The sequence below is a fragment of the Neolamprologus brichardi genome, chromosome 13 (genome assembly GCF_056152115.1).
Source record: "Neolamprologus brichardi isolate AB-2024 chromosome 13, ASM5615211v1, whole genome shotgun sequence".
Taxonomy (NCBI): domain Eukaryota; kingdom Metazoa; phylum Chordata; class Actinopteri; order Cichliformes; family Cichlidae; genus Neolamprologus; species Neolamprologus brichardi.
Window position 1 is genome coordinate 25,278,769 of NC_142116.1, and position 51,538 is coordinate 25,330,306.

At 41.6% G+C, this 51,538-nt stretch overlaps 3 protein-coding genes across 3 annotated transcripts; all 3 read right to left on the minus strand.

Annotated features, from left to right (window-relative positions):
- Positions 1-912: 912 nt before the first annotated feature.
- ventx (VENT homeobox) lies at positions 913-1,842 on the minus strand. Its single transcript, XM_006799092.2, has 3 exons — positions 1,689-1,842; positions 1,380-1,579; positions 913-1,149 (listed from the first exon to the last, which is right to left on the minus strand). Exons 1-3 carry the CDS (start codon positions 1,840-1,842, stop codon positions 913-915), a joined length of 591 nt encoding a protein of 196 aa, XP_006799155.2.
- A 1,729-nt stretch (positions 1,843-3,571) lies between these two features.
- vox (ventral homeobox) lies at positions 3,572-4,529 on the minus strand. Its single transcript, XM_006799056.1, has 3 exons — positions 4,262-4,529; positions 3,941-4,176; positions 3,572-3,826 (listed from the first exon to the last, which is right to left on the minus strand). The coding sequence occupies exons 1-3, from the start codon at positions 4,527-4,529 to the stop codon at positions 3,572-3,574; spliced, it is 759 nt and encodes a 252-aa protein (XP_006799119.1).
- Positions 4,530-7,572: 3,043 nt separating this feature from the next.
- On the minus strand, positions 7,573-51,178 carry kndc1 (kinase non-catalytic C-lobe domain containing 1). Its single transcript, XM_087850364.1, has 31 exons — positions 50,738-51,178; positions 45,292-45,490; positions 42,143-42,201; positions 38,288-38,434; positions 36,692-36,809; positions 36,461-36,597; positions 34,362-34,991; positions 33,527-33,641; positions 33,247-33,318; positions 33,021-33,082; positions 32,753-32,911; positions 30,277-30,354; positions 30,036-30,123; positions 29,607-29,799; positions 26,202-26,905; positions 23,871-24,009; positions 22,105-22,364; positions 20,690-21,051; positions 19,751-19,844; positions 19,542-19,639; positions 19,271-19,455; positions 17,449-17,559; positions 17,156-17,303; positions 16,903-17,061; positions 16,567-16,773; positions 16,352-16,434; positions 14,515-14,668; positions 13,707-13,829; positions 13,266-13,325; positions 12,686-12,843; positions 7,573-10,780 (listed from the first exon to the last, which is right to left on the minus strand). The coding sequence occupies exons 1-31, from the start codon at positions 50,834-50,836 to the stop codon at positions 10,552-10,554; spliced, it is 5,430 nt and encodes a 1,809-aa protein (XP_087706490.1). The 5' UTR covers positions 50,837-51,178; the 3' UTR covers positions 7,573-10,551.
- Positions 51,179-51,538: the final 360 nt, after the last annotated feature.

Sequence of the window (51,538 nt, forward strand, 5' to 3'; positions counted from 1 at the left end):
TACAATAGATCTCAATGAAGCTCAATGATCTCGCGGTTAGATCCGCTCTGATATCCCTTTGAACAAGTAAAATCTACAACCAGCGGAGGACAGGCTCAGCGTGGAGCAATGCCAGCGGCAAAAGCAGGGGACAACAACTTCACATCGTTGCATTTACAAGACGGAGAAGACAGACGGGCCTGTCACTGTTGTTACACGATTCATGTCGCTACAGGTTCTGTATCGACGAGGATGTTAGAAAACTGCCCAGCTGCTTGTCAAGGCTGGGAAACCAGGAGAGAAGGGGAGTGAGAGAGGGGCGCTGATAGAAACACTACAGTATGATGAGGAGAAGCGCACTGAACTGCACACTTTGTTCCCGTTGCAATAAATGGCAACACACAGGATGGTTGAATTGTGTGACATTCAATCATTTTGTTATTGTGTGCTTTTCATCCAAACTGAAAACAACAGCTTCTACACGACATACTGTCTCACCCCTCCCACCTTTAACCTCTCTCCTCATTTACAAACTTTTATTCATGATTGTACATTCTTCTAAAATGTTACATAAATTTGCCCAAAATCTATGTGAATTTTTAAGGTCGTGGTTTGTGTTTTACTTGTTTAAGTGTGCGCATGTAAAATGATGATCTATGAATCTGAAGTCAAAAACAGAAAAAAAAACCGCCCATCACAAGCAGTTTAAAGACTTTAATTCTGTTTTACTTTTGCCATAAACCACAAGAACTTGCAGCAAGTTTATTTCCATTATTTGAATGATACTTACAACATCAAAACATACCCAGTGCTTCAGACATAATAAAAGCAATTCTATTCACAACTTTTAAAATCTCTCTTTTAGAGAGAGCAATGAGGGGAGGAATATCTAGATTCTAGACATGAATTTGGGGGATAAAAGTTCTGGGGAGCTCAGAAGTAGTTTGGCGGCGGCAGAAGAACGGGGTGGGAGGGGTGATGGTGCAGAGGTGCGGGCAGCGGGTGCAGTTGCGGGTAGAAGCCGCAGCTGGCGGGGAGCTGTCCGGTGAGGAATGGGTGCTGAAACAGCATCGGGGGCAGAAGAGAGGTCTGCACTGTCAGGAACTCCGTCCTTCTGTCCTGGACCTCCCTTTTTAGTTTCATCCTCCTGTTCTGGAACCACGTTTTCACCTGTGAGATGCAAAAAAAGGCCATAAGGTACTATCCTTTACGCACAAACAAAAAGCAAAGGGACTTTTTATATAGTATATTTATTATGTTTATATAGTCTTTTGAAACAGATTTGCACTGAATTTTTTATTACAACATAGTAATAAAAATCTTTGTCATTTGTTGAGAGCTTGTTGAAAGCTTTGCAGTGCCACTGAGGAGGCCTTGAGGAAAGCATGCATGTAACATACTTGGGTTTCAGAAAGATTCAGCTCCTCGGCGATTTTCCTCCGCTGCGTAGCACCCAGGTATTTCTGATTGCTGAAAGTATGCTCCAGTTTGCTAACTTGTTCGGATGTGAACTTGGTCCTGAGTCTCCTCTGCTGGGTGGCCTCCTCTTCGCTGTCATCTCCCACTTCGCTCTCGGACCCAGAAGAGTTGTCGCATCTGTCTGGGGGGAGAAAGATGAGAAGTTGAATTAATTTAGTCAAAAGTCAATACGCACACAAAGGCCCTATCAACGGCAGCTCTTAAAACAAAAGGTTTATCAGTGAACTTACTGTTTGGCGATGTTGCAGAGTATCGACTTCTTGATTCCTTTGTAAATTCCACCATTTCACTGAGATCTCTCGAATGAAGCGCGGCATCCTTTGTCCGTAGAGTCATCTCCTCATAATAACTCCTGGCAAGGCACTCAACAGAAAAGTTAGCCATGGTGGATAGAAGCAGCGGTTGAAGCAGTATGTGTTTGTATGGATGACTCTTGGCCGCTATATAGGAGGGGCACACTTCTTTGTTTGCATATGCAAAGCGATCTCACGGGAACAATGGGGACTTGATGGCGGTTGTAATTGAGGTTAATAGAGGCAGGATTCTACTTTTTCTCAGGTCGTGCTGGGATGCCCTGGCGCCACTGAGTCTGACTCTCATTTACCTGGCATTTCAAACTGAATGATGTCTGCATAAAGACTATCATGTCTGTATCCGCCACTAAATGCGATGAGAATAACTATAAATGTGGGAGGTGTCACTTGTCTGTGAAGCTTCTCAGTCATCCAGGTCATCATAGTCAAAGGAGCTTGCAAAGAAAAGCGTCTGGACTTCTTTAAGTTACTTGAAGACGTTTCACCTCTCATCCGGGAAGCTTCTTCAGTTCTTCAGAGGTGTGACTTGTTTAACCGCCTTCGGTCAAGAAGAAAAATCCATACAGTTACGCAATGTTTCCATCAACTACCCACCACCACCACCATCATCTTATCAACCATCAACACACACACACACACACATTTTTTTTTCAGGTAATCAAGGGTGTAGGTGGCTCTTTAGCGCATGTTGTATGCGCATTGAGCAACCTGGTGATGATGCCTTTGTCAGGGTGGGACCGGGTGAGTGTGTGTGTGTGACCGTAGTCAGAGAACATCGACAGAAAGTGAGAAAGTTTGTTTGATCTTTGCTGACATAGATGTTTGCCTCAGGCAGCTTGAAACCTCACACAGCAGGGAACCTGCAGGTTGTTGTTTTGCATTTTTGCCGAGCTTAATTCAAAACATTTGAGCATTTATAGCAGGTTCATATCAACCAGTGAATTCCTTCGTTCTTACACAACATGGGTTATGAATTGAAATGTCAAAAAGAGAAAAAACTGTCCTAAATTTATGAGTTTAAACAGGAGCCCTCCACCCCCTCATTTAATTATCTCTAGACTAGTTTCGAATCGAGCTCACTATCTCCAGATGTCATCACACAATCAGGTTTTAACCTCCACATCCCTTGGCCATACAAAGCTCCAGACTCTCTGGAGCCAGGTCGGAGCCCCAGTGGTAAGTGTAAACTCTTCAATGAGAGGCCTAATTAGGACTAATTGTTAACCATGATCTCCCCGTTACCTTGCGTTTGAAGTGCAGTAGTGGGGACAAACATGTTCAGTCTTTAATTACAGAGGAGAGTAAAAGTCAGTATGAATGGGGGGGTCTTTTGTTATAAATTTGACCTTTGTAGCAACAAAAACAAGAAGAAAGTGACGTCATTTACGGTTTCCGGGACGCGTTGAGGAATCCTGATTTAATCTATTGTTATTTGTGTATATGGTCAAATCAGAGGAGATACAGTGATGCGATGTGACCTTTAGCCCCTTTTTGTCATTGATCCTTCCAGACCCGCCCTCCATTATGATGAAAGACAGGATGAGCTATTTATGTGGAACTAATACTGCAATAAAGATCATCAGCTCAATCCTTATAATCTGGACAGAGATAGAAAAAACAAAGAAGTCAACTGCTGAAGCTTAAGGGATAAATTTATTAAAAATAAATAGATGTTTCTTTAATTACATAAAAAATATTTTCATTGTATACAGATATTTAAAATCACACAAATAAAAAAAACTTTGATTGCACATCTTCGGCTCATTTGGGTAAAGAGAAGTCTCTAAAGTGACAGTTCCTCAGTAGAAATGTGGGTGGTGTATCATTGTTCGATGAGGGTAGTGAGGAGGCATGTGCTGATGGTGGAGCAGCTGCGGGACAGGTAATGGGTAAAAGGGATGGCCCGTAGGAGAGTAATGGGGTAGATGTCCGGCCATGCTGTGGTACTGAACCGGAGGCAGAGGCTGAAAAATGACCGGCGGGACTTGGGGAGTGAGAAAGTCCTGGACTTCCCGTTTCAGCTTCATCCTTCGGTTCTGAAACCAGGTCCTCACCTGACACAAGAAAAAACAAAAACAGTTCAGTCAGCATCCGCAGCACTGAGCAAATTGGAGATGTCTGTGTCTTCATAAACCCAAAAGTAAAAAGAGTTTACTGGCGCGCCTCACCTGAGTTTCTGTGAGGTTCAGCTTCTGTGCCGTCTTCTCTCTCTCCCCGGCATCCAAATATTTCTGTTTGATGAATATCCGTTCCAGTTTTTTGATCTGCTCGGACGAAAACTTTGTGCGAACTCGGCGTTGGGGTCCCGCGTCTTTTCTCCCCTCGTTCCCCTCATCCACGGATAGGCTAGCCGGGGAAACCGGGTCGCTCTCATACCCGCAGAGGTACTCGCTGACGTCACGAACTAAAAGAAGGAAAACCGTTACAAACTCCTCTTCTGCGTAAAGCTCGACTATGCTGTTTAAAGCCAGGAGATGTTGGGTACTTACTCGGTGGGGTGCAATTTGATGAATCCAGTGGCGAGCACAGTGTTGAGTCCTCGGCTTCGCAGCTCTCCGCTGGCCCCAAGTGTTTGAAGCGTTTAACTGCTTTGGACTTTATCTGCAGGTAACTTTTGCCAATGGGCGGTGGGCTTGGCTGCACCATGCAGGGAATGTGAGGTTTGCAGGTAAGGGTCGTGTCCATGTCAGCACAGTGCCCCTGAATGGTATTGTGATGGTTCTGGGCCAGCCAGTCCACAGAAAAGTATTTCACCATGTTCACAGTGGAGCTGTGACAAGTTTGAGAGGGTCTGTGCTGGCCACGGTCGGCTTTTATAGGGGGGTCAGCCCCTAATCGCATTTGCATATGTAGAGATCCTTGTTAATGCCTGATCGATTCCAATGATTGTGGGATAATGACTTTACATATCCTGTGAGTGTGTCAAGACCTGGCGCCGTCTAGTCTGTGGAAACTTTTGAGTCCATGCATTTCTCTGAACTGAAAGTGAAATTAGGAGCCTCACTCAAAATTATATTTCAGCATTTGCTACTTGTATAAATATAGTTATTTACATGGGTGATATTTTGTTAATATTTCAGCTGGAAAAAAAAAACAAACATTAAAGAACCCATGTTGTTTCTAACAGGAATTTTGGCGCTAAATCAGGTTGCTGCGCGTGCAGACAGTAGACTAAGCTACAGCTCATGTTTTCCTTTTAGATAATACCATTAGATTCATTAAGTCGGGATTCACAGTGTAAGAGCTTTAGCAACTTTCACTTTAGGTGATTAAACATTGTTACATTTTGGAATCCTTTTTATTACTTTTACAGCACATGGAATCTGAAGTTGTCCAATTCTCTTTAAATTATGACAGTTAACCCAAACCGCTTCCCACACTTTAGTGATAATTATATTACGCACATTATAATTATTCTGCACTCAAGTATATTTCGATACTTATTACTTTCAGTTAAGTAGTTTTATGAAGAAAATGAAAACACGAATATAAACGATATAAAGTAATAAAAATGGAAACACTGTTAAAACAAATTGTGTACATTTTCAGTTATACTTAGTAGCTGTTTCTGACCATTTTACGCGCAAAACATAAACAGTTACGGTGCTTTGTTAAGGAGGAAATGTGTATTTGCTCAATTTCTCATGACAGTTCCATTTGAAATCACAGGCTGAGCCTCTGAGCTCCCTGCTTATCCAGTTTGCTAACAAGATGGGAGCGTAAACAATAATTCCCTAAGAGACGTCTGATAGTAACCAGGTAGAAAGCAACATTTAACAAACAAGATGGTTTGGGCAGCACCTAAATTTGGGGAGCCATTTCTAACGCTCTCATCACATTTGTGCCTGTAACCCTCAAGCTCCCACTGCAATCAGATGGAGAACACAATGGTCTCCAGCGGTTTCATATTGACATGTGTTTGATACCCCGGCCAGCGCTGGCGCCAGTTACCCAAGAACCAGCGTTTGGCACAGGCACTTCAAACATTACAGATCAAAGGCATTAAAGTAGCAACACAATTAAGGTCGATTGTCGCCTCGTTCACATGCAAATATGCCAAAACAAGCTGCGAGGAAGCTGTGGAGAGGGCGAGCAGGCTCAGAGAAAAGAATTCAACTGATCCTCACACATAGATATTAAATATAAAAATAAATACTTCTAAAGGGTGTTTACTATCCAAACGCTTTCCAGTAGGATAAGCTTTTACTCGCTGGTGTAGTCTACTATCTAGTAGTTGAAGAATGACAGTCCTGCGTCATGTCAGCTAGGTGCCAAATAACCAGACAGACAGCTTTCCGAGAGAAAGCGCCTAACCTGTGGGACTGGCTCTCTGCTGAGATATCTCCACAGGCAGCAGCTCGGTGACAATGCCGCTAAACTGATCGTTAGTTATATAACAAAGCAGATAAGAGGCTGGTCCTAGTTGTCTCCTTTATCGGTAATCTGTCGTTGTGAAGGCAGGAGTCCATTCAGTCTTTGGGGTCTCTTTATCTCCTCAGCTTTGAAGATGCGCCCCGATCGTCAGATAACAATGAAAAAGGCCCGGGACGTCGCCTGCACACTGAGCCTGTTTCCTCAGCTCTGTCTCCCTGAGAGCTCTGCCTCTGTGTGTCTCAGAGCAACAGCCGCACTGACTGTATTCATTTTTTTTCTTAGTAGGTCACTAGCTTGGATAAAGTCACTCAGCTGGTTTAGTTTATTCTTGAGCAGCTGGAGCATCAATCTTTGTTTTAAAAAAACTCACACAGGAAATAAAGGCAAAGCATTTAGGACCTTCTGGTTTAAATGAAGCCTTTAGTCATCAGACCCTGGATCACTGGTGGGATAACTGTTTAACTATCCATGACACACTGTGAAAGATCTATGCCCAATTACCCAGTGGGCAATAGGTCTGCAGTGTATTACTGAACCATATTTCCTATTACTGGGATTTTTTTTTACTGGAAAATCCTAAATAGAGTTAAAAGTGAGAATTTTTTTTCAGTTAAATGTAGCAGATGTATGAAGTCTGAGCACCCCTAAAATTCTGCCTCAACAGTCTTACACTCCACCACAGTCTCTTGCATGCTTAAAATCCCACTGAGCTTATATTAGAATTGCTTTGAACGGATGACATGTTTCCGATATCCCCAGACGTCCATACGAGATGTCAGAGACAACAGCTGTAGGACACAGTTCATCACAAAAGATGCTCATAAATATCTGAATATTTGTGCCTAAAAAAAGAGGATTAAAATGGAATTTCAGTGCCCTCCGGTTTGCGGGATAGCATACTAAAAACTGATTTCCCAGTGAATGACTTTCTGCCAAAATTAATGGAGCACAAAACATGAAACATTTGGTTTTTTAGGAGTTATTTCAGTGCTGTGTACAGTCATTTCATATTTATATGAAACACCTAGTTGGAGGGAAAACTGAGCTTTACAGTCATCTGATTTCTGCACATTTATCTCACATATTAGCTTTTACTAAGATCAAAAAATGGCTGAAATGACAGCTGTTATCAGTATGATTTACAGTATGTGCAGTGCAGATAGGCACGCTTGCTTGGTGAACAATATAAAAATGTAAAAGCAGATTGTGGTCAGAATGTTTACACCAGCGTAAAACGTAGTGTAGCCATCATAATATAACTCCCCACACTATAAATGACATTTGAATCCTATAAACTGCAGGAAGAAGGAAACCCGAGCAACAGCTCACATTCTCTGCCTGATACAACAGCACCCTAACCTGCCATACGGCCAATCTATCACGGATGTTGTCTGACAATAATGAGCTCTGGCAAGAGAAGGTTTATAAAATCTCATTTATTTGGCCATATTAAGCAAATCGTCATAGCACGTCACATTCCATCTCCACGCTGGGTTTCACCGAGTGCGAGAACAGACAGCAGACACAGGCTGAACATCATTCCTCGAGTAACATTTTGCATGCCGACATCTCATTATGTTCCATCATTTGCTCGGTAATGGCAAGTTTTTGTCACGACTGTGAGCGTGTCTTTTTGCATTTCACCACACGCTATTCTTAATGAATGCAATTACTACACATGGCGCTGTTTAAATGGGATTATTATATTTTAATTTATCAATCTAGTCATGTAATTCTTATTTCAAATCCTAATTGGTAAACAAATAGAAGCTATAGGCTTGTGACCAGCGAGAGGAAAAACAACATCAAGTGTTTTAGAAAGGTGTTCACCCATCACGTGTCACAGGAATATCTTCAGTGCTCCCTGGCATTGATTTTTCAGGTGTCTGGAAAGCTACTGGAGGGATGGAAAACCATTCCCCCAAAGACCATCCCCTCTTTTGGTGTTTTGGAGAATGCATCAGACTGCAATGTCCCCTCAATTAGGTTGAGATCTGCTGACTGTGAAGGAGCAGTGGATGGGCCAGCTGCAATACTGGATAAGAGAAATCTCATAATAGATAGAAAGGATTTTTCATACAAAAAAATAAGGTGATCAATCAGAAAAACATTTTTGGATCTGAAGCGAGCCTTCCCTCTGTGGGGACAACTGGAGCCAAACTGTGCCACTTAATCTCGTACCACCTCTGTGTTGAACTTTAAAAACTTTATTTCACTTGAATGACTGATATGGCTGGATTCAAAGTTTGCAACCTATTTACCTCCACTACTTTCCTCTGATGCAATTACTCATGCTCTGCAGGTTTTGCTGTGTGGTGATATAATGAAACGTGGGCCTTTAATCATTTTGGAATATGCACCGTGTACGCACAATATCAGCTGAAATAACGGAGTCCTCAATAATCTCGCATTCACTTTACATTGCGACTGCTATTTGTGCAGAATCACAGTTCTCTCTTTCATTATGTTTTCACAGTTATTTCAGTCATGTTTGTGTAGAAAACCATATGAACTCCCTTCAGAACAGAACTTGGATCTCCCACAAGTTCCAAGGAACCGAGAACATTTTGAGGAACTGCACTTCCAATGATATTAACAGCGTCTAAATTAAATGTCGTGTCAATCGAAACAGGAAAAAGTTCCCGCTCAGTGCTCACTGCTTTCCAGAGATTCTGAAACTTTTTGATGTGGTTGGCATCACTGAGTGCTCAAATACAGCAGCATTTTCTTACTGTACCTATTAAAAGATTGAAACTGCGGAGACCGTCGTTGTGGTTTAATCATCGAGCTGAGATCAATAAAAATCATAATGAAGAGAATTTATGACCAAGTCCAGGCAGTTTGATTAACACTGTAGCCAGAGCAGTTCTGGTTAAAATAAAAATCTCAAAGAAGTGACACGACAACATAATTTACATGAAAATAGTGTCTTTTTGTCTTATGGGCTGACAGGCATGTTAATTGCTGCTGAGGAGGAAGTGTCTTTGAATCCAGCGTCCAGTTCTTATAACAACCACAACACATCGGTGCTTTGTGCTAAATGCTAACGTCAGCAGTCCAACATGCTCACAATGACACTGCTGCTAGTGTTAAAGTTTGCAAGCCACATTTTACACTCAAAGTTTAATGTGTTGCTAAATTTGAGTTAGACGTAAACACAACGTTTTATTAGTCTGCTCTAAACTAAAAGCAGAAATGTCAAGCATGCAACCAGAACTTGCTGCCAGAGGCTCCACTGCAGTCCAAAGTATAGAAATTGCTGTGAATTCATTAATGACTTCTTCTTTCTGCTTTTATTAAAAAGCACTAGTATTCCTGGTGTGTTCATGCGGTGCTAGCATAACTCCACTGTAGTAAAAATGTATCAGAGAATGAAAAAGCAGTTTTATATCTAGAAAAATTATTTGAATCATAAAAGAACCACAAGTTACAAAAGCTTTTTTCGACTTCATAGATCTGCTGTTATCTGTAAATTGTAATTAAAGGATGATGACAGCTTTACTTAGTGTGGAAAAGCTGAAAATTGTACTCATTGAAGATCAAATTATGCCGTATATGCCCCGGGACTTAATACGTGTGACATCCAGAGCTGAAGTATTAATGAAACAAACCTGTTGACCTCACGATGGCGCTAAATTAAGAGTTAAGAATCGGTGAAGCTGTAACAGTCAGTTAGTTAGTTGTCAGGAGATTTAAGTGAAAACCAAACTACTGGTATGAGGAAACTAGTGAGAGGATTTCTAATGTTTTTCTGTATAAAACAAAAATATTTGCAGAAATAAAACCTTTACAAATGCTTCAATGCTTCCAAAAGGTGCCAAAAAAGGTCATTTTGGAAGTTCCCCTTAAGGCTCCTCACATATCAGCTGATATTTTGCTTAATTGTGCATATTCTAAATATCTTATAATTGATCATATTACTACACTGCTATATAAAGAACCTTTGGCTTTTTGTGTTTTAGGCCCTCGCACAGTAACTCGCTTTTTTAATCCGATCTTGGTGCTGGACAAGCATTGTACAGCTGCCATGTTTAGTCCAGATATGCTTACATACAGGTTTTAACAGCTAAATTACAGAAGAAGAATGTCAGTATTAGCTGAGGAAGAAAACATTACCCACTACTCCTGTTGGTTTATAGGAAAAAAAATGCTAACATGAAAATCAAGCATGTGGGAACAACAGCAGAACCTGTTCATACACAGAGCTGTGAGCTAAGTTCACCTCAGATTCTATATTACTGACTAAAGTTAAGGTGTTTTTGACAAACAGTCAATTGATATCAGAAAATATTTTCCAGTCTGGGACCAGGGAGTGTCTGCGCACTGTGGTCTGGGCATGGCGCCTCACTTTGGGCTCGTACATATCCGGGTGTTGACCTCTAACGCCGGGCTGTGAAAGCATGTCTCACTGGAAGGTGGCCTTAACCCTCCTCAGTGTGTCCTGGATCCTCCGTGTCTGGCGCTCGCTCGACTGCTGGAAGTTGGCATGGCTGTTGGCGGCCAAGAGGTGGATGTCCGAGGTGGTGAACCGGGCGATGCGGCGGCGAAGGTAGCCCTGCAGGTCCCGGTCTGGGCTGTAAGGGTACACGGCCTCTTGGAAGGCATGGACCTGACTCACAACCTTTGCTATGCTCCTACAACCAGTGACGGAACGATGAGGATGAGCACAACATGAAATGGGGAGACACAACAAAGTAACAGTGACACCATTATAAGAATACCTAGGTGGTGTTTTTTTTCTTGTAAGCAGCATTCTTAGCTTTGCCTGCGACCTGGTTTAGAGAGCAGGGATAGCCCAGGGTCCACAGCAACCAGCTGTCTCTGCTAGACATGCTCGTGACCCCAGCATCTGGCTACACTGCGTCACCTCTCAGCATCTGGCCTGAAACCTTTTCTTCCAATCAAACGCCATCCCACAGGCGCCATCTGGTGCTAGCGCTACCCTAACCGACACCTCGAATTCAACAGCTGTGCCATTACTATCCAGCCGCCACGTGTTGTGACCTCAGCATCTGGTCAGCCATATTGGAACGAAGGAGAAGGACACAGGAAAATGCTTCCTGCTGGCTGACTTTGTTGTAGATGGATTCACAGAATATGAAGCCGGAGCACATTTTAAGTTAATGGCACTAACTATTCATACTTTAGGCTACTCCAGGGACAGGTAGCAAGCTAACTTTACTGGCTGTATGCATGTTTGAACAGCATCACTCCTTTAACTCTGACATTAGTGCAAATTCCAGCATGCAGTATAATGACAGAGGTGTTTTTCACGCACTTTATGATTCCCAGTGATATTTTTGTGGGGATCTTGATAAGGAGGAGGATTATGCGCATGAAGGACTTTGGCTGCTTGTCATCACTTTGATTCCACGTTTCAACAAATATTCGACCGGCACAACTTGCCGTTTGTTACTGGCAGTCATTAGTTAGCAGTCCTCATGACGACTGCTCAGAATGTGTTGGCATGTGTGTTTTGCTAATGTGTGTACACATAATTAGCCACGCTTGCTGTTATATTACTCCATATTAGCATCTACGAAATGAGACAGAAGGAACGTTTTATCATCAGTAGTAACAAAAGCATACTTTCACTTAATGTGTTTTGCCAAGTGTTACCTCACCGCTATTTTAATGTTTACCTTCGCCAAGGTGCTCATGTTATTTGGCAGCTTCTGTGTTTCATTCTGTCTCTAAACACAACAGCTGAACAAGTTTTGAATGACTTCTGATAAAACCCTGTAGTGGTGTAAAGTGAGGTCACCAAGATCTTCAAGGTCAACTTAGTGATTTACCCTAACCCTATTGGTCGAAGATTGACAGAAAGTCCTATAACTTAGAAACTATGACTTTTACAACTGTGGTGTGTATTGTCATCATATAGAAAGTATTGCATGAAGAGTTAAGATATTGTGTTTGACCTCTGACCTCTCCTTCAAGGTCAGCAGACTGAGAAAGTCAAAGTGATAGAAATGCTATGCAGAGCTTTTTAAAACTATCTGTTTTACTGCCATTGTTTGTAACACAACATGTAGACAAGTAGGGAATTATGTATGTTGGGATTCTACATATCGCATGACTTCAGACCTCAGAGGTTTTCTTCAAGGTTAAATAAGGTCAAACTTCAATAACGTGTCTTTTATCTTTAAATTGCACTTAAAATGTTTCTGCCTTTGTTTGCATTGCAAAATTTAGGAGATTACACTGACATATGGGGACATTAATATCGCAAATATGTCACATCTGACACTTTACATTTGACTTCTTTCAAGTTGACCCCAAAACATGTTCTGTCTTTAAAGAAAGTACCTGTCAAGAGAACCTGAATGTGCTGCCTTGTTAGTTAGAAATATACTGTTGCGTAATATAACAAGCTCAGGCTACCTACAGAAGTAGAGTGTGTGTGGGGGGGAGGGGGGCATTCAGTGGTCATGCCTCACATCCGACACTGTTTTTATTATTTACGATAAAAATCCAAAGGTGAGCAGGCTAGCAAGATAGTACCATAAATACTATACCATACATCAGACACAGCGTACCTCAGTTTGGTCCATTTGTAAGCCCCGGTGGTGAGAGTGAAAGCTCCGATCTCTAGCTGCTGCACGTGCATAGCCAGGATGTGGGCTGAGGGCAGCGTGGGCTTCTTTGTTGTATGTTCACCTCCCATAAGACACAGATCATCACTCTTCAGAAAAACCTGATTAGGAAGCAATACATCCACACAGTGAATAAATACGCTCTTACTGGCAGAGAAAATCAGGTTAAAGATACTTGATGGAGTCCAGTGCAGAGGTGATAGCGAGAGTCTCGGAAGATTGAAAAAAGTCAAACCCTTTGGACTTTTCATAGTCAATAGGCCACGCAGTTTATCCTACAAACTATTACAGCTAAAATAGAGAAGTGTTTCATTTTGTGTAATGCGTCAGGTTTTTTTTTTTTTTAGAGCAACTTGGAGCAGGAGAACCAGCTGTAAGCACACGACACCCGGGAAAGTAGCTCGAAGCTGTTTTTCTATTGATTTGTTTGCCCTGCAGCCCAGTTTCACAATATGTGGCCATCCTAGCCTTCAGTTACAAACACCATCCGCGTGTGCTCATGCTCAAACACACACGCACACACCTGCACAGCTCGTAGCTCCTCCAGGATGTCACACACCTTGGACGACAGATGTTTCCACGCCTGTTGGCAAAGGCAACAGTAGTTTTATTAATCATTACCAAAACAGCAGCTTCCATATAGCAGCACTCAGTGAACGTCACCTCCCTGCAGATGGATATATGGAAATTTCTCCTATTTTCCCCAACTCTGTTTTTTTTTTTGTTGTTTTTTTTAATCACTGCTTTTCAGAGTGGGGGGGGGGGGGGGGGGGGGCACATTCTTCCTCGCTGTGTTTGTTCTTCCTACATCTTATTTGAATAGATTAATTTGAATTTTTTGATTTGTGAAACTAATTAAACGCCATCCAAACCCTCTCGCAGTAGAGGGAAACATTTCGCTTGAGGGGCAGCAAGTTATTGCACAAACTTGTGTGAGGAGGAAAGCATTGCCACGGAGCCTTACCGGTAATTGCCTGACAATCACGTTCTCCAGACCTCCGAGGACCTGCATGGCCGTGGCAAAGTTCCTCGATTCGTAGCAGTGCTTTCCTATCCACAGATACTTGGTCAGCAGAGCAACTTGTTTCTGCAGGGGAGGAGAGATTGCAAGAGAAACAAAAATAAACAAAACAAAAAAAAAAGGCAGACAAAGCAAAATGCTAAAATCACGCAGCTCTCTCAGGCTGCATTAATACACACGTACACTGGCAATATATGAAAAATGTTACATGTCAAAGTGCTTTGTGGACACTACGTCTTATCTATTACTCATCTGCTTTCTTGAAAAAGATATCAATGTGAAAATTATTTAACGTGTTCATCTGAGAGCTGCACTTGAAGCTCCTTTATGAATCCACATTTATCCAGGAGCTGCTTTTTTGGGAAGCAATGAAAGCTGTTGTCCTTGTCATAGAAATCATAAGCAACACAAATAACTGAAAGAATGAGGTAAATGTGAGGTGAGGAAGTGCAAAGATAGTTTAAGTGCTCTTTAAATAGTCAGAGTATTTGTCATAACGGCGTGAAAAACGCTCCAAAGTGCACGGATAAGTCCTAAAACAGCTGAACATCTAGTGTGTTCTCTAGATGTATTCTCATTGGTTTGCTCAGCTTTTTGTGAGACTTATTAAACAGTTAAATAAAGAAGCTGCTTTCAGCCTGTGACTGACACCAGAGTTCACGCGAGAAATCAAAGCCCGCGCTGTGACAGCGATGACTCCCTTTTATTCCCACCTGACCCCGTTACTACCATGAGTTATGGGTCCTCTCACCTTGACAGAGTCGCAGATGACCATTTCAGCAGAGATCCAGTTAGTGACACTATCAGCGTACGTGAGCAGCCGCTGAAGGTAGCTGTCTGAAGCTGGCCCCTCACGTGCAAGCCCACTGCTCCCCTCTGCTGGTGGGATATGCTGCGACACATTTCTGTTAGGAGAGCGTGAGATGTCGGAAAATCTTCACTGGATTTTACGGCTCTAAGTAAGCGCCCAGCAAAAATCCCATGTATTAAAGAACATCTTTAGATTTTCAAATGTTGTATTTTTCCAGGGAAGCTGTGATGGGTACTTCCACTTGTGGAAAATATTATACTTTGTTTATCTGGCATTCACCTGGACCTTTCATGTTTTTCTAGATGTCACCTGAAGAGTTGTCCCACCCACACACTACGAGACATAACTGCCTGAGAAGCACAATTTACATTTGATATGCAGTGAAGCCCACAATTATTCATAGCTCCTCTTTGTTTGTGTCTTTTGTAAAGCAGTAACAGCGTTTTCTGCCAAATTTAAGGTCACTAAAATCGAAAATCTTGACTTTCTTTAAACTCTGTTCGACTATAAAAGCAGAACTAGCCACATGCATACCATTCAGTCAAAGTTTAACTGTGATGAACGCTCAGGTCCAGAGTTGCCCACAGAAATGATTGCTACAGGTGGGTTTAGAGTTGTGATTTAAACTGTTTCACAGAGTCTAGTTCAGGGATGTCAAACTCATTTTTCATGGTGGGCCACTTACTGCCCACTGTGATATTAAGTGGGCCACACCAGTGAAACTCCTCTTTCTGTCAGTGTAAAAACATTTAACTAAACAGGTTTTTTCCGGCGTAAATGTGTAATTGCAGAAAATGTCCCGGGAGCTCATTGCTCAAAGTGTGTTGTATTTATAAAAAATGAAGAATTTGTTAATTTGCAGAAAATAATTCTTGCCATGGATGGACTGTAAAAAAATTCCATAGCAGTTATGAAAAACAGGAAGTTTTCTGTCATTTAATTCTTCTTCCTAAAGCAAAAGGAAAAGCTGTAGAAATGTGGGTGGAAGCAGACTGAAGGTGAGACACTACTGTGTGCAGTAAAGTATTGTCCAAGGTGGATTCAAAGACCTTTGACACTGGAGGATATGTGGACCTAAAGGTGTATTCTGGAAAATGAGCCAGTGAAGATGGCAGAAGGCAGTTTAGTTTGAGCTCAGTATCACAACTAAATTGCCTTTAACCTTTAACTCCCTCGTCCAAAGTCTGTGTGCTTCCCACACATTCACACTCTCATGAACTCATCAGGAGCAAGTTGCGGTTCAGTTTCTTGCCAAAGATTGCAGTAGCCAGTTAGCGAACTACCAACCTTCCAATAAGTAGAATGTAGAGCAGACCTAGGTGTTGATGGAAACTTTATAAGTAAAATCTTCAGTCTGCATATGGTTAAATAGATATATGATAATTTTAGTATTTCATGCACTGTGCAGAGAAGAAGTACAAACAGGTGTTTGTATATAGAACACACACTCTGCATAAAGATGGTAAGAGACAGCAGAGAAAGAAATGAAGTGAATCTGTGAGTGGGGACGCTGAACAGTTTTTCTATACAGGTCACTGAATGTTTGATGGGGTATGAAAATGATGTTAATCATACACTCCGACCTTCACAGGCAACACTTCTGAGCATAATTGAGCAGCTGTGGGTGATTCTGCATAAACATTCAAATGCTCTGCACCTAAAAATCCTTTCATAATAGAGGGCCAGAGACCTCTGATCGTTTGCCAAGGTGCTGTGAAAGCTATTTCAGAGGCTTTCAGAGGCTCTCTAATGCAGGCTTTATAGCTTTTGTACTCACTTGTTCGGGGTTGAGACTTTGTCCCTGACTCCTTGTATTCTGGAGTTGAGGAAATGAACTGGATGGCATCCTTGGAACATTTCCTGCATTACAAGAGTTACAAATACAAGATGCAACATGACAAGCTGGTGCATTCTCAGAGACACGGCTCCCTCTAGTGGCTTGGAATGATAACAACATTAGGTGGTGTACCAGTCACATAAATGGTGCGCTACCTGCTGCAGGAGCGTGAGCTGTTGGGATATGTGTTGTGCACTGTACTCATTTTGGCTGAAGGGCAGTCGTTCTTCACTGTGCAAGCAAGTGCTGGAGAGCTCATCCATCAGGGAGCGGTGACAAGGCATGGGCAGAGCCACAGCAATGGAGAAGGCCTTCTCTTTAGACATGGATGCAGAGGGCTCCACCACTCGCGAGATCCTCCACTGCAAAGTTCACACAGCCATGTTCAGGGCAATAAAGACTTCTGGTAGACTTCTTGTTAAGGGATCTGATCTTATTGGAAAATAGATCAAGATTAAATTTGGCTCAACAACAAGAATGTAAATATTGACCTTTTTCCCAAGATCCTCAGTAGATGAATGCAAACACCCAGAGTCATCGACTTCGTCAAAGCTGATTAGGCTCCCTGTCAGATGGCTTGCTGCACTCATACTCAGCGGGCTGTGAAGGCCAATAAGCAAGGCTTCCCCTTGGCTGTCTATAGGAATCACCTGTGGAAGCATTAAATGGAGAATATTTGAACATTGGTTTTTTTTTTTCATTCAAGGGAATGGCGCTGTACACAGTGTGTATATATCTGGCTACCTCAGTATTAAGGAACTTTTCTAACACGTCCACGAGGCTGGAGTGAGGCACAAAGTCCACTGTTCTGCAGTCTGTTATCCAGAAGTGAAGCAAGTTTAAACTCCGATGGAAAACCTTTTCACTGTCTCCTGACAAATCAGGTCCCTCCCTGAAATGGGAAAAGAAATAAAACCCACATGTAACATGTTTCATACCGTGTGCCGCATATTGATTAGTCATTTATTGGAAGAATTGGAACTGCACACTGCTCAGAGCTGCTCCTCTGTCGTCCTGAGCTGCTGGTTGTACTTTACCTTACAGCACAGATGAATTTATTCATTATGAACTGCAGTAAGTGCTCAGGAGTGCAGAAGAAACGATACGTATACAGGAACTGCTGGATGTAGCCCTCCATAGCTGCATTTCTGTGATGAAAACAATCATAGAGACACTAATTAGAAATCAGCACAAGGCATTATTAGAAACATGATATATAGAAAAAAAAAGAAGAAAAAAAAAGAAACATGATATGTAGAACAGATTCATAATATACAGAAAGGAATATAAAAACATTCGCAAACCGTCCAGACCCGGCAAATATAACATACAAGAGGTGAAGTTGAAGGAACTCAACTTCCTGCTATATGTGAGTTACCCTACATGTCCTATATCTGGATCTTTCCCCACACAGATGTGTAAATTTCACAAAGCATTTCCAGGGAGAGATCCTTCAGAGGTGCCCTAAGCTACTTTAACGACTCCTTTCAATGTGAGGGAGCAGTGACGTCACTAAAATCACAACATTGTCAGTGGTGGTGGGTCTCATGTGAGCCGCCAGACAAATGGGAATTTATAAAGACCCCCTGTGTTTAGCAGAACCTGCACTTTGACTTTAAGGCAAATTAAAAGCTACTTATCTGTGAGCCAATTGTTGAGGACAAAAAAATGCCAAAATTGTCTGTAAGTTGTACTACTGGCAATAAAGCCCCCAAAATCTTGGAGGGATCTAAGGGGAAACAGTTTGATGTGTGGATGATGATGTTTGAGAGCCTTAAAAGTTTCTTAAGCACAGGAGAAGACAGCAGAAAGACAAAAAGGTGGAAGAAACACTGCAAATGCTATCTGACCGAGCTAAGAAGCTATTGTAGATCTTATAGCTGATGCTGTTTGAGGTTAATTCCACTGACAATACGGTTACATGTCCCACCCGGTGCAATAACGCCGCTCATTTAAATGATCGTCACAACAATCAGACAACTGGTAACTCGAAAAATGCAGGAAGGAGGGAGACCGCTTCAAAGCGCGCATGCCCTGACAGAAGAAGCCCCATCGCTCTCGGACCTCAGCTGAGACTGCAGGACGACCAGAAGAGCTTCGGCTGAGGACCTCAGGTTACGAGCAAACGGTGTAAGGAGAGCTGAAACACAGCTTGGTGTGAGCCCAGAAAGGGCCTTAAATTTCACAGAAAAAAATCCCCAAATCAATTAACCAATAACCAATGAAGCGAAGCTAAAATAGAGGAAAGTCTGGCTTCTGAGTTTTTGGACAAGCTGTAGTTTGTGTAGTCTTTATTGGCTCAAACAAAAATATAATAAATTACAATAATATCACCTAGAGGTAATAAAAGGGGATCACCTGAGCCGTCAGCTGAGGGCTGGACGTGAGCTCAGCTGATTACTGTGGAGTGTGACTTCACAGCTAACCAGAATGCAAACTGCACTTCCAGTTTCAACTAATTGCACCTTTTGATCAAATGTTTCGTACCTAGTTCGAATTTTTAAGCCCTCAAGTTTAGCAGGTATGCTGCCTATCAGCCAATATAGTATATAAGTGTAGTATGCTGACATCCTTACAATTAGTCAGCATTACTGAGAAAAAAATACCCTGCAAATAAAAAATACCAGCTGTAATAAAGGTCTTATTTTAGAAAAAACACATCAGTAAAACATCAAATATATTCTTAAGTTTCCCGTTGTAAGTGAATACACTCTTTTGACTCTGTAAAATCCCTTTGTTGGACACATCAAAAGCAGATGGAAAGGTTAAATAACTCAGCCTATGACCTGGATCACAGCACTGTAAAACGTAACTAGAAAAAAAAAAAAGAAAAGAAAATCGACCCTTAATCAAATGTACCTGGCGTAGAGGTATGCCATGAGGCCCAGAGGAGATCCAGCCTGCAGAGTGCTCTTCCCTTTGCTGGTACCAAAACTCAAGACTGAAATGTCCTCTGAGGACTCGAGGTCCAACGAGTCGAGTTCACAGACAGCCAAAGAGGGGAGCAACGAAAGCTCCAAACCCCACTGGTCCACACTGAGAATCTGTGGAAATGAAAGAAATTCTATCAAGCTTACAAGAACTGGGTTGTTAAGTATGATGCATAAGATTTTTGGGTAAGCTTCTGTACCTCGAGGTATTTCTTCACACTATCCAAGAAGGCTACTTTGGACCTGAGTTCCTCGAGCTGTGACTTGAGTTTAAAGAGCATTGGCTTGCTCTCAGGACCTTTGGAATACAATAAAGGTACATTACACACACAGTCTTTACATGCTGTATCAGAAACACAGCATTTTGCCATTTTCATACTCCTGCGGCGTGTTAAAACGAGCACCCAACCTTTGTTTTTCCTCTCTTGTTGAATCAACTTCTGGTAGAAATTTCTTGTTTTCTTTAGATTCCTTGTTTCAATTACAAGCTGCTGCTGCAGTTCCTGTTCAAAGGAAATCACACAGAATCATACAAAAGCCCTAAAACTGCACCACATGCCTTCTGCTGAAAGAAGCCGTCGGGCGTTTTAAGTGTGTATGGGCCAGTGTTTTTTTTTTTTTTGGTGCTCTCCTCACCGTGGCAACAGAAAGCAACAGCTCTTTTGAAGTGAACTGAGTACGAAGTCGCAGCATCGCAGCTCTTAAGGTACGTTTATTAGCTTTCACGCAAACCTTCCGAAGGAGCAGTGGTGCCATCAAAGCGCTCAAACACGAGGATGATTCATTAATATTCTTTTGCAAATGATAATAACTTTCTCTGCTGAGGGCTAAGTTCAACACATTAATATTCAGATCCAGTTTGGAGAGAATAATATGCCAATTATCCTAAAGTCCCCCACATGCTCTCGTCCTATTTACCCCAAAGCCTGACCGTGCCCCACTTCATTACAGATAGGAAAATAAGTCCCACGCTTAATCAAAAAACTCGACCAGGTGAGGAGCTGAATGAAACAGAGAAGCACTCGATTTCAACCTCAAGCAGCACAACCAAAACGATTTCAACTTTAACTTCAGAGCATATTTTGATGGAAATAACTTATCTCGGCTCAGGGCACAGAAGACCGTATTTATTTGTTTTTTTCAAATGCCTTAAATAAGCGATAAAACATTTGCATTTACGTGAATTTATAGAATAATCCATTGAAATAGCATAACATTTAATACATACACATTTAATGTAAGCGGCATGAAAACGGATAAATAAATCATGGCTTCTCCCGTTCGTTCAAACGCTCAGGGTTAAGGTCAGGGATGATTCAGAGGCGGTGTCCATCGTAGCTTTACCCACCTGTGCTTTCACGTCCAGACATGGCGATCCTGTGTGCTGTCCCAGATTTCCTGCATACTGGATCACATCAGGACTAAAGCACTCTTCGCCGATGAAGGCCAAGGCCCAGTCCGGGCTCGAAATGAGGCCAAGACCCTCTGCTCTGAAACCGGAGGAGAGAAGCCGCTCGGACGCCACGGAGTCGCTGTCCTCCATGTCCTCGGAGCAGTCTGGGCTCATCTGCTCATCGTGGGCTCCTGTAAGCCTCTCCTCTCCCTCTGATAGAACCTCAGCTTCAGAGGGGCTTTCATCGCTGCCCCCCACTGAATGACCTCTTCCCTCCATGACCCCCAAGTCTGAACTGTCAGCGTTCACGCCTGGAACTGTAAATAAAGACAGAAGAGAGAGAGAGAGAGAGGGATTGGATCACATGGAGAGTCTAAAAAAGGCAAACTGGATTTGAAGTAAACAGAGAGACAGAGAGAGAGAGAGGGTGAGATCCAAGGGTGGCGCTGAGGGTGTTTGTTGCTAACCCTCTCGTGGCTGCACAATGCACTTACTGTTTAACAGATGCCCTTAAAGCAATTCACAGTTCAGTCACTATCCCTTTTTTTTAATTTCAAGTATCTGTTCAGAGCCTGTCTGCAATCAAGACAGCTCATGCCTAACATACTTCAGTAATGACAAAAACAGACCCAAGTGTGTGTTTGTGTGAAAGTCACTGACCGGGAATGAGTTTTAGAGAAAAGGGAGAAGAAAAAAAAGCCTTTGCAAGTTTGCTAGCACGCATTGGACCCTTCTGAATGAGCCGCAAACTTAAGAACAGCATCCAACAGCCGGCAATGGCCCTCATGACTGCAGTCAGCAGCCAAGGCGATAGAAATATACCAAAACATCACAGAGAGGGTGGAGTTTGATATCTAAAAACAGGACAGAATCTGCATGAATATCAAATCCCTTCATCTACTTAGTTAAGAAGAAAATAAAAAGTACTGCGCTTGTACTGTGTTACAATGCAGCACTTGCACATAGTACTTAGTTACAAGTTTATTTTACTTGTACTTGAGCAAGTGAAAAAGCAACATTTCCTGTAAGCAGCAGTAATGTCTCCTAATCCCTAATCTATTTATGGGAGCAGGTTTGTAACTTAAACAATCCCATCTTCCTCACATGCCATTTTTAAAATCACATTACATGCTGAATTTAAATGCATCTCAAAGGGAATCATGGCTGGCTCGATCACTCACAGCTGAAGATGAAAACCTCAGTCTGCGGGCTCAAACAGGTGATGCTCAGAGCCTGAGAGGGAGCACTTTTATTTGACTTGTTCATCCAGTTCAGCCTATGCATTTCAGAAACGGATCCAAAATATAACCGACTGTGAGAACTCTCCAATGAGAAAGAGATAGAGGTCAACAACCAAATCTTTCTCCTACCTTCACCGATGCAGTGCTGATTTTGCTCTGAACTCAATCTGACATCCTCGAGCACAGTCCTATTTTCTGCATGACAGGACTGGGCCTTGGTTTCTTCCCAAAAATCCCCAGCAACAGGACTGGACGGGCGGAAGTTTCCATTCAGATCGAGACAGCTGTTCAGGCAAACTTCTCTCTTCCCTCTCCTGACAGCGGCTATCGAGGATGGGGTAACTTTTGCCCTTTTCACAGCCTTTGATGGAGGCTGATCATTAGAGCTGCTGCACGGGGCACAGAAAACACACAGCATGTTCAAAGCAAATAATAATTAGCACTAATTAGTGGAATATTGCCAATGACATGCATTCAAGTAAGCAGGTAATCGGCAATTCAGAGAAAACACACATGGTGATGATAATAACTGAAACAGTCAACAATGCAAAACACATACAGCACTCAACTTCACAACAGATTTGCTACTTTAATCAATAATGTACTAGAATACTGGCTCCAATGGAAAACTCGCAAAGAATGAAACAAGGCAGCCACTGAACATCTTGGAGCTTATCAGTAACATTATGCACTTGCAAATGACACCAACTGAGCCGCACAATTAATACTGTGCCAAAACAGACCACTGCTGTCCTTGTCAGGGTTAGAATGAAGCGTGTCTTCATCAAGTCCCTCAATCCCTTCAGAGAAACTGAAGCACTGGAGGAACAGTGGAGAAACCCTTCACAGCTGAGCCCTGTGAACGAGCCCACAGCCAGAGGAAAAACATGTCTATCTCTCTACAAAGCGGTGTCGTCTCTCTACCAGAGCAGATTAAAGGGTCTGTCATATTGCCCTGAGCACAAGAGCATGAGCAACGCCTGGATGAAAAGACGTCTGAAAGAAGTGACAGGCTCGTCTCTATCTTATGTTTAAATACATGCATGCATTCATCCATACACTTAAGTCTACCCGATGCCCACGGCTAATTGTCAGTATATCAGTAACAATGCAGAAAGAGCTTTAAATGTGTTGACATAGCACTTGTACCGAAAAACTTACCACATATCTATTACCATAGCTAGGAGCTGCTAATGTGGTTGGCGAGGTTTGCAAAAGAAGCTTTGTTTCTTTTTAATGTTGGCTTTGAATGTGAAAGCGTGCAGAGGAGAAGATGTCATCGTTAATCAGCACTCCATCCCATAACTTATTCCAACATCTTTGTACTCTTATTTGCACATGTAAATAAGATACCTCCCTTCTCCTGCCACATGGCTTTATCTTAAATTAGAAATCTAACTGTCTATTATAAATCAATTGATAGGGTCTGTATTTTGCCAGTTATTTCCATAATGGTCCTAATTTAAAACTTTGGAAAACATGCCTATAAGAGTTTACCAGAGGCCAAGGTGATGTCTCCAAATTAAACTACATCAAAATAAAATCCTGATAATAATACAATATTATCTGTATTATCTGTATCTGTATGAATAATCTGCAAGATAACATTCAGAAACCGTGTTTATTCGTATTACACTAAACACATGATCTCAAGGTGACTTTTTTTTAATTTCTAAGCAACATCAATTAATAATACTGTGTTGTTATTAGATATGTTTTACTTTAAAGCATTTAAAAGCCTTTATATAAGGAGTTAATATTAGTTTATTTATGCCTCACTTCATTAGCTTACACAACAGGCACTGTCTTTACAAGAAAAAACAAGCAAACAAAAAAAAACCCGAACCAAAACCACTGTTTAAAAAGATAAAAGATATGAGGAAAAAAATGCTTACAGTGTGGAAGTGCTGCAGTTTACCAAGCAATGCAATGCGCCCAGTAAGTCATCTTCCCAGTAGAGATCAGTGAATCTCTCCTTCACGATGCTGGCAAACGCCTGGTATTGGAGGTCCCTCAAAGAGAAGATGAACTCCCCTCGGAAAATGAAAAGCAGATTTTCAAATGAATATGTCTGAAAAAGAAAATCAGTGCAATAAAAATGCAAACTGGTATTAATAGAACATTACAATCTTAGACTTCGGGGCATCTATTTCTTATAACACTGAAGTCTACCCTATATGGGCAAAAGTAGTGGGCCACCTCCACATTACAACTACAGGAACTGCAGCCATAGAAACCTACGTCATGAAGTTCCTGGCACACAGCTTTTGTGTTGATGGTAATGCCAGAGGAGGTCTAGAACTCTAAAGTTATTGAGTTAGCGTAGCGTTTTTATGCACTATTCCCGTCGGCAATTCCCTCTGTAACTTTATGTGGTGCTTTCTGGCTGACTTGCCATTCCACTTTGCAATAATAATTGTAATAGTGGCATCCTATAACAGCAGAATTCAGTGTACTCTTCAGAATTCTTTCATAGATGTATGTATAGGCCGACTGCATGGCTACATGCTTGACTTTTACATAACTGTGGCAAAAAGCCCCTGAATTCAAAGATGTGGCCCAATACTTCTGTCCAAATAGTGTATCTAGTATTCCCAGAATATAGGCAACTAAAGGAAGCAACAGTGTTACATGTTTGCCAAGTATATGTAGGAACATTGTACACAGTGCAAAAGCAAAACAGAACATGCATGCTTCCGGTCGCACTCCTGACTCGATGAAGCACCCTTTGGGACTGGAGTGCTGTGTTGGCATGGAACAAACTTGCATTTGGTCTCTGGGTTATAGTTTGACTTACTCAAAGTGATCAGAAGGGAACTTCCATAGAGTGAAGAAGTAATAGCAATGCTGGGAAAAGTCCCAGTGTGCACAAAGAGAAAACTCTGAAGAAGAGATCTACCAAATTGAAATCAGTTGAGGTTTTTATGTTATTATGAGTGGACTACCAAAGAATGGATTTTACCCTGTCAAATTAAGCTGGGTGTTGTTTGACTGTTAATTAGCTGTTAATAAAGCACTGTATATATTCTTCTATTATTTATTGATATAATTCACCTGCTAATGTTATGATTATGATTGCATTAGTCTTACAAAGTTTGCACATACGGTGGAGAAGCCAAACCGTGTGCTATAATATTTTTCCATTTATTAGTCTAAAAAGATTGATAAAAGGAAATTAGCTACTTCAATGTTTCTCCCTGCTGTATAATCCTTACTTTTGCAATCTGTTTTGGATTGACTATAATATCCACGGATAAAGATGAGTCTCCAGACCTGGGTTCTGTAGAGAAATTGATCACAGTAGTCCAATTCATTGGAATTGTTTGTCTGCTTGCCTATCAATCCCGCTTATCATTTCCACTTGCACTTGAGCTACAATCAGTCTGCAGCGTGGATCTAGACATTACTTTTATTTTTATTGCTTAGCATTAGCATGCTGTCTATACAGGGGCTTGCAAAGAGCTGAACTGAAGTTGCATTAGCAGCATAATGCACGTATAAATAAAGAGGATGTATGTTATATCACAAGACGGCTGATAGATTTGTTTCACTAACTCATCTACACAGGGCATTTTCTAAAGGGTATAGCGAAGGTGGCAGTTTGTCGTGAAACAACAATGGTAATCTCCACATTTTGACTTTTTTTTCTCTTTTTCTCTTTTTGACTTTAATTGCAAAATTTCGACATGGTGTTCTTATATTGTCTATTCTTCTTCTTTCTTGTATATTGTTTTCTTTACTTTCACACCTTTGTGGTATTGCTTCCAAATTTCAGTGTGCAAGCAAATGTGCATTGACAATAAAAAAGTTCTAAGTTCTATTCTCAAAATGATCAACAATATTTTTTTTCTTAATGTGGCCCTAATACTCAGTCATAACCAGACCCTGAACTTCAACAGGTAACAAACCGAAGAAAGAAACGTAAAAGTAATGTAACGAGTAGTATAACGACTTTCCCTTGGGAGTAATTAAGTAATGTAGTGTGTTACTTTTAAGAAAAGTGTTCTGTGCACAGAGTATGCAATTAATGTGCACAAAAGTAATGTCTCTGATATACTACTTAGAGATGGTCGTGACTCTCAAAGCGGAGCCAATGATAACTCAACATGAATCGATAAGGAATCAAACCAAAAAGTAATATCAATTATGGAATTGGAATCCTTTAAATTCTTATGAAATCCAATGCCTACCCACAGATATAAATATAACTATCTGTAGATACATACCCATGGCAATGTCCTCATGCCCATTGTCCAAATATCCATCAAGGGAAAACTCCCCCTTCAACACATCGATCACCTCCTTTAAGGCAGGGTGGACGTTTGGGGAGCTGGATGTTCGAGCAGACTGGTTCTCACCTTGTGTTCTTGGATTTGTTTGGACCTTGTATGCTCCAAGCACACTGTGCTCCATGCAGGAGTCGGAAATGACTGAGCTTCCACTAAAATGTGATGACAGTGGTTCATGCTCCTGTGGTCCAGGCCTAACAGGCACATTCAGACAGTCAATAAACGAACCATCAGTGCTCTCTGGAACTGTGATTAGCCCCTGCAAAGGCTGAGGGACCAAGGAGAGATTTATATCCAACCCGAGGACAGACTCGGGAGCCTTGACCTGCACAGGCACTAGAGAAAGATGCCCTGTTGTGGGGTCCTGCCGAAAGAGGTAATTATTGAAAATACCACAACCATTGAGGTTAGTGGATAATGGCAGAGAAACAGAGACTTCGAGATAAGATATATCAGGGAGAGCAGAAGGGGAGTCGACCAGCATCTTGCTGCTAGAAGTTGTAAAAGATGTAGTTTTAACTGTCTCCTGAGTATGGAGATTGGGTTCAGTTTGTGGAGGAAGTTGGTACTCAGAGGGTGGAGTGAAATCGAGGCTGCTTTTCACAATTTGATCCCTGCCTTTGGTGACTCCATCCACAGTCCTGTAAAATAGACAGGCAATCAAATCATTTCTCATAGTTATTAGGTGCATAACATTTATTGTAAATGTTTTTTTTTTGTTTACTTTTTGATGGATCATAGCTATATCCTTTACCAAACCGTCTCAGCATTCATGGAAAATATTTTCATTCACTGGCTTACCAAGACTTAGAGAAGTGAAATGTTACCATTTGTTGATATATTTTTATATATGTGCCTGTAAGACACTAATACCAACAGAAAATGTATATGTTTGTTTAATACATAGAGCAATGTGTTGACTGCATGCTATTGCTGTCACCATCTTATATCGCAACAATATTGCTTTACAGATGGCAACTGCCTGCAAGTGGTCACAGACCAGGTCCTCATCTTAAACCCCCCCCCCCCCCCCCAAAAAAAAAACAAACAAACAAAAAAAACAAAACAAAACAAAACAATAGAAAGATGACAAGACTGTAAATTCAACCATTTATATAGCTGCAATAACTTTGGCTACACTACAGACTTTTCTGCAACTATTTTATATAATTTTTTAAAATATTGTAGCGGGTTCAGGCAGCTGCTGCACAACAGACTTCGGATGCCGGTGGCTCTAGACCATCTCTACTCGCCTCAGCCCCAGCCTCTAGGCCCGACAAACCTCCCTCGACCGAGACAACCCAAGCTGTCGATGACCTGTGGCATCGCAGCAGCGTAGGTCTCACCGTTGACCAGCGCCAGTGGCTGAGGTGCCTTCTGGACGAGAATGTGGACATCATTGCCGCTAGTGACAAAGACTGCAGGCAGACGCGGCTGGTTCAGCAGACCATCGACACTGGCTCTGCTCAACCCATCCGTCTGTGCCCACACCGGCTGCCCCTCTCGAAATGACAGGAGGAGCAGGCCCAGGACGCACTGGGTGTGGCTACTGCTCAGGCCACAGCCAGCGGAGGGGGATGGCTCCCGTTGACCACACAGCAGCTGAAGCGGGAGCAGGAGGCTGACGCGACATTGGTTCAGGTGGGGGCCTGGCTGGAGGTGGCACAACGCCCAGGTTGGATGGGGGTGTCGGGACAGGGGCTCGAAGTGAAGGCCTACCACTCCCAGTACAACAATCTGGAGACCCACGACGGCCTCCTATACCGGAGATGGCGGGCCCCCGGTCAGGGCAAGGATCTCCTGCAGCTGTTGGTGCCTCGGTCGCTGCGGTCGCAGGTGCTCAAGCTTGTCCATGGTTCTTGGGGGCCGGCCACTATGGGAATGCCAAAACTCTCAGCCGTCTCAGGGGACAGTTCTACTGGCCTGGTTGTCGACGGGATGTGGAACTTCATGTGCACTGCTGTGACAGCTGCACGGCACGGAAGGGCCCCACTCAACGCTCCACTGCCCCCCTGCAGCAGTACCTGGTGGGGGCCCCGATGGAGAGAGTGGGAGTGGACGTCCTAGGGCCTTTACCCGTCACCGAGTCAGGGAACCGGCGCATGTTGGTGGCCATGGACTGCTACAGGAGGCGGAGGTTCATGACTACACCCGCCAGGTCCAGGCCAGCTCCGGAGTACAATAGAAAAGAGCCTTCGACACCAGGTGCCGAGGGGGAGCTTTAGTGCCTGGCGACAAGGTTTGGATGTACTGCCCGGTTCGCAAGAGAGGAGTGTCCCCCAGGCTGTGCAGTCACTGGCAAGGGCCGGCAGAGGTCGTGGTGCAGCTAACAGAAGTGCTGTACCAGATCCGCATGCCGGGCCCAGGGCGCATGGTGGTGTTGCACCAGGACAGACTCTCACCATACCGCCCGCCCACTCCAGCAGCCGCTGCGGCAGGGGATGCTGGTGGCACCCCATGTTCTGATCCGAGTGACTCTTCCCCTGCTGGTCAAGATCGGCCTGTTCGGTGAAAGAAGACACCTGGACATTTGGGGGACTTTGTGTTGGGTAATGGAGTTGTCGGAGACGACTGACCCTTTAGGTGGGGGCTATGTAGCAGGTCAGGTTTGGGGTTTGACAGCTATGTTCTGTTGTTATGGTTATGTTGCCATGGTTACAGGTGACGCTCTCTCTCTGCGACTGTGTGTTTCTGGGTGGAGAGAGCGCCTTCTTTTTGTTGTTGTTGTGTTTCTGTTAAATGCTAATAAATGGCTGTGCTCCCTGGCTAACTCGCGGGAAGCAAGACCAAACGACACCTCTGTCTCCTCCTTGTCTGAGCTCGCCACAATATTTTTATATTTCTAATCAACAGAGTGCCTCAGGAATTTTTCTGCTTTTATGTGATCCAAGCTCCCAAAACCAGAGCTGGTGTGTCAAGTGATCAACAAGTGACTTTTGTTTTCATTGCCAGATCATTTACAAACATTTTTATTACCATGACAATGACAACAAGTAACTATACGTAATAAGAATTCTAAACATGTGAAGGTCGACGTGAAATTACAGCTTGTGGTTTTGACATTTTGGTTTATACTATCAAAATGATTTGATTGCTTTAAAAAGTGTTTGCTAGTACGGCCCAATTTTAGGCCTTTATCTTTAAAGAGAACCATCCTAGCTGTTTTTCTTCTGATTTTAGCCTTTGTGCTAAGCTAGGCTAACCAGCCTCCCATCTAACGCTCAGAAAAAAAAGCAAATTAGTGTATTTACAAAAATGGTTCTGAAACCTTTGTTTTACAAATAGATTGATCATTGTCGTTGAATATAATGTAAAGCCATAATATCACTTTTGTATTCCTACCCTTCAGTGTCATTTGAAAAATGCTGGTCCCCCCCCTCTAAACCTCCTTCACTGGTCAGGATGATGGGGGTGAAGTGTGTGGCGGTGGAAGTGAAGGCCTCTGGGAGCTGGACTTCCTGATTGACTGGATAGCTGTGGGGAACAGGGCCAGGCACAGGAGCCAGTCGGCTCTCAGTGGCCATGGGGACAAAGCCTACACACAGTTACCACAGTGCCATTTACAATATCAGTGATATTGTCTCGTGCAATGTACAAAATACCATCAGCTTTAATTCTGATTCAAATTAATGAGACCAAATACATTTTTATTGGTTTGTTTCACAGGGGGCTTCCTAATATTTCATACATTTAGGATATGTAAAATATTGTACATTTTAAAGTAAAATGTATTGCACGAGGGTCATCCCTACTTAAGTAAAGCTGCCCTACCACTGTTGTTTTCAGCAGACTCTTCACATGAATTTTGGCATGTTTCAGTGGTCGTCAAATCTTCTGCATCTGAGAATTTTAAGGTTGGCTGAAAAGAAAATACAATATGTTCATGACAACTAGAACTGACTATTCAGTGACACAAAACACAACCGACACTGACCACAAGAAGCTGACACTGACACTTTACTAATACACAGGTACAATAGCATTAATATATCTGTGGTGAAAAAAGGTTTACCGGGTGAACTCTGCTGACGAGGTTGTTCCAGACAGTCTCAGCATTTGTCCCCTGGCGTGATAAGTAGTCACAACAGCTCTGGAACAGATCCACATGAGAGTAAGTGTGATAGCAATACAGGGCACTTCATGCACAGATATGGATAATGTCAGAACTAATTCTCTCCTGAAATAGCTCAAGGGTTAAAAAAAAAAAAAAAAACACGCAGCAACCCTTTTAAAAGGATTGACGGGGTAACAGTAACAGTAAATTATGGCATTTGTCACAGAGTTCTTTGTTGACATAATGACAAGGGGAAAAAGAGATTACTCTAAGCAAAGATGCTTCTCTTTGAAGTTGTGATATCTGCACAGTGATAAACAAAGTCAAAAGGGGCTTTATTTATAGAAAACTTTGCAAACAAGAAAGTGTAATGCAAAGTGCATTTTATAATAAATTATTTTAAAAAAGTGTCATTAGAATACACAAATCAGTGATAGAATATAAAGTCTATGATGAATTAAAGTATTAAAAAAATGGGCAGGGATTTTTTTTTAGTGTGAAAGCCTAAATAATTATTGCACCATATATGGCTTTGATGCTCATGTTAGCATATCTTTGTATTTATTTGGAAGGGACACTCCACATTGATTAACACCAGCACTTAAATTCATCATGTACATTTTTAGCAAGCAATGTTTACCATGTTCATGTCATAGTTTAGTATTCTAACATGAGTTAGAAATAAATGTATGATAAATGATAGGTACATTTTTGCTTGTATTTGCTTTGTATTTGGTGCTTGAATAACTCTTTTAGCATTTTACATTAACATGTCATTAGTACTAAAAAGAGAGCTGAGTGTAAAAGCAAAGCTCTCAATTTACTGGTCGATCCACACCCCTACCCTCACCTATGATCATGAGCTGTGGGTAGTGACCGAAAGAACGAGATCGCGGATACAAGCGGTGGAAATGGAAAGCAGGGCTGAACTTCTTGACCCTTTTTTGTTTTTTATTTTCATTACTGACACTTGATTGTCCAATCAAATGTCAGATCTCTTACTGCAACCAGCCTTTCACTATAGATAGAACATGGCAGCACGGCTCAAAGTTTTTGCTGAAATTAGGTCAAGCAACAGGACAATGATGCCAGGAAAATCTAGAGCAGAATAGCCGTAAAAGAAAATAACAAGGTGTTGCAATGGTGCAGTCAAAGTTGAGAACTCAACCTGATTGAAATGCTGTGGTGAATGAATGGCTTCAAACCTCAATAAAATCAACCCCTCTATAAAATAAAGCAGAAAGTGGGCCAAAATTCCTCCACAATGACATGAGAGTGTCATAAAGTCTTTTATGAAACAAAGACTCCAGGTTCTGATAAAGTTAGTTCTACAAGCTTTTGAATCATTTGGTTTGGTAGTTTTTCACATACTGCTTCTGCAATTTATCTGTTTTATTTTACTAACTTCAAGTCCTGATAAGGATCAGATCTTTTTTATTATGTCCTCATAAATAAAACATTAAAATTTAAAGATGGGATACATTGGGGTTTGTTTTTTTTTTTACCATGACTTTATATCTGACCATAAAACTCAAAACCCGACAAACCTGTTTAGCATGTTAACATATGCTAATTAGTACTGAAGCCACAGTTGCATAGTCTGACATTTTTTATTTGCTCATAAGTGGAAATATTCGATGCCCTAAGCTTTACAAAAGCCTCCAAGTCTTCTAGAGACTACAGGGGCCAGAAATACGGAAAAAATTATTTGTGCAACAGCAAAGGTCACGAGGAAACCATGATATCAATGGAATCATGCTGCTGCTGTGGCTCTTTGCTATCAAAAATCAAAAAGTCTGTAGTATTGTTCTGAAATCATCAGTAGTGCTCTTAAACTAACAACAGTAAAGACTCCCCGTGGCCTCTAAAATGGCACTGGGAATTCTGTACTGCATTTTAAACGCTTAAAAAAAATCATTAATTCTCTAAGTTCTATTCTATAAATATAAGCACCCCCCCCCCCCCCCACCTTTGTAAGATAACTCCAGGCTTCTGTTTAACATGCCAGCGTGTTTGTTCTAAATTTAAGTTTTACAACCCAATTTGTAACAAAAAAAAAAGCACAAATACTGAAATCAAATTGTCATGTTGTATTTTTACAATAACTTTCTGATGACAAAAATATCACTAGCTGGAGACATTCTTGTCAGAAATTTCAGGAATTCAAAAAGCACTGTGATAGTTAATTTGAAGCTAATGTAGTAAAAGACTGTAATGCCTTTGTATCTGTTCAAAGAAGAAAACAGCGTAACAGCCAGCTAGTGATAAAGAGTTTTCTTGTCTGGCAGCGTCAGGCATAGAGCCCCACAGATAATTTGCTTTGACAACCACATAAAGACTTTCATTAGAGAAAAACTAGCAACTCAGTGTTAGATTAAGGTGACAATTCATGTTTTTTTTAAATAATAATAATAATAATAATGGGTTATGATACTTTTTTAGCCATGTCGATGGTAGGTCGCTCGATAGGCGTCCTCTTAGCCATCTCCAAGAGCAGTCTCTTTAATTTCCGAGGCATCGCCAGTTTTTGATTAGGTGATAAACTGAACTTGGCTGTGGCCCAGAGAATGGCAGCAACCCCATACACGCAAACCTGAGCAAAGACAGACGAGAACAAAAAGAAGGGGGGTGGGGGTTAATTTGAAATAAATTATTTAAAATTTCGCTTTAAAATTTAATGAAAGCAGTTCTGACAGACCAACCTTCTCTGTTACAATTCCATGCTCTTGATATTCAGGAGCAAGATAAAATTCATCTCTAGATCCTGCAAAGAACACTTACAGTTAGTTCCTAAAGTCAACATATACTCATACACGTTGGATAAGAGTGCATTTTCAGTGAGTATTTTGAGAGTATACAACTAGAGATGGCAAATGCCTCCCCAAAAAACATGAAAAACACAACAGCAGATGACTAAGAAGTACCTACCTATGTTTTTAGGTTTCAAAAAAAGCACTTCTCCCTTGCAGCCCACATGCACCGTGTCCAGGCATAAATAGGCTAACAGAAAAGAGAGAAATCAGCTGCACAGAAGAATTGTGAGCTAGAACCGTGTAACGTAATTTGCATAATATTTCTAGTCAGTTTTTTCTCTCCGCTTTGGAACTTTCTACCAGTCTATTGTAAGCGCTAGCTCTAAAATGAAGAGAAAACTGCCGTTGCAGGGATAGTTTCTTCCTGGTTTTGTGAATACAGTGGGTAAAATCACCTGGAAAGTCAATGTAGCTCTGCAGTGAGGTTAGGCAGGTGTAACACAGAGCCCACAGCTCATTAACGGTCAGCCTCCGTCCACAACGAGCAAGCAACTCTCTTAGAGAGATCCACTGGAAAGAAAACAAGAACAAACCAATCTTAAAAAGGGAATGTGTTACAGATTAAAGAGTTTCAGATGCTCCCTCAGAAGGCCTAATTAACTCTAACTGGAGCAATTCCAATCTATTTTTTAATGCTTCTATTGCTGCTGAGTACCTATGTGATTACTCTGTCACTTGACTCTAATTTTATGGTTTTGCAGGTGTGAGAAATGTGTGGGTGAGCTTTTCATCTGACTAAGCTGTTTCAAAGAGGATTAATTATTTGCAAAAATCTGAAATCAGGTACCAGTTTTACATTACTGCATCTCTCTCCACTTTTTTTTTAGAAGGTGCAAAGTACTCTGGACTTTTTTTATTCCCTAATAACCTTAGCAATCTCCTCCTTGGCTAGCTGCATGGTGAAAGCTCAACAATCTTAAATTATCATCATCATCCACTCAAGCATTTTTTACCAAAGCTTTTCAGCCATCTTAACATGCTGAGCAAAGACCCTCTACTGACATGGGTCATACAATGCAGTTAACGACTATGAAATGAACCCAGCTCGTCCCTTCTTATTCCTCTAAAACTGCCAACTCAAAGCTTTTTTGAGAAGATACAAAAAAGTTGAGCCCACTTCAGCCTTCACCTGAGACCTCTGTTGTTTCTCTTTTTTTAGATTTAACTGCAAGAAAATATGTGATGTGATCATAGAGCCATACATTTAAAGGCTGTCTGGCAATGGCTAACCTCATCCTGAGATTCTTCATTCAGGAACAGCATGCTTTTGGTCATGTAGTTATTAGGAATGTATAGACTGTGGTTTAGTGAAGTCTGGTCTTCAGAAGAGTCCTGTTCCATGTTCAGGGAAGTAGAGGACGAGGAGTCCTGTACTTCCTGCACGAAGTCCTGTACGAAGTCCTGGGCGCACTCCTCACACTGACTTTCGTGGCACTCTTGAATATTGGTGTGTTGAGTCTCGGCAGCATCCTCAGTTTCTCTGGACATTTCCCAGCAGTCCTCACTGTTACAGTGTGGGTACGTATCACAGGACTTTCCCCGGCTGAATCTCTGAAGTCTGTTACTCCACACAGACTTGCAGCTCAAGTGCTCGTCTGCTCCTATCTCAGTGAGGTCTGAAACTGGTATACTGATGTCTCCGTGACTTGGAGGGGAGAAGCAGGGGGGGTTGTTGGAGTCCGGGACAGAACAGGAGCGGTTAAGGGCCCCCCTCACTCTGTTCAGCCTCTGCTGCGCTCTCCTCCTCACTGGGGAGCTGTTGTGAGAACGGCAATCCATCTCATCTGTCAAGATCGAGCTGTCTCTTTCACTGCCCTCCATGTCCTCAGCCCAGAGAGTGGAATCCCAGCCCCCACACAGCTGCAGATTGAGAACATTATCATTGGTTTCAGCTGTTTTGAAGGCAAAAAATAAACTTAATTACCTAGATGGTAAAACAAAAACCACAGTTTAGATAACTGAGCAAACTGAAATGGAAAGAACAAAAATCTTAATTCTGCCCTTTTTCAACTCCATAGTTTTTTCTTGATATTGTTATGCTTTATAATTTTATATTGTATTCTGGAGTTTTGTGCCTAAGGTGACCATATGAAGATATTCTCTCTTTCTGACATCACACAGATCTATGGATACAAATATGGCCAAAGAGTTTGGAGCATGTGAAGCCCGAGCTTTTAGGGATTACTGATAGAAATTAGGTCCCTATGATTTGAAACTTTTGCCAAGCTTAATGTGAGCATCAGTGCAAATATACAGCACTGCCCAAAGATCTTGAGCCACTCTACATTTCTTTATGTTTTGCTTTCAAGCAGTCAGACTTTCTTGTATTTTTAAGTTTTCTTGAGCAATAGTTATTCAGGCTTTCTGAAGGTCTGTCCTGCAGTCTGTCCTCAAAGAAATTTCAGGTAATTGGACAAGAGGAGGAAAAAAAGAAAAGACAGAGCTAAAAAATTATCTATGGCAGCAGATGAACAATATCTAAAAGTCATGTCCTTCAGAAACTGGAGCAAATCCAGCTAAGATCTGAGACATACCCTCAGATGATCAAGAAACTGTCAAGAAATCATTCTAAGGAAGGGAAACGAGGAGAAAATGCTGAGGTATGCCAAATAATACAAGAACTGCATTGAAAATCTGTGGAAACAGGTTTTATGGAGACATTAATTTTTTTGGTTCAAATCATTGTCAATATGCACAGAGGAGGTCTGGAGAGAGGTACAACAGTGAATGTCATTTGTAAAACAGCAGTGTGGGATCATCGTGACAGAGAACAGAATAAAAGTCAGCCAACATCCAAAGAAGAGCTCTGACTGTCCTTCATGAAGCCTGGAGAAATATTCCTGAAGATTACTTAAAGAAATTCCAAGAAAGCTGCCTAAGAGTTCAAGCTGTGTTGAAGAATAAAGGTAATCGTACCAAATATTGACTTTCAAGCTCATTATGATTGTACAAACTCTGGTAATCTAATAGGGGTATATACAGTAGAAGTTGTTTTTGAAATTCTAACAACAATGTAAATAAAATCTTGTAAATCAAGTTGTATAGTAATATTCTACTCTTTGCAAACACAGTTAAATACTGTATATGATTCCTTTAAGGAATGTGTTAATATGTTGCTTAAATCTGCCAGTAACTTTTCTGACATGATGTTGCATCACTAGCTCATTTAGCACACAGTCAGAAAATGAAATAAGACATATATTTCAATTATGAAACGACTCTGAATAGGTACCAATAACATTCTGGAAAAGCTGTTTGCTGGCAGTACAGGTTTTTAAAAATATTTCTTCCTCCAGCTGCTTGCTACATTTTTAAAAACTTGCTCATACCTGCTGCCTGGACAGACCATTTGTTTTAACAGAACTGTCACGCTGATCTTTGGTGTTGTCATCCGAGCTCAGTCTTTTAAGAAGACATTTAGGTTTGGAATGCTGCCATCTCGCCTCCCAGGAGCTCTCCTGCCCATCTGTGGATGCCAAAAGAAAGAAAATAACAGCAGGAGAAATCACGGAAGAGACTAAGGGGCGATCTGTTTGAATACACGTGATGAACATGATAACCTTGAAAGTTTGAAACCGATTCAATGGAGAGCACGCGTCGTCCAACTGAGGAGAGTTTGCGGCACACAGCTGCAGAGGAGGTGCGGGACAGCCGTGCTTCAGCCAGAGACAGGATGTCCTGTGGGAGTGTTACACTTGCAGATTTGCAACACATGAACAGACAACACATACATAGTACCGTGTGTATGTGCTACTTTTTCAAGTAGTTGTGAATAAATGTATTTCTCCTACATATTTTTTTTCATACATCACATACATACACAGTGTTTCACTGCATGGATATTCACTGGATTATTGGCATCTATGTTAGAGCTGTAGAGCATTTTTGGAATTTTTATCTGTTTATGCAGTTTTGTATAGTGTGTTTAATCTCATTTTTTTCTTTTTAAAATCTCTTGTTTATCTCTAGATTTGGACTTTTGCCTGGGTGAACCATCCAAAGGCTTTTGTTTTGGCAACCCCTTCCAATTAGCTGTTTCTGGAGGGAGGACTGCTCAGAATTATTGACTAGTTGCTGGGTTTTTTTGCGATTTTGTTACCATGAGCTCTTCATGAGCCTTATTCTGTATGCTTATACACAGACTTCTTAGAGCAGCGGTCCCCAACCTTTTTTGCGCCACGGACCAGTTTATGCCCGACAATATTTTCATGGACGGGCCTTTAAGGTGTCGCGGATAAATACAACAAAATAAAACTAGTACCGGTACCGAAAAAAAGAACATTTATTCATAACACACGTGAAAAGACCCAGGAAAACCGAGTAAACGATAAAAATGATAACAAAATAACGCTAAAAACCAATAAAAACCCTGAAAACTATACATTTCACACCTGAGCGTCAACTCTCGCGGCCCGGTACCAAACGACTCGCGGACCGGTACCGGTCCTAGTCCCGGGGGTTGGGGACCGCTGTCTTAGAGGGTTCTCATAAAGTTATAGTACATATTACAATCATATAACACCTTTTTCCACTTAGAATGAGCAATTTTACTTTTCTTTTTCTTTTTCATTGCGGTTTATCTTGTAAGAGGCTGACAGTGAAATGTAAAACTTGCAGTGACACATTATTTCCACTTGATGCTGCTCAAGAGCACTGACGACTGGAGTAATATGGACTGTCAGTTTGTCTAATAGTTGAAAATCAGACATGATTTAATACTACAGCAATTACACAAAGTATCCATATATTTGTTCTGACTGTAAAGCAATAGTGATTCCGTGTTCTGCTGGGATGTACGGTTTGGCTTGATATATGTGAGGAAAGCATCGGTACAGGCTACACATTGCTATTGGCCAATCATTATCCATCGTATTAGATCATGACGAGATATTGCTTTTCAGTTCTTTTCCTATTTGTTCAACACGACACATTTCATATTTAACCATATCTTTCTGTCTCACTACATGTCAAAAAGGCAAATCACCCAATTTTCCCATTTGTGTGAAAGTTATAATGATTTTAGTGTGATCCCAGGACAAAACGCCTTCTGAAGCGAGACCACTAATTATTCCACAGCTGTCTCATGCAGTTTAAACCACGCAGCTTTCTATAAATCATTCTAACAGTAATAAAGAGTCAGCAGGGTGTTTTTGTACCTGCAGGAGCGGCCGGTCCTCAGGCTTCTCCTCCTGCATCTGCTCCAGCAGCCTCTGGATTTCTTCTCCCAGATCTGCCTCCAGCTCTGGCTCGATGACAAAGTTCAGTGCGGCAGAAAGCGTAGAGCCCAGAGAATAAACATGGCCCTGTAGCCGGGGGCAGACAGGGAGACAACACTGTCATTATCACGAAGCAGCTGCAGCTGTGAATTTACAGTACACACAGAGATCTGAATCCATGAATGAGTTTAGAAAAGCTCAAAATAACACTCTATCCCGTAACGACTTTATAGGCCATAATTGCTATGCATCGCTGCCGTGTAGGCATATTTATGACGGAGCCTTTGTGTTGCTTTGCTTCGCTGACGGTGGATATTATGGTCAGCCCTGAGACAGCAGTGGATATGAACCAGGTGCTCCGGAGTTCATGACCCACGCATAACTATCGCTCCCAACAGTTGAAGTGGGCTCGACCCATACTTATGTGGTAAACAAATGTGCAAGAAGAAGAAGTTCTTTAGAAAAACTGCAAAAAATTTGCATGCACAGTTTACTTTGAAATCCAGTTACATAAGTCTGCTGCAAATGTATTCATGCGGTGGTGAGAAAAGTCGCGCCGCTCAGTGGCAGAGTGCGACTTTCACATATGAATTCTGCATTTCTACGGAGGAAGCAGAACGCTTTAGAATTCAGTCGCATTAAAGGCATTTGTCTGTTTCCTGACAATAACGTTTTTTTTCAGTGCTGTATCCATAATACAGCAGACATAGATGTACAGAGAAGTCTATAAAGATGAATAGAGTGGTTACACAGTTGCACTCAGCCACAGCGAAAAAGGATAAATAATGGAGATGAACATTTATTAAGCCCAGTGAGAGAAATGCAGACTTCCTTTTAAAAGAATGGCAGCAGGAACAAAGATAAATGTGCAGAGGAGAGTACTCAGACATGTTTACACCTGGAGCTGCAAGCACCTTACAATGAAAAGTATGCAAATTTGTAGATAAAGAGGCTCGTGCTTAAATGCATTAGTCAGAAGAACAACTCGATCCAGTCTGTTTTAAGATTTAGACTGCTGAATGTTAAAGGGAAATTTGGGTTGAATTAAACTGTAAGCTTATTTTCATAGCTGTGGACACAGTTTGTGTTAGTCATGATGATACTGTGTACCAGCCAAGTGAATCACTGAGGTCTGGGATTATAGTCAGTTTAAAGAGGTCAGACCGTGTATCAGGCATGAGCTGTGAGGCTGATTTCTGCACTTCAGACTGACTCAAAGCAAAGAAGCATTTGCTAATCCACCCATCCAAAATGAATATAATGTAATCCGATACAACTCTTCTGTTATGGTGTACATAATATACTGCAATGTTCTTGCTGACACAGATGTAGGTGTTAATGTTTTAGCAATGAGGTCACACTTAGTGGTGGTGTAGACCAGCGGTCTCCAACCTTTTTTGCGCCACGGACCGGTTTATGCCCGACAATATTTTCATGGACCGGCCTTTAAGGTTGTATTAATAAATACAACAAAATAAAACTAGTACCGGTACCGAAAAAATAAAATTTATTCATAACACACGTGAAAAGACCCAGGAAAACTGAGTAAACGATAAAAACGATAACAAAATAACGCTGAAAACTGATAAAAACCCTGAATACTATACATTTCACACCTGAGCCTCAACTCTCGCGGCCCGGTACCAAACGACTCACGGACCGGTACCGGTCCGAGGCCCGGGGGTTGGGGACCGCTGGTGTAGACTAAACTGACATTTCGCACCTCTCGTGAATGTAAATGGGGAGGAAAACAAATTAGAAACACCTCTCAGAATAATGTAGTCAAGTGTAATGCAGGGCAGGATTCACAGCAGATCTCTTCAACTGCAGTGAAATTGACCGTGTGTATATGAGTAATCAAAAGTGGCAAAATGGTGTGTAACCTGCCCTTTGGTTAAAAATCGCAGATAGCACACAGGCATTTAAAATATTTAAAAAGGCTTTTCTCAAAGTGCGCCTGCCTGAAACTGTGATAAAATATCAACATACACAGTGATTAATAATAAATGATATTCATCTGTACAGTTTGCTCAATGGCACATTGTTAATCTGCACGGCAGCTACAAGGTGCAAAAACAAAAAAACCTCAACTATGGCTGGGAATTCGGACTTTTTTCATAAAAGTGGTCTTGTTTACACCTGCCTAGATCACTGATAATTTTCTCTGAACAATAACAATATTGTGTCAGTGTAGATTCTCAGCTGAAAGTATGTCAGGTATGTAAACCCGTGCATTGCATAATGAATCCACACTTTGTATTCTGGTGTTAAATTTACAGCTGCACAAACTGTATGCATGACATTGCCATAGACATGAACATGTAATCAGTTGTTTTGTTTTAGTTCCTGCCAAACCATTTTTACACTGTTGAAATTTGTGCAAATAATCATTATTTAGGAACATCGCACATGTATTCAAGTTGTTATGTATGTACTGTAACACAGTCATAATAAAATAACGCGCTATTTAGGATCGCCATACATCATTTGAGCCTGGTTCTGCCGGAGGTTTCTTCCTGTTAAAAGGGAGTTTTTCCTTCCCACTGTCGCCAAAGTGCTTGCTCATAGGGGGTCATATGATTGTTGGGTTTTTCTCTGTATCTATGAAGCGCCTTGAGGCGACTTTTGTTGTGATTTGGCGCTATATAAATAAAATTGAATTGAATTGAATTGAATTCCCTATGTGCCTTTATGTTGTTAATGGAAATAATTACATTAAGAAATATCACTTTGACATTCAGTTCAATCTACTGACCTTAAAGGAGCAGTCAAAGGTCAAATATAACATGATATCTAAAATTTTTATACAGTGCTTTTTATATGTTGACATTACTTAACAGATTTGGTGTGGTCTTTCCTCATGTTGTGCATTTTCCATTGTTATACCTCTCTGACCTGTCTTCCCCATGTGATGTTTGTGTAATGCATGTATGGTCGGAAGGGTAAGATGTCGCTGGTACGGCTGGCAGTCTTAACCCAATTTCCCTCGGGATGAATAAAGTATTATCAATCAATCAATCAATCTTGTTCCATTTCACTTCAGTATGTAAGAATCCTAGTTTAGTTGATTCCTAGTTTCCCCACAAAGTTTTATCAGAATTCATTCACAACCGTTCGAGCGATCGTGTGTACACACAGAATGCCATGCACGTAAATGCTACCAAAAACACAACCTTCTTGCCGTATGTAAATACACATTAGTCTGTATGACTATTTGCAGAATATTTCTAAATAGCATATAATCAATGAAATGAATGTCACTGACTTGGCCAGAATCTATAGTGGTTTCCACATCTCAGTCTCTATGTGATGTATCAAACCATGGATAGAAATGGATTCAGTTTAAAGCTTCAGAGATGTAACGCACAGCTGTCACTTTGGAAATAAATGGTTTCATTTATTGAATTGTGCGCTCAAATGAATAACAGCTGTTTTAGGGCCGCCATAAACTCTGCATACTTGGAGGGGGGAATAAAGAGAAAAAAATGGCTAATTATTACAGACATACAGATAGAATTCATTGTGAAAATTCTAAAAATATAAACTATTTTGGAATTAGAAAGTTCACAAATATAACTGTTTCACAGCTCGAGGTGACAGAGGTGGGCATTAACTGAATGGCTGCTGTCTTGCATGGAGTTTAAGGTGAGAGCAGAGAACAAACAACACTCTCCTCTCTTTCAGCAAACATCACCAAGGTGCCCCCGACTGTGTGCTGTATTGAGAAACTCCCAGGGGCAAATGACTGCACTGTCCCTTTGACCACATCGAGTAAGAAGATTCAGCATTTCTCACCTCAAACGTGCTGCCCGTGTTGTCAAACTCAGGCGGCACGAAGGAGCCTTCTGGATCGTCTGCAGGTTGAAAGCATACCAATTAACTGCACCATTAAGCATGCAAAGCATACAGTACATCATCATATCATCAAAGTGGGGAACAAACAGGCCATTTGATGTAAACACTCACACATACAGTCATGTCAGTTCTGTACTGTAACCTACTTGCTAAGCATATCCCATAATGAGATGCAAATCAGAGAAATATGCACCCAGCACGCTAAACCACAACGGTCCAGTGGGCTAGTGCAGACGCTTCCCTTCATTTGCCTAATGCGTGTGTCAGAGATAATCCCAGGCAAACAAGACATGAGCAATCTGCTGATCAGAGCGGGGAAGCAGGCACAGAGGAGCAGCTCTGCATTCTTCACTTTGTCCTCCTGAAATAGGTTGACTGGACATCCAGATGCACGAAAACATCACTACGAATGTAACATCCACTCCCTCGAGTGAGCTCAGGAAAAGACGGAAAAGGCAGAAGGGGAATAAAGTGGGTCAGGACAATTTGGGGGCTTGTCTGCTAGAGCTAGGCTGTCACTTCCTGGTGTTCAGAGGTCAGTGTGAGTTTCTGTGCTTTTCTCCCCTTTCACCTCCTTTTCTATCACCTCTTTAAACTCATCCTTTTTTTAAAGTTATGTTTAACTTCACCTGATTTTTTGTTCTCAAGCCTTGACTCACCTGTATGCTTTCTTCTTCTCCCCTCATTTTGCCTTTCCTTCTCTCTCCTCTCCTGTGTCTTCCTTACTCTATTTCCAATCTCCTCTCCAGACCTCTTAAACCTTTTGACTCCTCTCCTCTTTTGTTCTTTCACTCACTCATCTTTTCCCACCATCTTCCTTCCTTTTGCTTTCATCATTCCCCTCCTTGTCTTTCCTTCTCTCTGCTCTCTGTTTGTTTTTCTTCCTCATCTTTTTTCATTTTACTCCTTCCGTTTCTTTTAAATTGCTCTTTCCTCGCCTCTCTTTTTGTCACCCCTTTTCTCATACTTTGCTTTTTCATCTCCCCTTGTCTTTCATCTCCTGCACCTACCTATTTTCATCTCCTCTTTCTCTCTTCCTTTGTTCCATATCATCCTCCCTCTTCTCTCCCCTCCTCGTGTCTTTTCTTTAATTTCTTCATCCTTTATCCCCTTTTTTAATAATTATTTTGGAATTTCAACAATATGTCAACAACATCAGTCCCTCCTTTATCTTGTTAGCCTTCTCTCTTCCTTAGACATTTTGATCCACCGTTCATTTCCACAAACCCTGCCTACCCCACTCTCCTTTTCTTTTATCTGGTCGTCATCCTTCTCTCTTCCTTTTCTAGTTTCCTTTCTCTCTCTCACTGTATTTTGTTTACATATATATATATATATATATATTTTCACCTCCTCTCAAAAAAGCTCAATCTTCAATCAAACGTGAAAGATAAAAGGGCAGACAGGAGCAAAAACAAAGAAAAAGAAAAAAAGGACAAGACATTTAAACTCTTTGTAGTCGGGACATATTGTAACACAGTGAAATGGGCAATGAAGGCGAGTAACAAAAAAAAAAAGACAGCCGTTGTCAGTGACGCAGTTGCCTCCAGGGTGATGGTGGGAGCTTGGTGAGTCATGTATGCCTACAGCATTTTAACACAACAGGTAGCATGAGCCAAGCAATACCAGAGATTCATCACGCTTTCCAAATGTGCTGATCGTATTTCCCACAGCGCACAGCCGGCGCCGTTTCATCACAAACTGAACAGCTTGCGATGTGAAACCTTGTGGGAAAAATCGCGGCTTTTCTTGGTCATCGCTGTATAAAAAAACCCATCAGAGCACATTTTGTTAGCGTGTCTCTGCTCTGGCGACGCAAACGCTGCCAAAACACCCACCATGACATCCAATTACCTTCCTGATATTACCGCAATAGTAAATCATCTGAAATAAACAGCATTAAAGTGTCGCTGCAACTGTTGTTCCCACTGAGACCCGTCATCAAAGCCCCTCAAGGTCACTCTGTGATACAGCGTTAGAGCCCGTTTGTTTGTGTGTGTGGGCATGGGATTGACCAATACACCATGTGTCTGCTTGAAATTGCACTGCGATCTGACAAACAGTTCAATTAAAAGGAATCAATAGGGAGCCGTGCAGCAAGGAAAACTGGGAATGCGGCGCACTGATGAACGATATAGATGAACTCTATTCAGTAGAACTAACGCAAGAAGGGTAATGTGAGCACTGCAGTTTCTTTCTCTTCTCGCAGTGTGAATCATAGCCAACGGACTGAACACAATCCAATACAGCATGGCAACAAACGAGACTGCGAAGAATTTCAGCTGACAGAGTAATCAAGACATCACTTCAAAGCGTCTCTATTACTGACTGAAGAGATGCGTGGAAATTAAAAATGGATGCAAGCACTTTAACGGATGCCACGGCGGCTGTGAAGTGTTGGCGAGTGTGAGCGGGCCGAGTGCTGCTAGGCTATACACGCCGTTACCACAACAACAATCCCCCTGGCAACCCTGTTGATCTAATCAATGCTTATCAATTTCTGACGGAGTATGTGCACGCTGCAGTGCAAGCGCTCATATATGTGATGAGATGCAAAGGAGACAAGAAGAATAGAAGAGGTGAGGCTCAATAGTTGCTCACAGAGTATTTTCATTTAATGTCACTGGGCCTTGCAGCCCTGTGATGGGGTATAAGATGTTGTCTGTGCAAATCAGGGCAGATCTGCCAACCTCAGCAAAGCGCGACGCATCCAGTGAGACACTGACAGAGTATTTTCAGGCAGAAATTTGCAAATTGAAAGTGATACAGATCAGGGCAACAAATCACTAAAGGGGGGGAAAAGGCGTCTGTTCTCTGTATGTCAGACAAAAAAGCTCGAGCTGGAATTTAGGCACAATCTGTAGCTCTGATCTGATCTGCTATGTTCAAAGTATAAAACTGATTTCTCCCTTTAGCATGTGTGAGCTTCAGCACTCAGCTTCACTAACAGGTGACAAGTAAAATTCTCTATATATGAAAAATGCCCTGAAAATAGTCAGAAACAATAACAACTGCCTGTAATTAGCATATACAAAGGGGTTAATGTCTAAAAAAGGAACACACGACACAAGCCTGAGCTATAGACTCACCACTGAGCTGCTCCATGAAGCAAACATTCCCATGGGCGTTGAAGGCCAAAGTGTCTGGTGTTATGCACAGTGTGTGGAAGAGGTGGGAGGGTCTGATGCTCTGCAGGGCCAGAACACACTCTGCACACACTGCCCACACCTCCTCCTCAGACAGACAGCTGTCCCGCAAAGAAAGGATGTCTGCCAGAGAAACATTTTCCTGTGGACAAAGCACAAATACACACAACCGTGGGTATGTACACTAAATAAGATCCACAGTGGAAGCCTGATTTGTTTATATGTAGTTAAGGTTAGGGATAAGGGCTTGCCTTTAGAATTTCTTCAACAATGAACACTTTGAAGGAACACTATTTGCTCCAATGCTCCCATGTAATACAGTGTGTGTGAAGGCAAATATTAATAAAGAGCTCTTTGCCCTTTTTTTTATTTAACATTCGGTCGCATTTTCTATTAGCTTGTAGCTTGGGACACAAGAGGGCAAAACGCAACAGTTATCTTCAATAACGGGCACCAAACCCGCATAGACAGAAAAAAACTGAGCTTCCAAGTCAGTCCTGGCGATCCACATTAATGCACATCCATGCAGTTATAATTTAATGATTCAACTAGTTTAAGAAGGGCTTTCACATCTTCCTTTTCCCCTCATGAGCACCTAAATGCACCATCAAACAGCCTCTTGCTCTCAACTGCATTTCAGTCAGCCAACTCATGTGAAACGGCTTTATTAAAATGTAAATAGAGAGCGTGCAAAGTAGACGTTAAAAGCTCTGACCCCATTACTTCCTGCTGAACAGAGGGGACGGCACAGACTGAAGTTCTACCTAATCCTTTGAGGACCTTGATCCAACAGGTTGATGCTGGAGTGAAAGTGACTCATGTGCATCATAGCACAGCGGCCATGTGGAGGCAACAGCAGCAGAGGAAGCATTACAGTTCAAATGAAAAGTGTTATTGCAAAAGCTAAAAGCTGTTGGACAGCATGGATACAACTTACTGTACAGCAGAGACAGATTTGGTTTTGTTTTATGGTCTCTGTAAAATGCAAATCAACACACTGCTGCAAAAATTTGAACGTTTTGCTCTGAGTGATTCTGGGTTCATAGAGAAGGGCACATTTGTAGTTGAAGCTACAAATGATGGATGTTGCAGTCTCTTTTGAAGCTTTCTGTCATCTTAATATCAAATAACTTAAATTATTGGGGGGGGGGGGGGGGGGGGGGAACGCCAACAGTCACACAATCTCTTGCAAACAATTTGGAGACAGTGGGACGGAAAACCTCTCTTTTAACAGGAAGAACCAGGCACGGGGAGGGGAAGCCATCTGCTGCAACTGGTTGGGGGTGAATGGTGGAAGAAGCATGCAAAAGGAAACAGCATAAAAGATGCAATATACCAGATATTTTGATAATGCATGGCATTTATAGGACCAATGTGTATGGTAATTTTTAAACTGGTGTATAAAAAATATGGTTCTGTATTAGTATTTCGTTTCTCAGTGGTTGTGCACAACACTTCCTAAGGATATTATGATATATTAACTGATCCATCAATCGATTAATGTAAGTAACACCTAAAGATATGTTTGCTTTTGCATCTAAATCTTATTCAATTCATGACAGATGATTTTTGGACCATGAAATATGGCGCAAATGATAGTTTTTTAAAGTTATTTAAAAAAAAAATTTGTTTAAAGGTTTGGAAAGAAAGTCTAAGGAGCTTTGAAAGCAAAGCGTCTGGACTTCTTTAAGTTGCTTGAAGATGTTTCACCTCTCATCCGAGAAGCTTCTTCAGTTCTAGCGTCAAATGGTGGAGAGTCCCAGATATAAGCTCTGTGGGAGTAACTGAGAGGGACAAAGGCCCCCTAATGATCCTCTACCTAATCACATGAGCCAAGGTGTGAAAATGGGTGTAGGTCACAATCAGCTAAGGTTTCGGGTGAGCTCATTGTGAAACCTAGCCCCACCCTATCATGTGATTTCCTGAGGTTAGATGGCCCAGGATGTGAGTGGGCACTAAGGCGTCTGGGAAGGGATCTCAAAACTGGATTATAGATGGCAGAGAGTTGGTGTCGTAAACCACCCTCTCTGTTCAAAGATGGTCGCTCACAGTGGACATAGATGGCTTCTTTCACTCCTCTTTCAAACCATCTGTCCTCTCTGTCCAAAATGTGAACATTGGCATCCTCGAAAGAGTGTCCTTTGTCCTTTAGATGCAGATGGACCGCCAAGTCTTGTCCCGTGGAGGTGGCTCTTCTATGTTATGCCATACTTTTTTGAAGTGGCTGTTTGGTCTCTCCAATGTGGAGGTCTGGGCATTCCTCGCTGCACTGTACAGCATACACCACATTGTTAAGTTTGTATTTAGGAGTTTTGTCTTTGGGATGAACCCGTTTCTGTCTGAGTGTGTTGCTCGGTCTGAAGTATACTGGGATGTTGTGCTTAAATCTTAAATCTGGGACTCTCCACCATTTGACCCTAGAACTGAAGAAGCTTCTCGGATGAGAGGTGAAACGTCTTCAAGCAACTTAAAGAGGTCCAGACGCTTTGCTTTCCAAGCTCCTTAGACTACGATGACCTGGATGACTGAGAAGCTTCACAGACGTTTGGAAAGAAAGGAGACTCATAAAGCAGCCATTTAATATTTTATTTTCTTTCACAATGTTTGGCTTTGTGTAGCAGAGACATGGCAGGTTTTGAAATTCAACCCCCTGTCATTCTTTTATGGTCTCTATTGTACTTCCTGTACATATTAGTCTTTAATTTATTATATACCTTGACTAGTGTGTTTTATAGAAATGGAACCCTAGACTTAAAACCAATCAAAAAAAAAATGGACTATATTAGGAGCCACATTAATTTGATTCACAGGTTGGATCCAGCTCGTCGGCTGGTGATTCGTGCTCTTATTTTAAAGATTGCCTTGACATCATTAGGACATACAGAGCATATGCAACTCTTCATAATGGGTCGTGGCTAGCTTCCAAACTTTGATGTTACCTTATACATCTTAAAGTCAGATTCAATGTGAACTTTCCCACCTCAACAGGTCCTTCATATAGGTAAGAGTGATGCATTAACATTAAGGAGCAATAACCAAAACATGATGTTGGACTGAAAAGTAGCTTTTGAGCCAGAATGACACATTTCCTGCTGGTACTGTAGGTACCAGTCTTCTTACCATTCAGCTGACATCTTGTGAGGCATTGTTTTCTGTTAGTTTAAGCATTTAAAGGATTACTTTAAAAAGTTTGCTGACTTTACCCCAGGAATAAATATTTTTAAAAAGGGTTTCCTGTTGCAGATGTCTCTGAGAAATTCAGTTTGATTCTTTGAGTGTCCGGTCTCTGTCTCAGGATGTATCTGCAGGAGCCTGGCACAGCTTGTTAGCCACAAAAATGCTTCCAGGCTTGACTTCACCGTCACAAACGTTGACTACATTTGACTTTGACTGTAATAAAAACGGACACTCTGACACGCATTGTAATAATTACAATATAAGTCTCATTTTTATGAGGAACTAAATCTTTGCCAAGTAAACATGTTCAGTGTTTATATGGCTCCTACGGGTCTTTACTTGGAAACTGACTCATGCCTTGATTAACACTGAAAAAGATAACTCGAACTTACAAATGACTGTAACTAAGACGCTACATAATCTAAAGTTGAAGGCTTTACAAGATATGTTTGCCTTCATTCATTCATGCATTTATTCATTAGCTCTAACAGCTGAAAATATCTGGTATAATATAGCATCCTGCACGCTTGATTCCATGAAGTGAATCTACAGACCTGTAGCAACACACTGCATCGTCTGTGTTCCACTGGCCCCATTTACCCCAGCAGACGCAGTGATCTCACAGATTCCATGAAGCATTAAGCATAATGCTGCGGTCTGATTATTACAGGAACTTCTCTACAGTTTGCAAGTGGACACAAAAGCTGGCCTTAACTCAGGCAGAAGAGTGGAAGTGGAGAACGAGTGCGTGTGTGTGCGTGGAGGCGGTGTCATAAAGAAGTGATTGTCACACTATATCTAGCACTTTAACAACCATGGGCAATTTTTTTCTTCTTTCATGACAGTATTTATATCACAGCAGCTTCATTTTTCTCTAACTCCGAAAGTCTTAACGCTTCTGTTCTCTGATAATCTACAGCTCTGCTCTCACTGACAATCACTGCTTTATCTTTGATTGCACAAGAAGGGCCTATCTGTTTTCATTTACGACTGTCTTGTAGGTGCAGCAGAGTTGCAACAGATTGTGAACAAAGCATACTGATGTGATCGAGTGGGGTAGAGCCAAATTACAGGGCAGAAAAGTCCCACTTCAAGCAGCAGCAGCAGCAGCAGCAGCCGCCCCATAAATAGACAGTTTCCCTTGAGAACAGTGCAGGGGAACGTTAGTTTCTCTCACCCCCCTCAAGTTAAATGTGCTGTCCTATATAAGTTTGCCTCTGAGTTTCAAGGTTCTGGTGAGGCTCTTGGTGTGGTGCATGTCTTTGCACTGCAGTAATGGGAGGAAAGGCAAAAGAAAGGGCTTGTTCTCCTGTATTATGGTGTAAAGATGCACACAGAGACAACGTACTTGAGGGAGAGGAGGACAATTTTCAATTCTGGCACTTGAAGAAGTGCTCATAACAGCAACAAGCAAAATCCTCATGGTATTCCTTCATCATGCATCATTTGAAACTCTGTTTAAAAAATAAATAAAATACAAAATATTTATTCAATTCAACAAAGAAACACTAAAGACTGCTGATGGTTTACATTTGGAACCCTATTTTATTTTACACATAAGGTGGGCATCCCCTATCATTCCCAATGGGAGCTCTTTGGAAGCACTCTTTAGGAAGGCTCTCTTGTACCATTATATAAAGTATTGAGAGTTTGGTTGTTTTTTATCTTCCACACCATAGAGCAGAGAGATTACCTTAAACATGTCAGATATGCAACATAACCCAGTGTGTCCAAAAAAGAAAAAAAAAAAAGTCAACAAATATATTAAATTCCGTCCACAAACCCTTCTCCATCCATTCTCTTCCAGATGTATTTTCTGCTACCCCGGCAGGATGGGTTACTCTAAATATACTAGACTGTTTTGCAGATAAAACTTGAAACATTTTAAGTCTAGGTATTAAAATTATTTCTGGAGCACATTTTGACTTTTACTCGCATTTAAACAGTGAGCAAGTCGATTCTGATCCCTTGTTTGTCTTAAATACAATTAAATCATCTTAAATGTTAAGGCCCTAAGAACGTTTCTCTGGCTGACTTTAACCACTAAGAGGATTAAGAATTTCAACCAGCAGCTTTCTAGGAAACACAAAAAGAGGCTGTTTCATATCATTTGGATGCTCCAAGCAATCGACACCGGTATCTTTTTTTAAAACAAACAAACGCCAATGTTTAGTTATAACTTCTTCCTTTTAAAAAACCCGCTCCCTCTCACCTCATCCTCCAGCAGTGGAGGCAGATGCTCAAGATCGTAATCTCTGTCTTCGGCTTTTCTTAAGTACGCGTCCGCCGCATCACTCCCGGAAGTCTCCATTGCACCAACTTTGATTCCCTCAAGTAGTAAAGCGAATTTCGGAGCACACCGCAACGTTTCCAGTCGACACAGATGGCATGTCTGAGCTCTCGGGGTACGCTGGGCACCACTGGTGGGGGTTCAAATGCTCGCTGCAGTCCAGCAGTCAGTCGGTGGTCACTGCAGGACAATCCTGACCAGAAACGACGCCGAATAATCGATGCTTCCTAAGCGACCGTCCACAGCAGAGTGGGTGATGCTGCTGGAGGTGTTTAAGGCTATCGGTAACGCCACAAAAATCAGGCTACACACACCGAAGGCGGTCATGAGCTGCGGATCTCTGAATCCTCCCTTTTCCCAGTGCTGGCAGAGCGGAGAGTACTGCTGCCTGCATGCTACAGTTGGCTTCACGCCTCCGTTCACAGTGCAGCTTGAGTGACTCATATTCATCACTTAGTCCTTATTATCTCTTCTAATTCCAATGATCTGGTTTTGTACGAACTAGTGTGTACTAGACTTATTTATTCCACCATACTGGCTACATACTTATTTCTTAATTGAATATGAACTATGCCCTCAACAAATTCTCTAAAGTCCTGTCAGTCTGCAAAGCTGACATTTATTATTATACCATCATAATGTGTTTAGGAAGTTAGGAAGGTTTAGATTACTTTTTTTTTCTTCCGTGAGAGTGATTGGATCAAAAATGTGTAATATTCTTCA

What these genes read in the sequence shown, in the direction of transcription:
- ventx (XM_006799092.2), bottom strand. Translation starts at nt 1,842, where the DNA reads ATGGCTAACTTTTCTGTTGAGTGCCTTGCCAGGAGTTATTATGAGGAG. An exon ending in CTCTGCAACATCGCCAAACA is followed by an intron (nt 1,580 to 1,688) that starts GTAAGTTCACTG and finishes TTCTCCCCCCAG; the next exon opens with ACAGATGCGACAACTCTTCT. An exon ending in TGAATCTTTCTGAAACCCAA is followed by an intron (nt 1,150 to 1,379) that starts GTATGTTACATG and finishes TGCATCTCACAG; the next exon opens with GTGAAAACGTGGTTCCAGAA.
- vox (XM_006799056.1), bottom strand. Translation starts at nt 4,529, where the DNA reads ATGGTGAAATACTTTTCTGTGGACTGGCTGGCCCAGAACCATCACAAT. An exon ending in ATCAAATTGCACCCCACCGA is followed by an intron (nt 4,177 to 4,261) that starts GTAAGTACCCAA and finishes TCCTTCTTTTAG; the next exon opens with TTCGTGACGTCAGCGAGTAC. An exon ending in TGAACCTCACAGAAACTCAG is followed by an intron (nt 3,827 to 3,940) that starts GTGAGGCGCGCC and finishes TTCTTGTGTCAG; the next exon opens with GTGAGGACCTGGTTTCAGAA.
- kndc1 (XM_087850364.1), bottom strand. Translation starts at nt 50,836, where the DNA reads ATGGAGACTTCCGGGAGTGATGCGGCGGACGCGTACTTAAGAAAAGCC. An exon ending in ATGGTCTGTCCAGGCAGCAG is followed by an intron (nt 34,992 to 36,460) that starts GTATGAGCAAGT and finishes CTCAATCTGCAG; the next exon opens with CTGTGTGGGGGCTGGGATTC. An exon ending in ATGGAATTGTAACAGAGAAG is followed by an intron (nt 32,912 to 33,020) that starts GTTGGTCTGTCA and finishes GTCTTTGCTCAG; the next exon opens with GTTTGCGTGTATGGGGTTGC.